The sequence below is a fragment of the Lactuca virosa genome, chromosome 5, assembly GCF_052849685.1.
Source record: "Lactuca virosa cultivar CGN04683 chromosome 5, Lactuca_virosa_CGN04683_v6, whole genome shotgun sequence".
Classification (NCBI taxonomy): domain Eukaryota; kingdom Viridiplantae; phylum Streptophyta; class Magnoliopsida; order Asterales; family Asteraceae; genus Lactuca; species Lactuca virosa.
This window is the reverse complement of record NC_136430.1, coordinates 176,437,312-176,509,400: the sequence shown is the minus strand read 5'-3', so window position 1 is coordinate 176,509,400 and position 72,089 is coordinate 176,437,312. Positions and strand designations below refer to the sequence as shown.

Here is a 72,089-nt window from a genome sequence, read left to right as displayed (position 1 = left end):
TATGATTTTGTCGAAATTTTCAGTGTCTCCATACACTTGTTCAACAACCACCCTTGGAATGGATGTTTCATTCGAAACAATCTTTTCTGGCTCAGAATTGGTCGAATCATTCTTAACTTTTTCTTCATTCTCATCATCACTACTATCGGTTTGACTGTCTCTTACACTCACATTATCAAAGTCACACACTTTCGAAGTAGAGGGTTTATCAGTGTCATCCTTAACCATAGAATCATCATAAATTTCTTTACCATTTGACTTAGATGTGACATTAATGACAGATAACTGAGAACAATCGATACTTTCCTCCTCCTCAATTTCCTGATTTCGCTAAAACTATCAGAATTATCATCGACATCAGCGAAATTTGATTGAGAGTCAAGTTTCGAATTCTCAGTTATTTTCAAAATTTTGATTTGTTCACTTTTGGTCAAAGTATCATTCACTATCGCAACAAGTTCATCAGCATTCAAATATTCGTCTATCTTAACAATACCATAACCAAATCAATTATCAAGAACTTTATCGAATTCTACTATGGTTTTTTCACAATCATAGGACAAACTATCAACTTTCTCTCTTTCGAAAACAAGAAAAGGCAACAATTTCCTATGTTGTTCTTTGCTAATGTCAGACGAATGATGCAATGAAGTTAATTTCGCATATAATCGCTTTGTAGAATTACAGTAAATGTTTCTTTGTGCGAGTAACATTCGAACATCTTTGTCTAGATTTTCCTTATCATTATTGACATTGTTTAATTGTAATTCCAAATACTCTACTCTGCTTCTTTTCGAATCTAACAATTTCTGGGTCACTAGCAACTGGACGTTTAGTTTCTTAGCTTCATTACTAGCAGACACCACAATTGAATCAAAGTAAGCAACAATATCATCAAATGCAATTATTTCAGAATCATAAGCTTGTAAAGGAATGTTAAAAGACTGAAGAATAGCACGTACCTTGGTTGTCATTGGTGATTTGTCTCCAGATTTGGTCATGAAACAGCGACCAGATTTGTCTCCAATATGTTGAACATTCGGTGGAGGTTGACGATCCCAGTTATACAGCTCCAAATTTCCTCGTCCAATCCTTTCAAATAATCCTCCATTCGATCAGCCCACTGATCATAGTACTCCAGAATCAACATAGGAATCTTCGTAGAAGATCCTAACAGATGAGAAAATAAAGTCATTGTGTTCATATTGAAATTCGCCATTAACGTACGGATGAGATTTTTCAAAAAAACTTGAAGAAACTTGAAATTGAATGACTGAAATGATCAGAAACTCAAAGATGATTACTCGATAACACAATTCAAACGCAGAATCAAATCAAAACTGAAGATCAGAGATGTTTTTCAGAATCAAACAGTGCGGAAACTTTTGAGACAAACGCGTGACTCAAAAACTAGTGATTCAATTGAAAATCAGATCTTAGCAGTATAGATTCCTGCTCTGATACCAGTTGTAAAAGAATTGTAGTAGAGATTAATCGAGTATATGAGTCAAAATCAGAGTATGAATGAACACGAGAAGTAAATAAGGTCTGGTTTAAGCTCTCATTACTTCCAATGAACACGAGTACAAAGGATAATAGAAACTGGGAAAAACTATAACATCTACTCAATGTTCAGCTCCTATTTATAGGAGGCTGAAAGTACAAAAAATATACTAAGGCTAGACATTCACGCTTCGTACAAACTGATGCCTTAGTAAAATACATAATCATACGGAAAAGACAATTGCACAGATTCGACATATTACAATAACATTAGACCCTACACAGTCTGGTCATGATGATTTGATGGAAGCATTATTGTGATGATGTTGATGTGTCTCACATTATACTGGAATAAATGCCCTTGACGTGCAGAAGATCTTGGATAATTATGAAACATATCAGATGTCTCATCTAGTAAAGCATATATTTAATCAAAACAAAAAAACATGTTTCAAAAATGTACAATCAGTGAATAAAAGGAAAATCTAAGAGATTGTATACTCTAATAGACTTATAGTTCAGTTAAGGGAAATAGAACATAAACCCAAGAAATAAAGAAAATGCCTAATTGATTAGTGTTGTTTCTATCGAGGATAGACTAGACACTAAAATAGGAACGACTCCTCTAATTTCATCCAGCTGAGGAAGTCTGGGCATGACCAGCACTTCAAGTATCTATATGATAGAACTATTTATTTTATCATCATTCACTTGAGTATTCTTATACGGCATGTGACACTAATAATTGATATTATGTGTTGGTGTTTTGGAAGAAATAAACAACTGATTACAGACAAATGATATTCCATTCTAAAGATAATAGCAAGTGATGTTATTGATACTGCTGGAGATTTTGATGACTATATAGTTTCTATTTAAACAATAGATGTTTTCTACATGTTCTTATAAGAACATGTGATAGTTAATATTTTATGAATAAATCTATATTTGCTTATCATTTAATGGATGTTTACATTCACGTTCTGAAACAACGTATTTAATGTTCAGAATATTTTCTCATAATGTTATTTATAAATTAAATCTATATGTTTTCATTAAATTAATAGATCTAAAATAATATTTATATAACCAAATGATATTTAATTCAAACTTATCTATGTCATTACCATCATGATTATATAAATATGAAACACATATACCAACTTCAAAAGGATGTAATTTTTAAGGCAAATAAGTTTGATTCATATTATATATGTGAATCCTATTTACATGGGAAGATGATTCACAAGTGTATTTCTCTATTAGTAGTGAAAGAACAAAAAGGCATGAAAAACAATTATACATTGTGAAGTATGTAATATTTTCAATCCATGAATAGATTTGGTGATAGATACTTAATAAATCTCACTAACGAATTTTATTAGTTATTGTTGAAACCTTTAATTTGCTCAAATTCTTTCATAGTGAAAATTGAAATACAGCTGAAATACAGCTTAATGAGACCATCATTAAAATTTTCGTTATGATAAAGAAAATATGTTTTTAAACCAATTCATCTTGGAACATCTTAGGAATTGCGGAATCCGTTCACAATTCATTCCGTCCAGAATAGTCACTCGTCATTTGTATAGTTCTTGTGTCACAAGATCACATGGTCACTTGGATTTGTCATATGATGTTCAAGGTAGCCTTCGTATTTTCTAGTGGGATAGGGTCACCTATCCACTGGTTGAATATCGACAGTACAAGTTTTTGAATAGGATAAATCATACCTTAGAGTCAGTTATATGGTGTTTTTTAAAAGAACTATTTACTTTATAATATTTTTGGAGTTATGCTTAATGCAACATATATATATATATATATATATATATATATATATATATATATATATATATATTGCATATATATTTTTTCAACTAAACAAGTAGATTAAATAACTTCGTTAGACTAAGGATGAAATGATTTATCCTTATCTAAAAGGTATAGAGTTATGGAGCTCTTGTTAGACAATAAGCTTAACTCACTCTAACTTGTACTAATTGCATTTATTTAGACTATCCTAAATGATTGTTTAGGATGAATTTTCTACTATCCCATTGATTTTCAGTCCATAAGACATATACTTATAAAGTTCTCTTTCTAAGCGGGAGTAATATTGAGCTTTAAGAGCTAAAGAACCATAAACTAAATGCATCATAGTTTGGAACTAGTAAATTTTTCAACACTTGTTGAACATGTTCAATAGTAGATTAGAAACCAATAGAACACATAGAGATGAATTCATGTATGACAGTCAAGTACGGGCTTGATAAATCTTCATCAATATAGTATGACTATAAAGAGTAAGTGAGTTTTCAAAGGAGAAGACATACATGGAAAAATATCTTCATATTTAAGCCAACATCTCAAAGTAAGAATCCTCTTTCTTATAAGATAATTACATATTGTGATTTAATTATAAACCAAGATGATTCTAGTGTTTTTCTACAAAGCTAGTGGGAGTGTAGTAAATTTCCTAGTCTTGTATGTAACTGACATACTAATTCTTGGAATTAAGTTCTACTTAGATAGATCATGACAACTTAAAAGATTAAGTAGAATTGCATTAATTGTGAAGGATCTTAAAGAGCTTAAGAAATAAGACACTAAGAGAGTTTATCTTGTCAACACCAAATGACATGATTTTGAGCATGCCTCAGAATCCTAGTACACTGGTTGAGCTAGATAGTATGATTGTATTTCATATGCTGCTACAATTAGATTCATCATATATGTAATGAATATGCATGAAGGCTAAATATGTCGTATGCATGGATCATGACAAGTAAATACCAGTATAATCTAAGAATAAGTCATGGTATGACTGATAGGAACATTCTAAAAGTACCAACGAAGAACTAGAGAAATATTCCTAATCTGCAGAGTATTTAAAAGAAAACTATATGTAAACTGCTACACATATGCAAGCTTTCAAATAGATTGAGATAACTCTCAATCACAAATCGGGCATATCCTCATTATGAATGAATAGAAAAGTTACATGGATAGTAGTACCATGTAGTTTTTAGTTACAGTCACACTACAGAGTTAGAATACATTGTTGTTTGGGGAACCACATATAAAGATGCTTAAAATGTTTAGTTCATTCATGACTATGAGTAATCCCATTACACCAGTATTGGTATCTAAGTTGTATTTAAGCATCTAATACATTCTCAAGTGTTATATATATATATATATATATATATATATATATATATATATATATATTAAACAGAAAGGGTTAGTATTCACAAAGTTTATACAAGTTAAGTTTTTCGAATCTACTAGACCAAGTTCCTTCATTAGCTAAAGCATGAAAGTGAAGATTACCTTGTTGTTCTAACTGATTGGATATGATATAAATTTACTATTTAGATATTTGGAATAGTACAAGCAACATATATTGTTATGGTTTGATATATTGGATTTAGTCTTTTCATTAAATAATTATTTTGTTCTATATTACCATGTTTAATCCTTGAATAACTTAGTTTTTCTTAATGTCCATAGTTGTGGGAGCATCTACGAGGTAAGACTAATATGAATGGATTGGTTGATTTTCATGCAGATGAAATTAGAAAGAGCTGCCACCAAGTTCATAGGTACTTGATTGGAGAACAAGTATTTGACATGACCCGCATCAAAATCACTTTATGGGTCATTCTCATAAGTGATGTTTTGATCAAGGTAGTATCTTTGTATTCTTTGACCTGAGACACATATTTGGGATTTTAGTTTAGGAATTTTTGTGCTTTAACATGGTTTAACGTTGTTCCGTAAAAGGCATCTATAAGGGCCACATTTGGGTATATCATGAACTACATGATAGGCGTATGTAGTCAAGATGAGATTGTTCCTCTTATTTGTTGAGTTAGACATCTAAGGCCTTACTTAAATCTATCAATCACAACACATAGTAATAAATGAACTAGTCTACATACACAAAATACTTTGAAGCCTATGCTAATACTTACGCATTACCAGACTAATACATAGTCGCATGTAATCTGTAAATAAAATAGACAATCGAATGCTTCTTCCTACTTGAAAGCAATATATTCGACAAGAACCATGCAATAAAGTTGGACCAAGAGTTCTTAGGATATCTCATTCAGATTACACGCAACCACCACAAATTACATTCAACAACCTACCAAATTTTACACAACCCATAACCAAACAACCCTGCCAGATATACTTACACTAGAATAACACCTAATCTCATACCAACATAACAAAACTCGATACAACAAATAAAGCCATGTAACCAACCTTTGGAAAGATTTGAACAAATTTATGACAACACCATGTTAAGCCACTAATATAACTTATCCCATAGGGAATTTCCAAAATCCTTCCCTTGTATCGCCGCCTACCTTCACTGAGTTGATCCAAAAATTATAATCTTGATCGATGAGGCACTTATAAACTAAGCTTCCCGACACTGAATTCATACCTGAGGCACTTAGCATAGAGTCACTCCATTACCAGAACTGTTAATACTTCATTATAAAAATCCTCTAAAATTCTCAGATGTTAACGACAAACACCAAAACCAACTGACTAAACATGGGTCATATAATCTCATTTATTCCATCCCATAGACACTGCTCGCATACTAGCGAATCCCCAAAAGTATCACTACAACTTTTAACGACCATAAGTGTCACACCCCCAAACCAAAATGGCGGAAACGTTCAGGAGTGGAGGACGTCATGTAAGTATCAAAACACATGCATTATAGTAATCAAAGTACAAACAACAATTGCATTAATAAGTATAAGTTTTTACATAAGTGTTTAAACATTACATATTCCAACAACAAAGTAGATACGGTAAAAGACAAAAGACGCAGCACAGTACTAGACTGTTGTCACACCCCCGGACCAGACGGCGGAAACGTCTGGAGGCGGGTGACTTGATTGTGCAGTATCATAACAATTGAATATAAATGAAACAGAGCAATCCAAACATCATACATTGAGATAACAAACTTACATTGTTTACATATTGTATTTGTCCTTCGAATTACACAAAAGATACATAAGCAGAAAAATCCAAACTACAGCTAATATTCTTGCATCCGCATCCCTTGTTACCTGCTTACTAGATCCCTGAGAATACAAGTTGTTTTGACAAGCGTCAACTAAAAAGTTGGTGAGTTCATAAGCATTTTTGCATAAAATCATTTACACTTGTTTAGAATCGTTCTCATTGTACTTTCAGAAAATACGATATTTTCTATGAAATCGTTTGAAGTCTTGCCCTGAAAATCATGGATGTATGTGTGTGCATGTCATTACTTTTGTTCATCCTTATAAGGAGTGATTTTGAAAAGTAGTGTAATTTGTAAAAGCTAACTGTCTACGAGAATAGTTCTTTTGAATAGTAATAGTCAACCGTTTCCAGAAAAATTCCTTATCTTCAAAAAGAGAATATGGTTGAAAATCTTGTTCCTCTTATCGAGTAAAATTGAGTGTGCGTTCTAGTTTATCGTTATCGAAATCGTAGAAATCGTTTTCTCCAGAAAATCTTATATTTTCTGCTATAAAATATTCGTAAGTTCTAGTCCCAACTATGTATATGTGTGGGTTAGTTTATCATTTTCAAAATTGTTTACAAACGTTTTCCATAGAGTCCTACGCTTTTTAATTTGTAAAATAGCAATATTACGACTCTATACTTGTTAGGAGAAAGAATCAACATGGCAATTGTGGACATTCTACGCGACTAAAAAGGACAGTCAACACAACATATGCGGACCATCACCTATCACGTGTAGGGCAGTCAACACAACGTGCCAAAATTTATTTATGAGGTTTTCCTTACATAAATTTCAAGTTAATATAACATATTCTAGTGAGTCGTTATAAACATACTAATCTGACGGAGTGCCCGTTTTGGCGTTTCTCGGTCGCCCTAGTTTTGAAAAAGACATTTGTCACCCTAGACTGGCCTGTCTAGTTGTAGCGAACAGCAAAGGTGCGGGGTTTCAACCCCGTATAGATCTATACACAAATTCCTGCTCTCCCTCCAGGAGACTCTGGCTATAACTCCTTACAGGACTTTAGACGTACACTAATGTTTTTATATTTAGGTACTTTTGAGATTTGTCTGACTAGAATATTAACAACCTTTTGAGCAATCGTTAGAGATCCATTATTTGTTAGATAAATAATGAAATTCATACTCAATGAGTAGAAATATCGTTTTCGTTCCATATCGTTGATTGTGCTCGTTAACTGGGTGCTCGTGTTCGTTCCTTTTTGTTTATTGAAAAATAAGTCATTTTAGTCAAGGGAAAAATGTCAAGTTATAAATTGTATAAATTTATAACTGCCGGTTATGACACGCATTTTCTGTTTCATGACATATAGGACATTTCTTATGTTCTTGGAGGTTTTACGACAGCAGTTTATGACATGCAAATATTTCTGTCATAAGGGCTCTATTCCTGTATTTCCTTGGTGAAATTATTTATCAAATATTTATAAATAATCCCTAATGGTTTGCAAATAGTCACAAAGTTCCCATTTTTAAAAATTACTAGAAATAGTTTCAACTTATCAAGGTCCCTTTTTATAACTTTTATCTCTAGACATGAAAGCATAGATAAAGGGGTTAAGTTGGACACACCCAATAGTTGGGAGGCTCTTTTGTACACAAAGTATCCTCTGTTCTTTATGAAGTTGTGAAATCTTACGTTCATGTAAATAATAATTTAATAATATTTCACACACACATACAAACATACGTATACATGCAATTATTCAAGTATTTAGGCAAGATTTGACTTGTACTCTCCCCCAAAAACATTAAAATATTGAAAAGGTGGGGTATGATGCTCACCTTGGTTATCTTTGCTGGGTGATTTGAAGAGTGATGAGGAAGTTTCCAAGCTCCAAAACTTGGAAGATTCTTAAAACTTTAGAGGATTCAAAGAAATCTAGGAATTTCCCTTGAATGGATGAACTTGAAGCTTAAAGGTGTTGAGAGTGTTCTTGGGAGTTTGCTAAATGTGAATGAGAGAAGTGGGACTTGAAGAGGAAAGGAGTTCACGTATCTAAAGGGAAGGATAAGGGTGACTTGACATTTGCATGGAAAGCTGGTGGGTAAAGCTTATTTTCTTATGGATAATGTGTGTTTATCTGGGAGTTGCATGGGAAATGAGAAATTAGCATCACATCATAAAGTCAAACCCCTTTATCCTCTAAAAAAATCTCTTTAAAATCTTGGGTATTATTTTATATAAATATGTTTAAAATAATTGATTTTGGCATAAAATAGGGGTTTAAGGGGTCTAAGATATGAAAAATATGAGCTTGGTGCGATTTCCGACGTCAAAATGCCTTAAAATGATGAAATGGTCCGGAAATGACACAAATCCAAAGTAAAAATGCGAGGTCCGGAGTCAGGATGCAATTTCCGGAGTAGGGGGAAAAATTTCCGAAGCAAACAATATTTCCGGAACGCTCTTCTCGGATTCCGAAGTCAGGAAGCGGATCAGTGGTCCGGACCGACCAGGTGTTTCCGAACCGAAGTGGGGCGAGGCTAGATCTTCCGGAGCCAAGAAGTTGCTGAGTGTGAAATTGTCCGGATCCGGATGTTCCAAGGCTGCGAGGAGATTCGGTACTAGGGCCTTCCGGAGCTTCTCACTTCCGGAGTCACTTCAGAGGTTCTGAAGGGGGGGGGGGGGGAGGTTCCGAAGATGCTTCCTCTTGGTCCTTAGAACGCATTCCGAACCAAGAGGGTTCCGGACCAAGAGGGTTTCAGCCAAGAGGTACAGGACCAAGAGGGTTCCGGACCAAGAGGATTCCGGACCAAGAGGGTTCCGGACCAAAAGGTTCCGGACCAAGAGGGTCCTATTGGGTTTTCTCTTTCGGTTTTGAGTTGTTTTCGACTGAGGAATGTACTTGGAGAGATTTGGGAGAGATTTCACATACTTGGAGAGATTTGGGAGAGATTTCACATACTTGGAGAGATTTAGGAGGGATTCGATATACTTGGAGAGATTTTACATACTTGGAGAGATTTGGGAGATATTTCACATACTTGGAGAGATTTAGGAAGGATTCATAATACTTGGAGAGATTTCACATACTTGGAGAGATTTGGGAGAGATTTCACATACTTGGAGAGATTTAGGAGGGATTCGATATACTTGGAGAGATTTCACATACTTGGAGAGATTTCACATACTTGGAGATATTTGGGAGAGATTTGATATACTTGGAGAGATTTCACATACTTGGAGAGATTTGGGAGAGATTTCATATACTTGGAGAGTTTTGGGAGAGATTCGATATACTTGGAGAGATTTCATTCTAACACTACATGGCTCATTAGGAACTCATATTGTACACTTAAATGTGTTAACAAAAGTCTCACAATAGTCCTTGCTTACCAGAGGACGGAATTTCCTAGCCAAAAATGCTAGTTGTGACAACTGTCTTCTCAAAAGCTCCGGGAGTGTACATGTCTACTGGATTCCTGAGAATACAAGTTATTTTGAAAGATTAGATCAAAATTTAAGCTGGTGAGTTCATAAGTAATTTAGTTATATGAAGTATACTCTAATTTCTTGGAAAAGTTAACTGGTTCCTCCAGAAAATCCTATATTTTCTGACGTGACAATATGATAACCATAATAGTTCCCTCTACAATTACTTAGTTTATACTAGTCATATATAACCTAATATCGAACTGATAGTTAAATGTGTGAATCTGCCCTAAGCCCACAACCAAACAAGGAATAGGAAGTAAGGCGGAAGTCACACCTTCCATTGTCAGTCGGATATTAATTATGTATAAATCTGGTGCATAAACTAAGGAATTATAGAATTGACGATTTAAGGTCCTTTATGTTATACTAGTTTTAAGATGATTGATGACGTTCGAGAAAATCCTATATTTTCTGCTTTACAACTGATAAGTAGTTTTAATTCCATAAAACCGTTCCATTTAAGTAATATTGTAATTATAATAAGGTTTAACATTAATTTAACTATCCATAAACTTATGAAAAGAATGCTTTCCGTTTTAATAGTGAAAAGTGGTTTTAAATCCCCATAAAACTGTTCCGTTTTGTTTATGGAAAGTGATTACTACAGTATTATTTCTTAAAAAGAATAAACTACTGGTGAATAACTACCCTAATATTAACATGGTTAATTAGGTTTTAAAATGTGATAAAGTTGTAACCATACTGGACTAGAATAAACACGACGACCTACTGGTGTCGAAACTGAACATGTGACATTTGTTACCCCATGGCTGTTCTGCCGGACTGTAGCTAACAATCAGGATTTGGGATTGTCAGTCCCGTATAGATCTATACACACAATGCCCGCTCTCCTTCCAGGAGACTCAAGTTACAATAATGTAACATAGCAAGTATTGCTGTGTCCTGAATACATACCATCACATTTTAGTTTGAGTAAAGATCGAATTATATCCTTTTCTTGACAAAGTAGTTTAGACCTCGTATACTTATCTAGAAAATAGATTTCTCGTTTCTTTCATAAATTATACTTATTATAATTTATACGTTGTATCTGATTAGCATGATCTATCCTGAAAGTACCCCTTTGCTCAACATGATACAAAGGTAATGATACCGACTGAAGTAACCTTTTATATTCCCATATGTACAATGTATATAATTAAGAGGGAAACGGCATTCGGACAAATAACCCCACCTTAAGCCCACATCCAAACAAGGAAAAGGAAATAAGGCAACTCATTAGTCCTAAGCCCTTTATGTCTTATTCATATACTTATACATATATGAACATGATTTTGACAATTATAAGTTTAAGGAGTTAATCGGTATTCTAAAAGAGTTTATGTGATTTTGATAAAAGTTTACATGACTTTAAGTCATTATAGAAGTATAGGGTAATCCTTTATTGTAAAAATAAAGATTCAAAGCATAAGGAAATCTTTTATGTGATTGATATCACATGTGTTTACTAACACAATTAGATTGTGTTCAACTTGTATTCCCCCCTAAAAAGCATTTAAAATCATTTAAAAGATAGATTATAGGGGTATGAACTCACTTCATAATTGGTGATTTGGATAGCGTTTCGTTTCAAGGAATGAGCTTTCTTGACGTAACCGCGAGCTTCTGATGAAAAACAGAGCTTTACATGGGCAGAGTTTCGACTGGAAAAGATTATTTTCTCGATGACTTTGGGGCATCGGGGCTTGCTTCAGGTGATACGGGTGTTATCGGGGCTTCGGGGGTTTAGATTGGCTAGAAAGGTGTTTAGAATGAAAGGAGAATCCAATAATGTAAACCAAACCCGGAGACCTCGCACTCCTTTTATACTTGGCTGAACCCTCGCCCTACGTTGGGCGTACATCGGTACGCTGGGCGTATCTCGGTACGCTGGGCGTACCTTCGTATGTTGCGCGTAGTAAGAGACATGGCATGTGTTCGTAATACGAGCTTCGTACGTGTCCGATACGTGTATGCATGCGACGGAGGGGCGACGTGGACCATCCGAGGCCTAGCTTCCGAGTACGCTGGGCGTAACCGAGTACGCGGGGCGTACTCCTTTGGACCAGCCTCGCAATTTGTGCCCAGAACTTCAAAAAATCGTAACTTTCGCATACGAGCTCCGTTTTTGACGTTATTTATATCCATGCGTAGGTGAGATTATACTCTACAACTTTCGTTTAGACTCCGTTGGCTAATTTTGACTATATTTTTAATGTTATATTTTTAACAGGCCGGGACAGGAAAAGTCTGTTAAAAATTCATAACTTCTTCATCTGACGTCCGTTTTCGTCTGTCTTTTTACCGTTGGATTTATTTTGATAAGATCTCCAATTCTCGTTTAGGTTGTTTCGGCTAAAAATCACTCGATCTTTATTTTGAGTTTCGGGTTGTGTATTGCTATGCCTATTCTTAGAAAAATCACAACTTCCTCAAACGAAGTCAGATTTGGACGTTCTTTTTATGTAAACTCTCAGTTTAACATATTCTACGATTTTCATTTTGATTGTTAAGGCTAAAAATCATTTTATTGTAAACTCACTTTTTACGTCGTACAGCGTTGTGTCGGTTCTGTCGTGGATCTTCGATTGGTCATAACTTCTTCGTTATAACTCGGATTTCGTCGTTCTTTATATTTTTGGAAACCTTGTGACATATACTACAACTTAGATAAGGTTATTTATTCTAAATAATCCTTTATCAAAAAGTTATGTTTGACCTGAAATAATGGGTTGTTACATTATCCCCCCGTTAGAGGGAATTTCGTCCCGAAATTATTTCTAAAGTGGTACTCATGGACTAGGTAAAAGATGTGGAAATTTTTGTTTCATCTAATCTTCTTGTTCCCAAGTGAATTCAGGTCCCCGGTTTGCAATCCATCGAACCTTCACTATCGGGTTAAGACTTTGCTTGGTTCTTTTGATTTCCCTATCCATGATTTCTATTGGGTTTTCTACAAAGTGTAGACTTTTATTTAACTTGATTTCATCGAGTGGAATAACAGGTGTTCCATCGGATAGACACTTATTTAGATTAGATATGTGGAAGGTGGGATGAATGTTATTAAGTTCTTGTGGTAGTTTGAGTTTATAAGCAACTGGACCGATTCTAGCAAGAATCTGGAATGGTCCTATATACCTTGGATTTAGTATTCCATGCTTTCTGAAGCGTATCTTGCCCTTCCAAGGTGATACTTTCATATGACAAGGTCACCAACCTGGAATTCCAAGGGTTTTCTCTTATCGAAGGCGTAGCTTTTCTGATTAACGTTGGAAGCTTTATGTCGCTTCCTGATTCGTATTCTCTTTTGCGTAGTTTCTCGGATGAATTTCGGACCAGTGAAGGTGCCGTCTGGAAATTGAACCTATAGCTAGTTGCGTGTCACCTAATTTAGTCCAGCTAAGAGGGGGATGTACTTGCGACCACAGAAGGTTTCGAATGGAGCAACTTTAAATGCTAGCATGATAAAGGACTCGACTAATTGTCAAGTGAGTATTATTGCTCTACCAAAGTCAATCACATATGTTCTTCGTACGACTTCTAATGATTAAATCGTTCTTTTATTCTAGCTATTGGTTTGTGGAGGGTAGGCTATACTCATGTATATCCTCGTTTCCAAGGACTCCTGAAGTGACTGCCTGAACTGGGAGGTGATTCTATTATCTCTAACTGAGATAACAGATATTGGAACACCATGCAATCTTACTAATCTCTCTAACACACATTCTAGTTATCTTCTCTATTTTTCCTGTTTCTTTAAAATTGTAGGAAGTGCGGGGACTTGGCTAATCTGTTCACGATCACCAAAAATGGCATCAAGTCCACCTGTTGCCTTGGTAACTTGATTATAAAGTCCATTATAATCCGCTACCATTCCCACTCAGATATCTCCGATTGTTATTGTAAGCCTGCGGGCTTTTGCTCAGAAGTTCATGATAAGACTCATACTTGGCTCATCCACCATTACCTCATGTATACAAGTCGTATATAATTTAGATTTGACAAAATGTTCGGATGGGTGACTCTTCCCCAGGTCCACAACCAAACAAGGAACAGGAGATAGGGCGGAATCGCACATCCTAAATCTTGTTAAGTCTAAATTATATACCACTCTCACGTATACACTTAGCAGCGACAAATTAACCTAATGAGTTCTTAGTCTCTATTCTTGAACTTGACCTGCGTTACAATGATTTTCCTATCAGATCTATTGGGGGTACTTCGGTGGTTAGTGACTTCTGAGACTACTTCGGTGCTTTTCGTTACAAGTTTCCTATCTACCGAGTAAGCTAGAAAGGCATGGTACCCCTCGCATGGGTACTTCTGAAGTTTTGAAGTGAGAGGTGATATAAGGGTTTTCGTTATGGATTGGAAGAATTTCATCTGACAGTTGATTAAGGAAGAAGTTCTTTTACACAGCATAAGAATCTTGCATGGTAAGGACCAAGCCAAAGCATGTCGGATGATGATGTCAGAACGTCTCGACGAATTTGATATTAAGTCGATCTGGAAGGAATGATTACTAGGATAATGAGCTATCCTATGTACATAAGTTTTCAGCGCTTCCGGTTTTATTCTGTTACTATTGCTACGAATCCCTTTTTTAATTCGAAATTGGCGGGTACTACCAATACGAGGATTCTGATAATTTGAAATTATGATTTTTTATGAAATGATCCTTACTGGGTCTCTCTATAATCGCTTGGTGTATACAAGTCATGTATAATTAGGATCGGTAAGACCTTTGACTGAGCAACCCTGTCTTAAATCCACAACAAAACAAGGAACAGGAAATGAGGTGGAATCACTCACTCTAAGTCTACAAATCTTAATTACAAATGACCCTAATGTATACACTAAGCCATCATAGCTTGCTTGTTAGGGTTTTGAATTTTATATGAATGTTGTGATTTAATTTCAACTAGAGAGTAATCATAATTATAAATAATTATTGGGGTTTCGAAGCGTACCAAAATATAGCAGGGTGCTTTGATGCTTCCCCATTCCCTGGGGTCAAACTCCTCGTGCTCCCCCGTTGTTCTTCTCTGTTGGACAGTCCCTCTTAAAATGTCCTATTTCACCACAAAGATGACATATTGGACTAGTCCCAATACTGGTAGTTGAAGTGATGAACTCGACCGGAGTCCTACAGAAGCAGGCGATGTGCCCCTTCATGTTTTATCTATTGCAATACAGCACTCAGCAGACTCCATGATGATGGTAGTTGCACTTGCTGCTGTGTGGGAGGTTTCCTAAGTATGGTGTGGTCGATGTTGAGATAGCAGGGCTGATGGGGGTATTTACTGCCCTAGTTTGTTGCTCTTCGGTAGGTTCTTAAGTTGAACAACTCCCTTTCTCGTTCTCGAACTTCCGTTTCAGGATATTAGGTTTCAGGTCCGGAGTGTCTTTACAAGTAGGCATTTGTTCTTGAAATTGGTTATCACCACGATCGGGATTTTCGATTAAATTCCCACTAACATTTGCATTGTTAGCATTAAGGTGAGCCATGACAGTTGCTACGGCTGTTGTGACTGCAGCTTGAAACGTAGCTGAATCTATCTGAAGGATTGGTGTTTTACCGGAGGGTTGGTTACGTTTCTTCGGAGGCATAATTCTGTTACACGATGAGAAATAAATGAGTTCGTCAACAATGATAGTTGTTTCTAGATGTATTCTAATCATTTATATCCACATATAAATTTGTCGTTTTGGTTATACGGTTCTCAATGTTTCAACCTACATCCCTATGATGCCGTCCTGATAAAAAGTAGAAGTAAGTTTCTAGAATGGTTATAAACCGAGTGTTGTCCGAACTAATTTATCTTGGATTGTTGGATATCATGTTCCAACCTTCGAAAATAATTGATAACAATTCAGAACAGTGTCTACATGAAATAGACTTATGAATTTGTAGAAATAATCACTCTCAATTGAGATTTCGGGATCCGATTTACTATTATCAGTCGTGACGGGAAAAGGCGATAAGCTTAATACCTAACGTGAGTAGTATAAATACTAACTCACTAGGTTGTATCAATTTATTAGTTATTAGAGTGACGAAAAAGTACTCAAATACTTCGCATGTATTACACGTGGTTTTCCTCTGTTCTATGTTCTACTCCTGGCGGTAAAGATTTGTTCTCTCCTGATATCTATATGGTGTCCTTCTCTTCTGTAGGTATATTAAATTTCTATGCCGTCTTACTTTCGATTCTGAAACTAATCCCCATTACTTCATAATGGAGAGTTCGAATCCCGGAAGTTCTTGCGAACCTCTCATCGGTGCCATTAATAAGGTGAAGGTATTTGGTGGTTTCTATAGTTTCTTTACTTCTTATATGTTTCTTTCTCGTAATTCTCCTAATGAAAATCTGTTGGATCCTCCTTGATTCCTCTGTTGATTGTTGGAGTGGCTACATCTATCTAAGTGGTTAACACGAGAATGGGAATGTCTAAAGAATCTATGAGATTAATAAAAATTAATTTTTATGAAGATGATTCCTTCCGGTCTTTCTATAATCACATAATGTGTACCGGTTATATATAATACAGATCAAATATACCTTCGAATAAGTGATCCTACTCTAAAACCACATCCAAACAAGGAAAAGGAAGTAGAGTGAAAATCACATATTCTAAGTTTATAAAATCTCAACTATATATAACCTTATCGTATTCACTTAGTAATTATAGACTTACCAGAAAAGATATTTTTAACATTTCCCAAAAGTTATTTATGGTACCTAAAATACTTCCATGGTATTTTAATTATAAGTTTCATTCTTGGACTTCTAGATATAAGAAGTCGATAAATTTTCAGTTTTATTGTTATAGCATCCTAAAATACTCCTATAGTATTTTAACCTTTCTGTTTGGTTCTAGAATTCTTCTGGTACCTAGGTAAGTTTTAGATTTGTTGCAACACTACAATCACCCCCAAACACATGTTGGTCATATCTCAAAATAAATATAGTTGATCAGGCTATATTGATCCCAGATATGATTACATAACTGTCCAGGTTTAATTGTAATGTCTAACATCCAAATATTTTTGTTTTGTTCTTCTTGTGATACTCGTTCTACTATATATATTTTGCATGTACCTATACTTTTATAAAATATTGTTATATTTTAAAGTATAATTCTTGGTCAGAGTGTTTTTATCCCAATGTTTTTATAGTTGTATATCTTTTATGACTGATATACTGAGTTCACTATAAACAATGCTCTGATACCAATCTGTCACACCCTCAAACCAGAACGGGTGAAACGTTCGGGGGCGGAGGACGTCATGTAAGTATCACAACACATGCATTATAGTAATCAAAGTACAAACAACCATTGCATTAATAAGTATAAGTTTTTACATAAGTGTTTAAACATTACATATTCAAACAACAAAGTATATACGGTAAAAGACAAAAGACGCAGCACGGTACTAGACTGTCTTCTCAAAAGCTCCGGGAGTGTACCTGTCTACTGGATTCCTGAGAATACAAGTTATTTTGAAAGAGTAGATCAGCATTTAAGCTGGTGAGTTCATAAGTATTTTAGTTATGTGCAGTATACTCTAAGTTCTTGGAAAAGTTAACTGGTTCCTCCAGAAAATCCTATATTTTCTGACGTGACAATATGATAACCATAATAGTTCCCTCTACAATTACTTAGTTTATACTAGTCATATATAACCTAATATCGAACTGACAGTTAAATGAGTGAATCTGCCCTAAGCCTACAACCAAACAATGAACATGAAGTAAGGTGGAAGTCACATATTCCACTGTCAGTCGGATATTAATTATGTATAACTCTGGTGTATAAACTAAGGAATGATAGAATTAACCATTTAAGGTCCTTTATGTTATACTAGTTTTAAGAGAATGATTGATGACGTTCGAGAAAATCCTATATTTTCTTCTTTACAACTGATAAGTAGTTTTAATTCCATAAAACCGTTCCATTTAAGTAATATTGTACTTATAATAAGGTTTAACATAATTTTAACTATCCATCAAATTATGAAAAGAATGCTTTCCGTTTTAATGGTGAAAAGTGGTTTTAAATCCCCATAAAACCGTTCCTTTTTGTTTATGGAAAGTGATTACTACAGTAGTATTTCTTAAAAAGAATAAACTACTGGTGAATAACTACCCTAATATTAACCTGGTTAATTAGGGTTTAAAATGTGATAAAGTTGTAACCATACTGGACTAGAATAAACACGACGACCTACTGGTGTCGAAACTGAATATGTGACATTTGTCACCCCATGGTTGTTCTGCCGGACTATAGCTAACAGTCAGGATGTGAGATTGTCAGTCCCGTACAGATCTATACACACAATGCCCGCTCTCCTTCCAGGAGACTCTGGTTACAAGAATGTAACATAGCAAGTATTGCTATGTCTTGAATACGTACCATCACATTTTAGTTTGAGTAAAGATCGAATTATATCCTTTTCTTGACAAAGTAGTTTAGACCTCGTATACTTATCTAGAAAATAGATTTCTCGTTTGTTTCATAAATTATACCTCTTATAATTTATACGTTCTATCTGATTAGCATGATCTATCCTGAAAGTACCCCTTTGCTCAGCATGATACAAAGGTAATGATACCGACTGAAGTAACCTTTTATATTCCCATATGTACAATGTATATAATTAAGAAGGAAGCGACATTCAGACAAATAACCCCACCTTAAGCCCACATCCAAACAAGGAAAAGGAAATAAGGCAACTCATTAGTCCTAAGCCCTTTAAGTCCTATCTATATACTTATACATATATGAACATGATTTTGACAATTTCAAGTTTAAAGATTTAATCGGTATTCTAAAAGAGTTTATGTGATTTTGATAAAAGTTTACATGACTTTAAGTCATTATAGAAATATAGGGTAATCCTTTATTGTAAAAATAAAGATTCAAAGCATAAGGAAATCTTTTATGTGATTGATATCACATGTATTTACTAACACAATTAGATATTGTTCAACTTGTATTCCCCCCTAAAAGGCATTTAAGATCATTTAAAACATAGATTATAGGGGTATGAGCTCACTTGATAATTGGTGATTTGGACAGCGTTTCGTTTCAAGGAATGAGCTTTCTTGACGTAAGTGCGAGCCTCTGATGAAAACCTGAGCTTTATGCGGGCAGAGTTTCGACTGGAAAAGATTATTTTCTCGATGACTTCAGGGCGTCGGGGCTTGCTTCAGGTGATAGGGGTGTTACCGGGGCTTCGGGGTGGTTTACAGTGGCTAGAAAGGTGTAAAGAATGAAAGGAGAATCCAAGAATGTAAACCAAACCCGGAGACCTCGCACTCCGTTTATACTTGGCTGAACCCTCGCACTACGTTGGGCGTACCTTCGTACGTTGCGCGTAGTAAAAGACGGGGCATGTGTTCGTAATCCGAGCTTCGTTTGTGTCTGATTCGTGTATGCATGCGACGGAGGGGTGATGTGGACCATCCGAGGCCTAGCTTCTGAGTACGCTGGGCGTAACCGAGTACGCAAGCCCGTACTCCTTCGAACCAGCCTTGCAATTTGTGCCCAGAACTTCAAAAATTCGTAACTTTCACATACGAGCTCCATTTTTTACGTTCTTTATATCCATGTGTAGGTGAGACTATACTCTACAACTTTCATTTAGACTCCGTCGGCTAATTTTGACTTATTTTTAATGTTATATTTTTAACAGGCCGGGACAGGAAAAGTCTGTTAAAATTTCATAACTTCTTCATCCGACGTCCGTTTTCGTCTGTCTTTTTACCATTGGATTTCTTTTGATAAGATCTCCGATTCTCGTTTAGGTTGTTTCGGCTAAAAATCACTCGATCTTTATTTCGAGTTTCGGGTTGTGTACTAATATGCCGATTCTTAGAAAAAATAATAACTTCCTCAAACGAAGTCAGATTTGGACGTTCTTTTTATGTAAACTCTCGGTTTAACATATTCTACGATTTTCATTTTGATTGTTAAGGCTAATCATTTGATTGTAAACTCACTTTTTACGTCGCACAGCGTTGTGACGGTTCTGTCGTGGATCTTCCATTGGTCATAACTTCTTCGTTATAACTCGGATTTTGGCGTTCTTTATATTTTTGGAAACCTTGTGACATATACTACAACTTAGATAAGGTTATTTATTCTAAATAATCTTTTATCAAAAAGTCATGTTTGACGTGAAATAATGGGTTGTTACAATAAGTCGTCTTGAAGCTTGTCCTCTAAACCCCTTTTTACTTACTTTCTGTATTGATACTCTAAAAGAAGATCATACAAAGAAAACATACACCCCCCCTCTGATACTGATCAAATAATTGCCAAATCCCTACAAGGGATAAATGATCCTTACTACGAGATAACTAAACTCCCTAAATTCAATACACAACCTGAGTGGCCCTTCATTTCTTCTCACAAAAATACTCAACGCTCCCCAAGGAGAACTACTTACCAAGTGAGTTCATTGTCTAACGGCTCTTATGATGCAAGGACAGCTCATGCATCCCTAACGACATAAACCTATTTGGATATCTGAGTTGTAACCACGATCTGACCAATTCCTTAATTATGCCTGATGCTTCGAAGGAAATCTGAAAAATCGTTGAGAAACATAACGAGAAAACTTTATAACCACAAGCACTCTAGTGATAAATTGTTTTCCATCCCTTCTTGCAACAATAATCCATAACCAATAACCCCACATACTCGAATTGTAGATTCTTCTAGCCCTTGAAATTGAAACCAAAAGTTTAGTTGCCTTTCATTCCCTCATCCTAAATATCCAGTTCCCTCCCCCCCCCCCCCCCACTTAGGTTCTAACTCTCATCGTCTATCATCCACAAACATCAGAGCCCCGAATTTTCCCAACCATCACATACAATCCTTGATTCTTAAAGACTATACCTAATATAGAATTAAATATTCCTTTGAAGAATTAACTTCCCCCTAGAACCATATCAAAAAAGATTAGGTAGTAGGGCTAAGTTAAAATTCTAAGCCTATGTAATTCAATTATGCATAATTCCCTAATAACTAAAAGGAACTCTTGATTGTTTCACAAATGATTTTACTACTCCCAAAGCAGCATGAAGCCATTTCCAACAACAAGAGATTTGGTTGCACAACTTCCTCAAGAGTCGACAAACTAAGACATGGTCAGAGTCGAGTGAAACATACCACTCAACACGAGCATCAAAAGAATTTTCAAGGCCATCACCATAATACATAAATGAACCAGCAAAAATGATTGGTGTTGTATTCCATACCATCTCTCCGGCTTATCCAAGACACTCAGCCTTGTCGTGCACCAGCTGTTTACAAAGATAATATACTCATTTATAATAATATGGGTAATTATCCTTATGAGGTCTTCAAGACCTGGTTTTCTCGTCATTAGAGTCAATGTCGTCATCATCATGATCTAAAAAAAACACACTGGTTTTTTGTGCAGAAGTATTTTTTCATCATTCAACAACATCATCAGTTTTGCCCGATCGGCTATTGCTTCATCACCATCAAATTCTAGAACATCATGAGAAACATCCTTACCTTTATACCTAACATCACGCTCATGTATATGCTTATCGTAAGTAACTTCTTTTGGATTTTGTGAGTACATATGACTCAATAACATATGTAATAAATTACATATTTTGTTACATTTGGTACAGGATGACCCATTGCCACTAGAATAATTTTCTCCTGGAAATCGATTCACACCACTTTCCACAAGATAATTAACATCAAACAATTATAACGTGTTAGAAGGCATAACTATATTTGATTAGGACATAATAAGATGGATGGATTTGATTAGTGTAACGCCAGTGTTCCAGGTATTTTTCATTTTAGCATTGATTCCTTAAAATGATTGCAAAATTGGTCCCTACGTTGGGTGTGCGAGATGGATACGTCGGGCGTAGGTCCTTAAAGATGGTCACGAAATCCCTTGTATACATTGGGTGTACGTGTGTGTACGATGTACATACTAAAGCAGAGGGCAAACCCTAATTTTTAGGGTTTGGACCCTATTTAAAGAACTTTATGGTCTTAAACCCTTTCTTACCTCCAACCTCCATCTCTCTTAACCTAAATATCCAAACCCTAATTCTTGTGTGTGAGTGTTGAAGCTTTAGAGTGACATTTTGTTGTTCTTGGTGGTGAAGGGAGACCTTTGGAGTTATGGTGTTGCTCTCAAGCTTTTGATTCATGATTATTCTCGCCTTTGTGCATCTTCAGGAGGTATAAAGTTCATACCTTGGAGCTTTCTTTACTAGATCTTATTTAAGCATAGATTTATAGTCTTTTTGTCCTAAAACCTTGATCTTTGTGAGTATGGAATACTCCAGAGCTTTTAGGCTGTCCTTTCAGACTTTTTAGGGTGTATAGTGTCATAAAAATGCAAGTTTGGTCCTTGGTATTCATCCATGCAAGAGTTATGGAAGTTTAGATGATAATATAAGTTAGGGTTTTGGTTTTGAGCTTCCTTTTGCCATGAAAATGCATAAAGGTTGCAACTTTATGGCTTTATATGTTTATTAGGCTTAGATTTGAGGTTTTGACGTTAAGTCTTAAAGCATTAAGACATTAAAAGAGAATTTGGGCTTCAAGACATTATGCAGGGCATTCTCTTGCGTACACTGAGCATAATGGACTGAGGCCCTGTAAACCCCTTGCGATATCATGTTGTATGTTGGGCGTAATATGGGAACACTGGACGTACTCCCTGAAAACCCATTAGGTTGTTTTTGGGCCTTCGGTCATTAGGAGTTTTGGGCCTTGATTAGTTGGGTTATGTATGGGAAGGGTAAAATGGTATTTTGCCCTTAATATGATAAAGGATGATTTGGACCATTGATTATGGGTAAAAACCCTGATTTTAATTACGACTGTCTTTGGGTTTTTATTAGCATGAGGATCCATGTTAACAACAGCTCAAGTGTGAGATTCAGTTACCTTCAGCTAGAGGTGAGTCTTCTTACCACACTAGTGGGTCAAAGACACTAAAGTCGGCCCACTGATTCATATTTGTAAAATGTATGCAATTGTGTGGCTATTACTGATATGATTGTATGATATATGAATGGAGCCAATCTGGGCTCAGAGTCACGGACTTCGGGTTGTTACGGACCCGAGGGTTAATATGGACCCGACACGGCTATTTGTTGTTCCATGAGGTCAATACGGACCCAACTGTTGCTATGGACCTGACATAGCCACGTATTGTTATATTTACGTGTATGGTGTATATGGTATTTTGGAGAAGCTCACTAAGCTTTATGCTTATAGATATGTTTTTGTTTTCAGATACTTTCGATGCAAAAGGGAAGGGTCTGACGTGATGGCACAACATTTTCACCCTCGTGATTTCCACACTTATGATTTCCTTTACTCTGATATTTTTTGATAGTTTGTATTTTTGATGATTTTTAGACATGTGATGTTTGGGATTGAGGAACTTAAAAATGAATTTTTTTTCTTTTAAATTTTGGGACGTTACAAGTTGGTATCAGAGCCTTGGTTTGAGGGATTCAGACACACTTTCAGGTGTGTCAGAACTCAAACTGAGGAAATGTAATTTTTTCAAAAGAAAATTTAAATTCTAAAAATATTTTTACTAAGTAAGAAGGGGGTGTGGTGTGTGCAATCAGTCAAGCTCAAGTAAGTGATTCCTAAAATACCTATATATGTATTGGGATTAGTATGCGTAGTATATGAATTGCATGCTAGAATTAGGCTAAGGATAACTTCAGGAATCATATGATAGAACTGCCTGAATTGTGCGATGCCTTATAGCCTAGGGGATTTGGATGCTATGTATTGCTTGGAATTGATATTGGCTCAGTTAAAAGCTAAGTGTATGCTTTAAAAGTTGTATATGATTAGGATCATATAGCCCTAGAATGATCAATTTAGCCTCACTTCCTATTCCTTGTTTAGTTGTGGACTTAGGGTAGAATCATTATTTGACAGTCTATGTGATCCCATTTTGTGTATAACTTGCATGCATAAAGCAACCGACAATGTTGATTGAGATTCCTTATATGGTAGAGGCGATAAAATTGAGAATTCCTAGGCGAGCCTAGGTAATGTTATAGTAGGCCTTATATGCTATTTAGTGTGGTGACTTAGAGGAATCAGGATGGCTCTTGAGAAGGGTAGAGATAGGTGTGGAAGATAGTATTGGGCATGTACTATTGGAAGCACGGGATCTGTACTCGAGACAAGTACGGACCTAGGGATTCTAAGGAGACATGTATAGTGAGAGTTCCATCGAGTTTTAATTTGATCGTTTATATGTTTGTATTTCAGTTTGAGTATGGTGGTGATCACTAGAGGAGGAGGTTTTGGCTCTGGTTCTGGCTCTGGTTCTGGTTCTAGCTCGGGCACAGAACTGATTTATGAGAGGCTACGTGAGTTCATTAGGGCCGATTTCACTCATGGTATTGTGGATGTTACTCCTGTGGTGTTTGGTACCATCAAGGAGGGGATTATGGAGCTTATGGATGAGCAGCTCAGGGCCTTTCGATCCGAGATTTTTGCAGGTCAGTTAGAAGCGTGAACTCCCTCATTTAGGGAGTTCAAGGCTTATGGAGTTCTAGAGTTATTTAGGCTAAGGACCCCATAGCTATCTGACATTGGATTGCTGATATGGAGAATGCTTAGCGGACAAGTTTTTGCCTGGAGGGAACAAAGGTAGGGTTTGCATCTTGCCTGCTGAGGGACCGAGCACGTTACTGGTGGGATGAGGTCGGCGGAGCTGTGGGGACTACGGTGGTGGCAGCCATGACAGCTGGAGATCGAGGTGAAACAGCTGGCGAGGGAGTTTCAAGACATTCGCTAGACTACTGAGACTATGACAGAGATCACCGACAAGTTCCGGGAGAGGTTTCTTTTGGTTTTGCAGTATGTTGCGGATGAGGAGATGAACAAGACGAGATATCCTGACATGTTGAGGGATGACATCAGGGAGATCGTGAACTTTTTGGGGTGAAAGACCTTGAATGATATGATTAAGAGGGCCCACGAGTGGGAGATTGAGTTAGAGGTTCGGACGAAGCGCAAGCCAGAGTAGGTGCAGACTGTCGTGGGCCAGGCTAAGAGGCCCAAGACTTCCGATTCACATTCTAGGGGACAGCAGGGCCAGGGTCGTTGACGCAAGTGGGGCAAGAAACATAGTGGGCATGTCAATTAGCAGGTTCGGGTTGTTGCAGATGTGGTCACTCTGGTTATATAAGTAGGGATTTCCCCGAAGTGCATTGATCTTTTTTCACTACAATCAGACAGACCATAAAAATGCCGATTGTCCGAGGTTGTCAGGAGGGGCAGTGGTGGCGGCTACACCAGCCACCTTGAGGATTACTGATGGCTATCAGGGCAAGGCAGAGACACTTGTGGTGAAGAGCAGGGCATTTCAGTTGACTACCGATGAGGCTCGAGCAGCACCGGATGTGGTAACCGGTATGTAATTTTATTTTATCTTTATTGCTTTCCTTATTTATGCTTATATTGTATCTGATCACTTATATGGACTTTCTTAGTCAATGGTATGACTACCCATTTTCTATTTGATTCGGTGCTACCTGGTCCTTTGTATCTTATGTGCTCAAAAGGATGTTTAGTGATGCTCTTGGGATCCTGTATTATCCGTTGCAGGCTGAGGTTGATGATGATCGTTTTGTGAGTGCTTCGAGGGTTCATCATGGGTATGTCATGAACTTGTTCAGTGAGATGTACTATATTGATTTGGTGCTGATTCCTCTATGAGGGTTGAAGGTTATTACCGGGATGGACTAGTTGGGTCCCAATGCGGCCATGATTGACTTTGAGTGCTAGCTGGTGAGAGTTCGAACCCCAAGTGGTGGAGAACTAGTTGACTCTTTGTTCAACGGAGAGGGCCAGATGATATCTTCAACAGGGTTGTTCCGGGTTTCTGGCTTATGTGGCGGATACTCGAATTAGGGCCACGACGACATTGAGTGAGGTACCCATTGTTCGGGACTTCCATGATGTGTTTTCTTGAGGATTTTACAGGAGTGCCTCCTGAGAGGCAGGTTGAGTTCCAGATTGATTTAGTTCCTGGTGCGGCCCCAATAGCCAAGGCACCGCATCGCTTGGCACCACCATAGATGCAAGAGTTGTCTACACAGCTTCAAGAGCTGCTAGAAAAAGGATTTATCCGGCCGAGTAGTTCACCATGGGGATCACCGATCATGTTTGTGAAAAATAAGGATGGATCACATAGGATGTGCATTGACTATCGTTAGTTGAATAAGCTAACAAGAAAAAACCTTTACCTACTTCCGAGGATCGACGGCTTATTCGACCATCTTCAGGGTGCATCTTGGTTTTCCAAGATTAATTTGTGATATGGTTACCATCAGACGAGGGTCAGAGATGAGTATGTGTAGAAGACATCCTTCAAAACTCGTTATGGTCATTACAAGTTTGTGGTGATGCCACTCACGCTCACCAATGCACCAGCAACGTTAATGGATCTCATGAATTGGGTTTGCAGGCTGATGTTGGATCAGTCAGTGATAGTATTTATAGATGATATTCTGGTCAACTCCAAGACCAAGGATCAACATAAGGAGCACTTGTGAGAGGTGTTGGAGACCCTAAGGAGGGAGAGGTTGTAAGCCAAATTCTCTAAATGTGAGTTCTCGTTGCACGAGGTGTAGTTCTTAGGGCACATCGTCAACCAGAAGGGTATATTGGTTGATCCGGCCAAGATCGAGGTCGTGATGTGATGGGAGGTTTCGAGAATCCCATATGAGATTTGGAGCTTCCTAGGTCTTGTAGGATATTATCGTAGATTTATCCAGGACTTCTCCAAGATTGTTGTACCATTGAACCGCTTGACAAAGAAGAATGTAACCTTTCGATGGGGGCCCGATTTTCATTTTGAGACACTGAGGCGGAGATTGTGTGAGGCCTCGATTCTTGCGCTTCCTGAGGTTATTGATGATTTTGTGGTTTATTGGGATGCATCTATATCGGGTTTGGGAGTTGTTCTCTTCTAGAGGGGTCATGTGATTGCTTACTCTTCGAGGCAGTTGAAGCCTCATGAGGCGAATTACCCTACGCATGATTTGGAGTTGGGGGCTATGATTTTTTCCCTCAAGATTTGGAGGCACTATATGTATGGGGTTAGATTTACTATCTACACTGACCACAAGAGCTTGAGGTACCTGATGGATCAACCAAATTTAAATATGCCGCAACGGAGGTAGTTGGATGTGGTAAAGGATTATGATTACAAGATCCTTTACCACCTGGGAATTCCAATGTGGTGGTCGATGCGTTGATTCGTAAGGCTATGAGTGCCCCTATCCAGGATATGTGTCTGAGGATGGTTGTCATTTCACCTTTGCTGGATTTGATCAAGGAGGCTCAGGTGGAGGGATTGAAAAAGAAGAATTGGAAGGTAGATCAGATCAGGGGGCAGATTCCTTTATTCTTTAGAGATATTCGGGGTTTGTTAACTCGGTGTGGTAGAGTTTTGGTTTTGACTACTAGTGGGGTGAGGCAGATAGTTCTAGAAGAGGATCATAAGTCAAAGTTTTCGATCCATCCAAGGGACACAAAGATGTATAGGGATTTGAAGTTGAGTTATTAGTGGCCCTATATGAAAAGGAGATAACATGGTTTGTAGAACGGTACCTAACTTGTCGGAAAGTCAAGGCCGACCATCAGAAACCCAACGGCAAGATGCAACCATTACCCATTCCCATGTGGAAATGGGAGGAAATCACCATGGATTTTATCATGCAACTGCCAAGGACGGCGCATGGAGTTAACTTGATCTAGGTCATTGTTGATAGATTGACCAAGAGTGCACACTTCATACCGTTTGCCGAGAGTATATCTGCTGAGAAGATTAGGGATGAACACGGTACGATACCGGGCATTTTTTCTCGAAACTGTGCACCGTACCAATTATAGTTGCTAGAGAAATTTAGTTACCATTACCATACCAACTATACTTGGTACCAACAATTTTGGTTGGTACATTGGTATTGGTATATACCAAACGCTCAAACTAATATGAATTTGAATAGTTCAACCGTTGATAATTTATATAAGTCTTTAAATTATAATCATGACCCATGGTTCGAAAGTTTTCCGAACTCGAAAACAAAATAAGAAAAAATCATGTTGGGTGTTTAGTATTGTATTTACACATTATCTACAAAATAAAGTGGCATTATCTACCAATAAAGTAACAAAATATGAAGCATCCATGCATTCATGTTGTGATACCCTAGCTTGTAGCATTTCCGGCTGCCTCGCCCACTTGATTATAAACATTTTCTACAAAGAAATTAAAAAAAAAAGGAATATATTATTCCTACTAGTCTAAGAAGTGGTAAGTTGATTCGTGATATAGTAATATGGGTGGTGTAAAAATATTATAGATTCAACTTACCTTTCTCGAGTTCTTCTAATTCATAATAAACCTTTAAGGCATCCTCAGTTGGATCTTCATATAAGTTGAAGTTAACATGAGAAGCACGTAATGTCACACCCCCAAACCGGAACGGCGGAAACATTCGGGGGTGGATGACTTGTAGTATCACAACAATTGCACCATAGTAATCAACTAAACACAACCATTACATTGAATATATATAAAAAGATATTTACATCTGTTTGATTCATGTTTTTTATACATCAAAAGCATAACCAAAAGTAAAATACGTGACTCTATACGCTCCGTCTTCTCAAAAATCTGTGTGAGGTACCTGTCTACTGATTTCCTGAGAATACAAGCTGTTTTGAAAGAGTATCAGCATAAAGCTGGTGAGTTCATAAGCATGTTTTTGTATTGAAAAATCCTGTCATTGAACCTGTAAAATGTTGGTATGCTTCCCAAGAAAATCCAATATTTTCTAACATATATGTTTATCACTGTGTTCTGTAGTAATGTATAATGTAGTAGTTTATATGTCTGGTTACCACCAGCTGTATTGTATAATGTTGTTTTGAATGAAAACCCTTTGTATGAAAAACCCTGGTTACCACCAGTAATGTATAAGATGTTCTGTTTGATAACCCTGGTTACCACCAGTATGAATAGTAGTTTCATTACTTAAAATAAAACTATGAGTTGAAATCCCTGGAATCCTCCAGTTCTATTATGAACTAGTTTAATTAATAAAATAAAACTAAAGTAGAATGAAATCCCATAAACAAATAAGATTAGTTTATACTATTGTGAGTCGTATTACCATGCTTGATATGACCTAGTGACCTTTACGACGTTCTTCAAGTGTCGGATAAATGACATTTGTCACCCCAGGCATGCCTGCCTAACTTTAGCTAGCAGTTCAGGTGTGGGATTGTCAGTCCCGAATAGATCTATTCACAAATCTCACGCTCTCCCTCCAGGAGACTCTGGTTATACTATGATACGATTTAACTTGTACCCCGAAAGGTACAATTGAAGTGTTGTCTCACAATCCTGTATTAACTAGTTTACATGTAGTTTTTATTGATCTACTATATTTAAACTCGTGTGTATACTTTATAAGGTAATGATTATACTTAAATAATTATTAAATGTTGTACTCTTGTAGTAATGTATATCATAAACTAAATTTATAATTATTAAATGTTGTACTCTTGTAGTAATGTATATCATAAACTAAATTTGTTATAGTTTATATAGTTTGCATGTATGATGTGTACTTGGTTTACGTATTGATCTGAAAACTATGCAATTTCGACTGTAGATCGAAAAAGTCCCTTATGCACAAAAGGGATAAAATATCTAAATATTTTATAAACATGTGGAAACTGTAAGATTGTATCAATTGCATCAGTTTTAAATGTGTTGAAATCCTTTTGTATAAATGCCCAAAATCATTTGTGTTTGGCTTGTACTCTCCCCCTGAAAACATTTAAAATCATAAAAGCATAGGGGTCTGAACTCACTGTTAGTCGTGTGAATAGTCGGACAGTGAAAACTGAGAGTTAAGACCCTCGAGTTGATGTACACGACACTCAACGAGATCCTAATACAATTAATACATATATGTATTTTATTAGCGAAACCATTATTTATAGTGTTGGAAAAACACTTGCTTTCAGTTTAGGAATGTTACCGGGACTCGATTGAATCAGAAAAGTGGGTTTGCAGCCAAGATTCACGGTGTGAAGGAGTTTGCGGCCGTGAAGGGTTTCTGGCCGTGAACTGTTCTCGGCCGTGAACAGCCCCTTGAAGGGTTTATGGTCATAACGGTGTTCTTGAAGAATCTATGAAGATTTGAAGGGTGTACGGCCGTAAACGGTTTGTGGCCTTTGAAGATTTGAAGGGTGTACGGCCGTAAACTCAAGAAAAATGATGTTGGATTCGATGAAAAACGCGTTTTAGCTGCTCCAAAACGACTTCCAAAGGTGGTTCTTGATGATTTTCGGAAGAAAAGAGGGTGTTTTGAGGTTTACGGTTGAGAGGTAGAGAGAGAGAATGAGAGAGTTTTCGGCTAAGAAATTTCAAATGAAGGTGGGGGTCCTGTATATATAGGCTGGGGGTATGGTCGGTGGTGGGGGCCACCTCGCACTAGCCGTAAACGGGTTTACGGTCGTAAAAGGGTTTACGGCCGTGAACACCTCTCAGGCCGAAAACTATTGATTCTTCAAAGGAAACTCGGGTTTTTCGCGTGATTTTGGTTCCGACTCTTATATAGAATTTAATTATATATAACTAAATGATTTTCCAAACTAAAGGAATTCGACGGAACTCAATAAAATTCAAATTTTATTAACGGAAATTGGCTAACGGTAACGGAGAAAGGTTCGGGTTGTCACATCATCCCCCCGTTAGAGGGAATTTCGTCCCAAAATTCAAACATAGAATACAAATCATGGACTCGGAAAGAGATGGGGATACTTCTGTTGCATTAAATCTTCGCGCTCCCAAGTGAATTCAGGTCCTCGCTTGGCATTCCAGCGGACCTTCACTATCGGTATGCAACTTTGTTTCGTTCTTTTGACTTCCCAATCCATGATTTCGACTGGTTCTTCCTCAAAATTGAGGTTCTCATTGATCTCGGTCTTATCAAGAGGGATCACAAGGGTTTCGTCGGATAAACACTTTTTAAGATTCGAGACGTGGAAGATGGGATGAATATTACCAAGCTCTTGGGGTAAACGAAGTTTGTATGCTACGGGACCGATCCTAGCGAGGATCTTGAATGGTCCAATGTATCTCGGATTCAGCTTTCCACGCTTTCCGAAGCGTATCATGCCTTTCCAGGGTGAGACCTTCAATAGAACACGGTCACCAACCTGGAACTCCAAGGGTTTTCGTCTCTTATCAGCGTAGCTCTTTTGTCTATCTCTTGAAGATTTTAGTCATTCCCGGATTTGTATGATCTTTTCAGTAGTTTCTCGGATGATTTATGTGCCACTGAGAGTGCTATCAGGGACTTGACCCTTAATGTCACACCCCGGCCGTCGGCGGAAACACCGGGCGGTGTAACGTCATTTCTCGTATCATAGTTATCAACTTCCTGAAAACACATGCATTTAAAAATACGTCAACATAAAGTTGGTGAGTTCACAGGTTTTGACTCCATATGAAAATAATACTTTTTCTAGGTTCAAAAGTTTAGTTTTGAAAGTATCATTTTGACTCTCCAACATTTAGTATATATATATTAGGTATAATGGTTTACTTATTAAATAAGTGATATACCTATAAGTTTCACATATTATGAATAAATGAATGTAATCCCATACAAACTAAGGTTGCTACGTATAATTCTTATTTCAATTCTATACGAGTAAAACCGCTACATATAAATCTATTTCAATTCTATATGAGTAAAACCACTACGTATAAATCTATTTCAATTCTATACGAGTAAAACCGCTACATATAAATCTATTTCAATTCTATACGAGTAAAACCGCTACGTATAAATCTATTTCAATTCTATACGAGTAAGTGTGCTAGGTATAATTGTCTACTTAATGAGCAATTAGTATACCTATAATTTCCTTGTATTTAGAGTATAAGTCTTTGGGAAACTTATACTTAACATTCATATTTGTATATCGACAAAGTATAATGCTTTTAAAGTTGTGCTACCATGAGTCCGTAACCGCTGCTAGACATACAAACCTTTGATTAAAAGATATCCCACCAATGGTTCCTCCATTGGTGCCACAATAAAACCGTCATTGGTGCCATAAAGGATTCCACCAAGGTAAATACTTCCCCCGTACGCTTCATCGACGTCGGGTCCATAACAATCAACAGGACAGTTCGTCACCCGCAGACCGTTGGGTTGTAGCTAGCAACCACGGGTGGGGTCGTCAACCCACATAGATCTATAGTCCACCGTAAAACCGATTGGGTTGTAGCCAACAACCACGGATGGGGCGTTAACCCACATAAATCCATACACAACTTCCTCGCTCACACGGGATTAATGGTTACAGGTCAGAGGATTTCCACTAAGATTCCCAATCTTAGTTGATGAATGAGGTAGCTCATGTAGACTTTGTCAGCTTCCTATAACTCTAACAACAAAGCATATTCGTGTCTAAAACCCTAAGTTACTAGACAATGATTTTAAACATTACTCCTAATTTCATAATATTTAGGCAGTATAACAGCTATAACTTGAGGTAAAACCAGGTTTTATCACAAAACCAACAATAACAACATATAGCATACCAAGTTTTATCTTGATATAAAACCAATAATAAAACCAATAATAACAACATACTTTATAAATTAACGTATAGAACTTCCGAATATAACTTCGGAACTATATCGCACACAACATATATATAGAATCCTAAGTATAACTCAAGATCTACATTAGTATAATAACATGCTAACAAGTTGATAATAGTTGTATATATTCAAAATATTATATTTAAACAACTATATCCCGGTTAATATAACTATCTACGTTGATACTGATATACTATCATATTGACATAATTTTAACGTATATACAACATTTAGTATGCGTTTTCCCCCGAAAATATTAAAAAGTGGGGCCGTGAAACTCACCCTAGTAGCGTGATCTATAGAATCTAAATGGTCAGAGGCTCATCGTTGTCAGGCTCGGGAAGGAAAATGTCCTTCGGAAACGAGAGAGAGAGAGAGAGAGAGAGAGAGAGAGAGAGAGGGAGAGAGAGAGAGAGAGAGAGAGAGAGAGAGAGAGAGAGAAAAGAATTGGTGTAAGGATTGAATGAGCCGAACTTGCTATTTATAGGGTGTTCTGGGGCCATTCACGTCGTGAACATGATAGGTTCACATCGTGAACTTCCATGAGTCATCCCGTAGCCTTAACGCGTGTTTTCTAGCTTCAATTAGTGTATGTTGAATCCTCACGTTGTGAGTTTCTATGCTCACGTCGTGAGTTCAGTCAAATTAGGGTTTCTGACAGCTATATCCTCGGAAGGTCGTAACTTTTGCATACGAACTCCGTTTTTGACGTTCTTTATATCCACGCGTAGGTATTTACGAGTACTACAACTCTCTTTTAGACTCCAATAGCTAATTATAAGTCTATTTTAAATTACTCTTATTATAGAGATTTATAGTGTTCGGTTTATCATAACTTCATCACGCGAAGTCAGATTTAGACGTTCTCTATATTTTTGGAATCGTATGGACGTATACTTTGAGTTGTATCATAAAAGTTCATACTTGTATTAGAATTTATCACAAATTACATAGTAAGTTTGTCACGTTACTAGTTTAACAAAATCACATTACATGATTGGTATAATTACATGTGATTGTTATTGACCTATTTTGACTAGTGTTACACTTAACTAGCTGCATGTCACCCACCTCAGCCCAGCACAGAGGGGATCTGCACTTACGGCCATAGAGGGCTTCGAACGGCGCAGCCTTGATGCTGGTATGGTAGTTGTTGTTGTAGGAGAATTCGACCAAGGGCAAATGTGTGTCCCACGTCGTGCCAAAGTCGATGACGCATGCTCTCAACATGTCTTCTAATGTTTGAATGGTTCTCTCACTCTGCCCATCGGTCTGTGGATGATAAGTTGTGCTCATATCCAGCTTAGTTCCAAGAGCCTTCTGCAGTGACTGCCAAAATCTTGAGGTAAACCTACTATCCTGATCGAAGATAATGGACACAGGCACACCATGCAGGCAGACTATCTCTCGAATGTAGATTCGTGTCAGTCTTTCCATCTTGAAGTTTTCTTTGATTGGCAGGAAATAGGCGGATTTAGTTAATCGATCGACAACTACCCAGATGGCATCGTGCCCACTCGGAGACTTGGGAAACTTAGTGATGAAATCCATCGTAATCCTTTCCCACTTCCACATAGGTATTTCGGGCTGCTGAAGTAGACCTGAGGGCTTTTGATATTCCACCTTCACCTTGGCGCAAGTCAGGCACTTGCCCACGAAGGTATCGATCATTGCTTTCATGTTCGGCCACCAATAGAGTTGTTTGAGGTCCAGATACATCTTATCTGAACCTGGTAGAATGGAGTATCTAGTCTTGTGAGCTTCGTTCATGACAACCTCCCTGTACCCGCCGAACTTTGGGGTCCAAATCTGGTTCATGAAATAGTAGATTCCGTCTACCTTGACCTTTAAGTTCTTTTCCATTCCCCTCAAGGCTTCATCCGACATGTTCTCTGGTTTTAAGGCTTCCATCTGAGCCTCTCCGATTTGAGCGGATAAATGGGAATGGATGGTCATTGTCTGTGCCTTCACCCTACGACGTGAATATTCTTTCCGACTGAGGGCATCCGCTACCACATTGGCCTTGTCGGGATGATATCATATTTCGCACTCGTAATCAATGAGTAGCTCTATCCATCTTCGTTGCCTCATGTTCAACTTTTTCTGATCGAAGATATGTTGTAGGCTCTTATTGTCGGTGAAGACTGTAAACTTGGTTCCGTAGAGATAATGTCTCCAAATCTTTAACGCAAATACCACTGCTCCCAACTCTACATCGTGAGTTATGTAATTGACTTCGTGTGCTTTCAGCTGTCTCGAAGCATAGGCAATAACATTTCCTCGCTGCATGAGCACACAGCCTAGGCCCTGATTGGATGCATCACAGTAGACCACAAAGTCCTCCGTCCCTTCAGGCAGAGACAAGATAGGTGCGCTGCATAGGGCCTGCTTCAATGTTTGAAATGCAATGTCTTGCTTTTCTCCCCAACTAAAGGGTACACCTTTCTACGACAGGGTGGTTAAAGGCTTGGCAATTCTGGAGAAACTTTGGATAAATCTGCGATAGTAGCCAGCGAGACCCAAGAATTGACGGATTTCTGTGGGCGTCTTTGGTGCTGACCAATTCTCAATCCCTTTGATTTTGGAAGGGTCCACGTGTATGCCTTCCTCGCTAACCACGTGACCAAGGAAAGTTACTTTTCTGATCCAGAATTCGCACTTTGAAAACTTTGCATAAAGTTTCTCCGCCCTTAGTGTTTCTAACACTAGCCTCAAGTGTTGTCTATGATCTTCCTCACTCCAGCGTAGACAAGTATATCATCAATGAACACTATTACAAACTTGTCTAGGAAAGGGTGGCACACCCGATTCATCAGGTCAATGAATACTGCGGGTGCGTTGGTTAGACCAAAGGGCATTACTACAAACTCGTAGTGACCATAGCGAGTTCGGAATGCTGTCTTGGGAACATCACTCTCATGAACTCGCAACTGATGATACCCTGATCTCAGGTCTATTTTTGAGAAATAACTGGCTCCTTGGAGTTGATCGAAGAGGTCGTCGATTCTGGGTAAGGGATAACGATTTTTTATGGTGAGCTTGTTCAATTCACGATAATCTATGCACATCCGAAAATATCCATCTTTCTTCTTTACAAACAAGACCGGGGCTCCCCAGGGTGAGGAACTTGGTCTTATGAATCCTTTGTTGAGCAGCTCATTGAGCTGGCTGGATAAATCTTGCATTTCTTCCAGCGCTAGACGGTATGGGGATTTAGCTACAGGAGTAACTCCGGGAATTAAGTCGATACGGAACTCGACTTGGCGCTCGGGAGGGATTTCGGGAAGGTCTTCGGGAAAGACATCAGGAAAGTTGCAGACTTCAGGGATGCTCTCGAGGTCTTTAACTTCCTGCTTTTCATTAACAACATGGGCTAGGAATGCATGGCACTCCTGCCGCAGATATTTCTGGGCTTTGATGCATGAAATGATACGAAGGTTTGAGCTGAGTTTATCACCGTAGACTATAAGAGCTTCGCCCGAGGGCAGATTGAGACGAACGGCTTTTTCATAACAAAGGATATCAGCATGATTGGGGCTCAACCAATCCATGCCGACGATGATATCGAAGCTTTTTATGGAAACTGGCATAAGGTCGATTGGGAAGGAATGGTCGTTTAGGGTAAGGTTACAGCCTACGAATATGTCGTTAGTGCTCTCTTTCTTTCCGTTAGCCATCTCAACGGTAAACGTTTCGGTTAAAGGTTGGGATTTATGTTTGAGAATATGCTTAAATGAATGACTAACAAAACTTCTCTCCGCACCAAAATCGAAAAGAATGCATGCATAACAGTTGTCGAGGAGGAACGTACCCGTAACAACGGTGGGATCAACAACTCCATCCTCCTAGCCCATCGCTAGCACTCTCCCTGTGTTACCCCCTGTTGTTGCCTTGGGGTAATTTCTCTTGAAGTGCCCAACCTCCCCACAGCTATAACAGGCTTGACCAGCGCCCGCTCCAAGAGCCTGATTGGTTGGTTGGACTCGTGTCTTGCAAAATCGAGTTGTGTTCCCCTTCTTGCCACAGCAGTTTGACAACATCTCCCGGCACTGCCCATGATGATGGAAGTTGCACTTGTCACACCTTGGAAGAGTACCAGCATATCTACTGGCAGGTGCTTGAGCTGCGGGAACAACGGCAGGAGTGGTAGCTGCATGAACTGCCACTACTTGTTGTTTCTTGGAGGGCTCCAGCGAAGATTGGCCCTTTCGTTTGTTCCAAAACTTCTTCTTCCCACCACTCGCCTTTGGTGGTTTAGGAGCGGCTGCCACTTCATCAAGATCAACCCCGTGATCTATCAGGGTCTGTGCCAGGCACTTGGCGCTGTCAAAAGTGGAAGGCTTAGCAGCCAAGACATTTCCTTGAGTTGGGGGCGTCAATCCCCAAATGTACCTTTCTATCTTTTTGCTTTCCGGGGTGACCATTCCCGGACATAGAAGAGCCAGATCGCAGAATCTAGCTATGTAAGTGGAAATGTCAGAACCCTTCATCTTCAGGTTCCAAAGCTCGTTCTCTAATTTTTGCATCTCACCCCTTGGGCAGTACTCGGTAAGCATGAGTTCCTTCAAACTCTCCTAACCTATGGCATTCGCTACTGGCAGAGTTAGGGATTTAACCTGACTATTCCACCAAGTCAATGCTCTGTCGGTGAAGGTGCAGGCGGCAAACTTCACCTTGTTTTCCTCAGAACATGCGCAAATCTCGAAAATGGATTCAATCTTCTCGAGCCATTGGGTTAGGGCAATGACTCCTCCATTACCATCGAAAGATTTAGGTTTGGCATTCATGAAGTCTTTATAGGAACACTCCTTCTAGTGTCCCTGACCTCCACCAAGGTTTTGGGGATCGGGTCCACCTCCTGATCCGTCAGAGCCACCCGGATTTATCTGTGACATTGCATCAGCCACAACGGCTGTAACTGCTGCCTAGAACAATGCATGATCGAACTGAGGAGGTGGTGGCAGCGGAGGGTCGTTGTTCTGTTTGTTGGGTCTCTTCCTGGGAGGCATCTTTCTCTAAAAGATACAAGGGAAAGAATGACGATAAGCCTCCTATATGATCATGAATCGAATATTTTTGAGCAAGATATATCTTAATCCTACAACGATAATAAAGACCTATAATGATAACTACTAACATTAACAAGGAACTGTAGGTCTTTCGCTATAAGGATTTGTACCAATACTGATGACTCTATGCAATGATATAGTACCATAAAATTCTCCTATAGTATTTTAACTATGTGTTTTCATTAGTATAGGATTTGGTGAGTTTTAGACTTGTCGCGACACCACAGTCACTCCCAAACACATGTTGGTCATGTCTCGGACAAATATAGTTGATCAGGTTATATTGGCCCCACATATGACTACATAACTACCCAGGTTTAACCGTAGTGTCCAGCTCGTCCTAAATACTTTTATATAGTTCTTACTATGTTATAGATTCTTGTACGTAGGTATAGTTGTATACTTCTTGTAAAAATACTTGTATTTTTAAAGTATACTTTTAGCTTCAGAGCACTTCGGCCCCTTTAGTGTTTATAGTTGTATGCCATGTAAGGTTCGGTATACTTAGTTCACTATAAACAATAGCTCTGATACCAATCTGTCACACCCCCAAACCGGAACGGCGGAAACGTTCGGGGTGGATGACATCATATGTAGTATCACAACAATTGCACCATAGTAATCAAGTAAACACAACCATTACATTGAATATATATAAAAAGGTATTTACATCTGTTTGATTCATGTTTTTATACATCAAAAGCATAACCAAAAGTAAAAGACGTGACTCTATATGCTCCGTCTTCTCAAAAATCTATGCGAGGTACCTGTCTACTGATTTCCTGAGAATACAAGCAGTTTTGAAAGAGTATCAGCATAAAGCTGGTGAGTTCATAAGCATGTTTTTGTATTGAAAAATCATGTCATTGAACCTGTAAAATGTTGGTATGCTTCCTAAGAAAATCCAATATTTTCTAACATATATGTTTATCACTGTGTTCTGTAGTAATGTATAATGTAGTAGTTTATATGTCTGGTTACCACCAGCTATATTGTATAACGTTGTTTTGAATGAAAACCCTTTGTATAAAAACCCCTGGTTACCACCAGTAATGTATAAGATGTTCTGTTTGAAAGCCCTGGTTACCACCAGTATGAATGGTAGTTTCATTACTTAAAATAAAACTATGAGTTGAAATCCCTGGAATCCTCCAATTCTATTATGAACTAGTTTTATTAATAAAATAAAACTAAAGAATAATGAAGTCCCATAAACAAATAAGATTAGTTTATACTATTGTGATTCGTATAACCATGCTTGATATGACCTAGTGACCTTTACGACGTTCTTCAAGTGTCGGATAAATGACATTTGTCACCCCAAGCATGCCCGCCTAACTTTAGCTAGCAGTTCAGGTGTGGGATTGTCAGTCCCGAATAGATCTATTCACAAATCCCACGCTCTCTCTCCAGGAGACTCTGGTTATACTATGATAGGATTTAACTTGTACCCCGAAAGGTAAAATTGAAGTGTTGTCTCATAATCCTGTATTAACTAGTTTACGTGTAGTTCTGTATTGATCTACTGTATTTAAACCCGTGTATATACTTTATAAGGTAATAATTATACTTAAATAATTATTAAATGTTGTACTCTTGTAGTAATGTATATCATAAACTAAATATGTCATAGTTTATATGTTTTGCTATGTAAAGCTCTGAATTCGTAAAACTGTGTATTGAAAACCCAAACTATACCTATTATAGTTTGCATGTATGATGTGACATCCCCAAATTCACGGCCAGAAAAGACCGATTTGTTTATGCTTTGTTTTATAAAATCAGAGTAATCCTTTGATTAAAAGAGTTGCGGAATTCGTTCCCAAAACAAAATATGATAAAATTTATCAAAACATTTCTCAAAGAGAATGTATTTTCATTAAATAATAAAACCTCGGGATGTCATGTTACGATACAGACCAAAAGCATAAACAGTACAATCCGACCTTATAGCAGTTATTTACAACTACTGGTCTATTATCCAAAATCTCTCGTCAAGTCCACCAACTTATACTCTTGTGCCATTACCTGTAATGCAAAGAAAACTGAGTGGGTCGAGCTTGGGAGCCTGGTGAGCATATAGGGTTTTCGACCCACAATAATATAATTATTATATTCAATCATCAATAAATCAATCAATCAATTAATCCAAATTACCCGTCCCCATTATCTCCTTCATTTCTTAAGGATTTACCCTAAGAATCAATTATCCTTTATTCATTTATTCCTAAGGATTGACCTAAGGAATTGACACAAAGTCCACCACAGCCAAGGTCCTTAAATTACAACCGGTAAACACTTAGTTCAACATACTTAACGAACACCTAGTTCTAACACTCCTAGTGAACACTTAATTCAAAACATCTGGTGAATACTTAGTTCTAAAACATTTAGTGAACACACTCAATTCAACAACACCAAGTGAACACATCTAGTTCAAAAATACTTAATAAACACAATCCTCTAATGAACACATAGTTCAAAAACACCTGATAAACACATAGTTCAAAACATCTATTAAACACCCAGTTCGAAAATACCTGATGAACACATAAGTTCAAAACATCTAGTGAACACTTAGTTCAAATCTACCTGATGAACACATTGAGTTCAAACACCAAGTGAACACATAGAGTTCAAAAATACCTAATGAACACATTGAGTTCAAAAATACCTAATGAACACAGAGTCCAAATTTTCTCTATGAATACGATCTCCTAATGAGCACAGATTCCAAAAGCACCTAGTGAACCCAATCACCTAATGAACACAGAGTACAAAAACACCTGGTGAACCCAATCACCTAATGAACACAGAGTACAAAAACACCTGGTGAACCCAATCACCTAATGAACACAGAGTACAAAAACACCTGGTAAACCCAATCACCTAATGAACACAGAGTACAAAAATACCTACAGGCTACGAGCCTATTAACGTTCCAATGGACTATTTAGTATAGCCTGTGGTCGTTGTCTCGGATGACTAGATCATCTTAAACATCGGGACCTATCATCATTACTTTTACAATTTCACCATATAAGAACAACCTTTATCCCACCCCGTCGATCTTCACAACGACGCGATCTAAACTCTTGTATCTAAAATTTTCCTATTTACCTGATCCCTACTCACGGATCTAAAACTAACCTCTTGATCTGATCCGTACTTCCGGATCTAAAACTAACCTCTTAATCTGATCCATACTCCCGGATCTAGGGACAATTAACGACGCCTTAATCCGTAGCTACCAAAGTTCTTCTCTCGTTTATCGACAGCATCTACCCATGTTCTACCCAACATATTTGTTGATATAAAATACATATACAGTTTAACGTATTTAAACACTATATAAAACATCCATTCCACACTCATCTTAAATAAACAACAATATATATACACATAGCACGTATTTCATAGCAAATGCTTCATATTTATGTGTTAGAAGAAAGTAACTACACACTCACTTGATTAGACGATGCTCGGACAACACTACGGCTTTAAAAGCAGTATTCTTCGGTGAAACCAGGATATCTTCACACACCGGGCTTCTCGTGGGCAGAGCTTCGGCTTGAAACTCTTTTCTCCTCGAGATCTTCGGGGCTTCGGGACTCGCTTCGGGTCTCGGGATGATACCGGGGCTTCGGGGGTGCTTCAAAAGGGCTAGATAGGGTATCGGGAGTGAGAGACTGAAGGAATTAGCAGCTATGGTCGGCTGCCCTTCGGTTTCTATTTATAAGGCCATTTTTCTGGATTCACGTCATGAATCTCACATATTCACGTCGTGATTTCAGTAGTCATCAGGTGCGTCATCGCAACTTGCGTTTGTCAGGCTCCAGAAGTCATTAATACTGAGTTCACGTCGTGAACACTGTATTCACGTCGTGAACTCTGACACAGTGTCGGGGTTCGCGCCCCGAACTTCAGAAATTCATATCTTTCGCATACGAGCTCTATTTTCGACGTTCTATACATCCACGTGTAGGTGAGATTATGCTCTACAACTCTCGTTTAGACTCCGACGGCAAATTTTAACTTTAACTTTTATTATTTTATTTTTAGTAGGCCAGGACAGGAAAACTCTGTTAGGAATTCATAACTCCTTCATCTGACGTCCGTTTTCGTCTGTCTTTCTACCGTTGGACTACTACCGACGAGATCTTCAATTCTCATTTAGATTTTTTTGTTTAGAAATCACTCGATCTCATAATCGAACTTTGGGCTGCATACCGTTATGCTGAAACTTAGAAAAATCATAACTTCCTCATACGAAGTCAGATTTTGACGTTCTTTTTATGCACGCTCTCGGTTTAACGTATTCTACGACTTTCATTTAGATCGCTAAGGCCAAATATCGCTCTAACATAAATTCACTATTTACGTCGCGTTGTGTCGTGCCGGTTCTGTCACGAAACTTCGACAAGTCATAACTTCTTCGTTATAACTCGGATTTCGGCATTCTTTATATGTACGGAATCCTTGTAACATATACTACAACTTAGTTAAGATTACTCATTCTAAATAATCTTCCATCAAAAAGTCATTTTTGATGCTTATCGTCTCTAAATTGACTAGCCCGGATCTACGGGCGTTACATATGATGTGTACTTGGTTTACGTATTGATCTGAAAACTATGCAATTTCGACTGTAGATTGAAAAAGTCCCTTATGCTCAGCACGTTACAAAAGGGATAAAATATCTAAATATTTTATAAACATGTGGAAATTGTAAGATTGTATCAATTGCATCAGTTTTAAATGTATTGAAATCCTTTTGTATAAATGCACAAAATCATTTGTGTTTGTCTTGTACTCTCCCCCTGAAAACATTTAAAATCATAAAAGCATAGGGGTATGAACTCACTGTTAGTCGTGTGAATAGTCGGACAGCGAAAACTGAGAGTTAAGACCCTCGAGTTGATGTACACGGCACTCAACGGGATCCTAATACAATTAATACATATATGTATTTTATTAGCGAAACCATTATTTATAGTGTTGGAAAAACACTTGCTTTCAGTTTAGGAATGTTACCGGGACTCGATTGAATCGGAAAAGTGGGTTTGCAGCCAAGATTCAAGGTGTGAAGGAGTTTGCGGCCGTGAAGGGTTTCCGTCCGTGAACAGCCCCTTGAAGAGTTTACGGCCGTGAACGGTGTTATTGAAGAATCTATGAAGATTTGAAGGGTGTACGGCCGTAAACGGTTTGCAGCCTTTGAAGATTTGAAGGGTGTACGGCCGTAAACTTAAGAACAATGATGTTGGATTCGATGAAAAGCGCGTTTTAGCTGCTCCAAAACGACTTCCAAAGGTGGTTCTTGATGATTTTCGGAAGAAAAGAGGGTGCTTTGAGGTTTACGGTTGAGAGGTAGAGAGAGAGAATGAGAGGGTTTTCGGCTAAAAAAGTTCAAATGAAGGTGGGGGTCCCGTATATATAGGTTGGGGATATGTTCGGTGGTGGGGGCCACCTGGAACTAGCCGTAAACGGGTTTACGGCCGTAAATGGGTTTACGACCGTGAACACCTCTCCGGCCGAAAACTATTGATTCTTCAAAGGAAACTTGGGTTTTTCGCGTGATTTTGGTTCTGACTCTTATATAGAATTTAATTATATATAACTAAATGATTTTCCAAACTAAAGGAATTTGACGGAACTCAATAAAATTAAAATTTTATTAATGGAAATCAGCTAACGGTAACGGAGAAAGGTTCGGGTTGTCACACGTAACCAATCAGTTGTGCAGACAAGAGCTTCAACTGTTTTTGGTGTCAATGGAGCTCTAAACGGATCAAAAACTTGTGAACCTAAACTGAATGTGTTATCTGAAGCCACAGTTGAGCAAGGTACATCAAATATATCTTTAGCTAACTTTGATAGAACTGGATATGTTGATTTATTACCTTTCCACCATTTCTGAATTTCAAAATTCTTTGTAAGAAGATTAATATATCTATTAGATAAATATTGGTCGACCTCATTCACTATGCATTGTGATTGCTCTGACATCCTTTGTTTTGCTATCTCATTGCTGATTTCATCAAGCCCATCTAGTTTATCATCATACACACCCAAATCTTCCACAACAGAATGATAATTTTGTTCAGGTTCCCTACTCTCAACTCTTTTGTATTTATCATACATCCTCATCAATATTCTCTTTAAGTCACTTTCTATTGACTCAATTACTAGATGACTTGCCTTAACCTTCTTCAAAGCTAGTTTAGCCCACTGCAACTTGTATCTCGGATCAAGAACATTAGCTATCATGACAACCTTGTTAATTGACCCAATACTTCCCCAATACTTATTAAACCTTGATTTCATAGAAGTTGCAACCCTCTTCACAATAAGATCTTCTGTAAGCATGGCCTTATTGATGTCGGTTTGTAATGTAATCATTTCCACAAACAATATATTAGAAGTGATCGACTTCTATGCACTAAGTCCCAGAGTAGCTTCATATAACTTCTTTAGAAACACATAAAAGGCTTCTGCATTCCTCCAATCATCTTTAGATGGGGGCCCAAGCCTTACATTTCCAGATTTGTCTTTTTCTTGAAAATAACTCTTGAATGGGCAATCCTCTTCGGCCATTATGTCAAAAGTGGCCTCATACTTAAGTGAAGCTTCAAGCATAAGATATGTGTTATTCCATCTAGTGATGACATCTAATGGAACATTAGCATTTGCCTTACATTGCTCTAAAATAGCAAACTCCCTAAACTTGTCAAGTCTTTGTGATGAACTCCTGACATACTTCACACAGTTCCATATTGCTGCAACCCCACCCTCTAACTCCTTTAAACCATCCTTCACTATCAAGTTGATGTGGCATGCACATCTTATATGCAAAAAATCCCCATCAAACATTAATGTCTTGTAACTGGAGCGCCTTCTTTTCATGCACGACACAGCCACATCATTAGCACTTGCATTATCTACTGTGATAGTAAACACGTTGTTAATCTCCCACTGCCTTATACATTGCTCTACTTCCCTCCCAATATCATCACCTTTATGACTAGTAATACTACAAAAGTTGAGTATTCTTTTGTGCAACTTCCAATCAGTGTCCAAAAAATAAGCAGTTAAAACCATGTAGTTTATATTTTGTATTGATTTCCAAGTGTCGGTAGTGATAGAAACCCTCGTACCACTTGCCTTTAGTTCACTTAACAAAAGCTTCTTCTCCAAATTGTACTTATCTAGCACACCCTTAGCAACTTGTCTCCTGTCTAGTTGATTCCAATTAGGTTCCAACTCTTTAAATAATGCTTTAAATCCAACCTTCTCTACAAACCTAAATGGAAGTTCATCCAGGATAATCATATCAATGCACCTCTCATCACACCTCTTCTTATTGTACTTGTGGTATCCTGTTCCTCCACGAATATTATCTTTGCACAACTTAGATTGTGTAGGATCAACTTTTACATGCAATGGGTGTGTAGTACATTTCCTAGTATGTGCCCATATAGAGCTAGTCCCATTCTTTTGTTGATCACATAATACTTTCTCATTGCAACTGTCACATGTACACCAAGTAGGATCTATTTTATCTGAATCTTCTAGCAAACACCTTGTAAAAAATCCCAAAGAGGACTTTCGTTAGCAGGCTCTTTTCTTTTTCTGGAACCTGCAACTGAAGATGCTGTAACCGATCATACAGGAGATTGTGTGCCACCTGAACTACCTCCTTGTACACCTTCTGTTGCCATAGCCCTTTGTAAACTACATATCAACAAATCACACAAAAATTAAATTTAGCCATTAAACATTTACGGTAATGGTCATGTAATAATTTTTCCAAAAAACCATTACAAACAAAATTACCATAAAATATTTACTATTAATCACAATTTCATGAAAAAAATGCAAATGCTCTAAAACCTTCAAATGCATTACCATTATTTTACAGTAAATTAAAAGGAACCAAACTTACAAAAGAGATTAATGTTTTATAAAATTTACACAATCTTATAATTAAGAATGCAACTCGATAGAATAAACAAGAAACTTAGATGAACTAAATCATAATGTAATATAAATATTGTAATCTTGTCTTCAATATGAAAACTTTAAGACTTTATAGATGAAAAAGAGGTTTATACGTTCACCCACCTCAAATCACCAAAACTTTCTCCCTATTGAAATTGTAATTGCTCCTTTAAGCTTGATGCGTTAAAGGGTATAACACTAAAATATAAGTGATTCAATGCTAAACAAACCAATATGAGAAAGGAATTTCGGTGTTTCCAAGGCTTTCATAATTTGGGTTTTTTTGGTGTATGTTAAATTGGGGGTTTTGAGATTTGACATCCTTTTCAAGATATTTATCTCTACATTGAAAAGAGGAGCAAAACTTAATTTGTCTTTTACTGAAGTTCTTATTTTTCATTTTTTTTTAATTTATTAACTAATTTTTATTTTTTTTGTTTGGGTATTAATTGAGAGTAATCGTAAATAGTTGTGAGCATCGAGTAATAATCCAAGCCTTAATTATAACCAACAGTCATTTGTAAAATGCTATACATACATATATATATATATATATATATATATATATATATATATAATTGGTTGGTACGGTATTACCGTGGTATTCGAAATTCTATACCATTACCGTACCAAGATTACTTAATTGGTACGGTATTACCGACCAAATATATTGGCTACCAACTTAATTAGTTCGGTTGGTAGTGTAGGGTTCAAAGTACTCCGTGGATTATGGCAATGGCCCCCCTTGATGAAGTGTAGGTTAAAAGCCCAAGAATTGTCTTTTTTCCTATATATTGTCATGTATTTTTCATAATTAGGGTTAAGAGTGAGGCAAAATGTAGCCGCCAAACATAATAAAGTTTCTTAGGTAGAGTAGATTCTTTTGTCTAATCTGAAAGTGTAATTTATTCCTCATGTTCATGAATAAATCGATTGATCATTCGACATATCTTCATTTTGCTCAATAAGTGGTATCAAAGCCAGTGGCGAGGGTTTGATTCTCTCAGGGAGTAATTTCTGAGGGGGGATTGTTGGGGGTCAGAAATGACATCGACCAAGTCCTCGCATGATGGCCTGGAGTGACGCAATCGAATGCCTGGTCCTGGAGGGCTGAATGCGCTATATGGGTAAAGTTGTGCCCTTTCTAACACCAATTGGTTCTAGATCAACCGGTAGCGTTGATGCTTAACAAGTGGTATCAAAGCGGGTCTTTGAAGATCTATTGATTTTTGAAGTATCGGTCCTTGATTTGATGACTTTCTGCACAAGTTATTGAAGATTTTTGGTGTTTTGGCGGTTTGGAATCAAGATTTTTGTTCGATCTACCATTCATGGAGACTTATGTATTCAATTACTGTTCATCTGGATAATTTTCCTTTAATCCGATTCGTATTTTGTTCGTATTTTCTGATTTGATCTTGATCTATTTTATTCTTTGTCAAAATCAAAATTCGTGGATCAATTTCATTCTATTTGGCCCATTGATTTAGTTCGTTACTGTTCATCCGCCATATACTTGGTCCAAATCTAAATGTCTTGATATTTGTTTCTTTTTCTTGTTCTCTTGTTCTTGTCGCATCGACTCGATTCTTTAGATCACAGATTTGCTTTGAAATTGAAATCAAGTTTATTTGTTCATGTTCGATAATTAAATTCAAGTTTTTCTCACTGCTTGATTTTTCCGTTCATGTTTATTTGTTCTTGTTCGATTTTGTTTGACCTAATCGACGATTGATAATAATCTTTGTGAATGAGAATCATCTCGTGGTATCTATAAGATCGATTGTGATTATGGGTTTGGAATTGTCATTCGATGTTAACTGGGAATCAATATTGATGAACTGATTATTTGAAGGATCGATAAAGGATGAATGAACAACGATGAACATAACTTGGTTTCGATTTTAAATGGTCAAAATTGTAAAGAATGATCTCACTGTGAATCGGAAGTGTGACGTTCGGAACGAATGAAATCGGGATTGAAACTTAACTTGAATGATTTAAGGATGTTTGCCATATTGTTGGTCAAACTAAAAGTCAAAATTGGACTTGTGAACCTTTTAGTGTGAACGGTCTCACCTGCGAACGATCTCTGAATCGGAGCTTGAAAATCTGGGCTCGCACTCATATCCCCTACGAACGTCAAATGCGAACCTGTTCTCGGAACCGATTCTTCGTTGTTGGGTTGTTCAGAGTTTGGGATCTTTGATTGATGTTTAGATTCAGATTTCCTGTCGGCCCATAATCAGAATGAGATGTTGATCGCTTGGAATTCGTAAGTGTGTGCTCGGAACGAAGGTCTGCTCGGGGTTAATTTCTTTTTGGACTCGGAGCTCATGTTGTGTTTCACGAGCTGTTTTGAGTCGATATTAATGTCTGTTCATTTATCAAAGGGTGAATGAGGAAGAAGGTGTTAGTTTTCACTTTTGGTCCCTATAACTTCAGCATCTTGACAATTTTCATCCCTTTTCTGAATTTGTAACAAATCAATGGGATAATATTGTTGAATTACCATTTCAGTCCCCTGACTTTCAGCAAGTGACAGTTTCTGCCCAGTTTTCGAAAATGCTTACAAATTTAAGGTCTGGTGAACAAATTTGGATTTTTAATGCACATATTTTTTTCGTGAACAGTAATTTATGGATTCTAACAAGTCTTGGCGGTTCGGAAAGTCGTTTTTCATGATAACGTAAATGTTTTCGACTATTTCGGAAAATAAACTTCAATAATTTTTTCATTTTGTTGCGGGGGAGCATAGTACTTGTTTATCCATTCAAGATCATTCTCATGACCATTTGAAAGTTTTATAATCACATTTTTATTATAAATAGGGGAAATTTTGATATGGTCATTCGAAATTGGATTGTGACTTTTCAAATTTGAAGATTTTTTATGAAGCTTGTGGTAGTAATATGAAGGTAGCTTTTACAGAAAAAGTTCTTCATCGAGCTCATCTAAAGCTTTTACAGAGAAGTAGCTTTTAAAGCCTTGATGTATCTCTGACTTCTTGTATTTTCTCGATCAAGTGACATTACGAATCTTAAATTTGGGTTGTTACATGATATTTTTTGGTGGCTTATATCATTAGCTTATTTGAAGATCATTGTGACTTGGACGGGGAGTTCTTCAAAGACAAGAAGTGATTTTGTTTCTTAATTCTGAAAGGTTTTTTATGGCGGGTTTGGCTTTCTTGAAGATCTTTGGGATTACATTAGAAAATGAAGTTTAAAAACATTACTTCTGTGCTTGGTTTATATATATCCTAGAACCCGTTTTTGAAGACTACTGAAGAATCAAGATTCGTGGATCGCTTTTGATATTCCTCGTCGCGAGATCTTTTCTTATTTGCTAGATGCTTGTTTTGGAAGTTGAAGCCTTGTCATCCATTCCATACTTTGAGGTGGAGAATGTAGGGTTCAAAGTACTCCATGGATTATGGTAATGAGCCTCATTGATGAAATGTAGGTTAAAAGCCCAAGACTTGTCTTTTTCACTATATATTGTCATGTATTATTCACAATTAGGGTTAAGAGTGAGGCAAAATGCAGGCGCCAAACATAATGAGGGTTTTTAGGTAGAGTAGATTCTTTAGTCTAATCTGAAAGTGTAATTTATTCCTCATGTTCATGAATAAATCGATTGATCATTCGACATATCTTCATAATTGTGTTCGTTCTTATTTTCCACATTTTGTTCATCAAATCGTTCTTAGGGTTTTGACCCAATAGGTAGCATATTGATTGGTTTGCTTTAGCACATATTTGACAGCCCTAGAGAAGATAGCTAAAATTTACATTTGGGAGGTGGTGGTTCGGCACGAGGTGCCAGTTTTGGGGATTTCAGACCGAGATGTCTGCTTCACCTCTAGGTTTTGGAGGAAGTTTCTAGATGAAGGGTCCAGTTAGTGGTTTGGTCTAGGCTTTCAATTGTAATAGTTCTTTTGAGTCTTTATGATGTAATAGTAGGTTATTTTTGTGTTTACGGCTTTGTAGTGTGTTTACGGCCGTAAACCCCTTTACGGTCGTAAACCCTGTTTCCGGCCCAAGTCTCCTATAAATAGAGGTTGTGTAGGTCATTATCACTGGTTGATGATAGAGAGTTCACGGTCGCTGTAAACAAGTTGTACCCGATGTTTTTCAGTTATAAAGCGTGTGCAAGCTTGTTTCTATTCTACTTCTACTCCAATTCTTGTTCTCTTTGATTGTTTGATTGTTTGATCACTGTTAAGATCCGTTTTCAGGACCTTACAATTGGTATCAGAGAAAAACCGGTGTCAAAGCATCATTCAATCTACTTTTCAGACCGTTTAAACTAATATTCATCATTGTTCGAGATTGGGTTTGGTACTTTCACTGCTAAAAGGGATCGAATCTGATAAAAATTAGTGTTTACGTAAATTTCTGGGAGTTTACTGCCAAGTGATTCGGCCATAAACTCAAGAATCTTCAAAGACCGTAAACTTTGTTCTTGGACCGTAAACAGAGCATCTTCAGTAACCGTAAACTCATCTTTATTGACCGTAAACTACTAGATCGGAAATCCGACCGTAAACTCAGTTTACGGCCGTAAACTATCTGACCGGAAACTCATTTTTGACATTCTTCTTGTTTTAATTTTTGATTTAAAATTTAATAATCAATGGATTCTCAAAGTCAAACACATCATCATGAATTGGATTCTATCATGGGCACAACCACACGTATTCCAAGACTGTTGTCTGCAGATGGTTTTCCTGAATAGAAATACCGGATTGAGAAGTATATTAAAATGAAGGACTTCAAACTTTGGAGAAGCATCATTAAGGGTCCTGTCCAAATTACCATCACTGTTGCAGGACAAGTGATTGACAAAGCAGTTGAGAACTTGTCACACCCCGATAAAGCGGAAACGCAAGGTATGACAGCGACAAAGGTTTCATTGCAAAAGATAAAGATACATCACCATAGCAATATTAAAAAGTTTACAACCCATAGCTTAAACAAAACAAAGTACAAGTTTTCCAAAATGACATTGTTCAAAATATATAACTTCATAAAATAACTTCCACACGATGCAGCATGCTCTATGATGATGAATCTCTATATCCACTTACTAATTATTTCCTGAAAAAGCATGTAAAACGAGTGTCAACTATGAAAATAGTTTGTGAGTTCACAAGTATATAAAATCGTGCTTGAAATAAGGCTTTTCGTAATTACAAGTACATTGCTTTAATGATAAACCAAGTTGATTGCTATTAATGAATACAAGTTTATTGCTATAACGAGAAACGAGTTTGTATGTGTATGAGCAAACAATGAGTCTCAACCAAACCTATGACTGAAGCCCTATCAAGATCTATGCTTATCGTTCCATAGATGAATATGGTATCATGCACTCCAGCGATTCGGGCGAGTGAGGAGTTGTCAATTCCTAATAGCGCTATCCATAATGACCATTGGCTCAAAGAGTTAATGGTTAGAGATAAGGGAAGGGCCTTAGTACGATAAGTTCTCATGTTCCGTGTTGCATAAACATACATAGAGAGACATAGCAATAAAATAGCAATCATGTTTGATACAAATCAATTTAAATACAACATTAAAATAATAGTTTTTCGGGACATGCTTTTCCACCCCAAAACATAAAAACTGAAAATAGGGGAGTGCGTGAATACTCACAACGTTTCGAGTAGGTACAAGTGGTACTTCGGAATGCACCAACGTCTTACTACCGGAATCCTACGACATCAAACACACACTAGTGAGTTTCCATGTCGAAATCTAATGCTAATATACTAAATTCTACATATAGTGAAATGCCAATTTATGTTTCAGTATTTGATTTTATATTAATTGGTTACACTTTTTCTGAAATAATGAAATTCTACAAATCGTGCGATTAATTACAACATTGGAATATAAATTTTCCAAATTTTTAAGTCCTTATTACAACATAAATTCACGGAAATAGCATTCAAAGGATAAAAATTCTCAAACTTTTTATTTAACTGTTATTACACAATACTAAGCTGGGAAAATTATAAAAATGGATTTTCAAGCTGTTTAATTATATTTTATGATTTTTGAGCATTTATTCCAATAAAAATTGAAATAAATAGAAAACAGTTTCCAAAATTACCCAAACTTTTTATTTAACTGTTATTATACATAAATAGGCTGGGAAAAATATAAAAGATATTTTTCAATGAGTATTTCTATTTTTCCTTGTTTTATTCCTTTAAATAATCTTTAATTGAAGAAATAATATTAAACAGTTAAAATAAATTACCAAAAAATTTTGTAACATCATTTACAGTATAAATAACCTGAGAAAAATATCAAAAGTGGTCTTCATATTATATAATCCGGTTTTGGGTATTTATGTGTATTTAAGTGTAATTAACTTTAGAAATTAAGAGAAAAATAGTTTACCGTAGAGAAAAATCATCAAAAATTTTATGTAATCTCCTACTATACAACATGATGTTCTGGTAAATTTTCATGAATTTTGGATAATCAGAACTATTTTTCCTATTTTTAGGCCATTATAATTACCAAAAATTGGGAAAAATAGTAAGGCATGATGAAAAATTCTGAAATTATTTTTCTGAGTCACCCACCACAGGCAAGGGCTACGAAAATTGTTAGATACAATTTTCACACTCTCTAAAGTGGTTTTGTGATTTATTATACCCAAACAAAAAGAAAATCGGAAATCATACCAAACAGCAACAACAATCGATGAAATTTAGTGAGGGGTCATTATTCACCATAGGGGTCATCCATGAATTTATTCCGGATTTATAGACCTCTGGAAGTATTTTATGTGATTTATGCCCTTGTTTTCTTGCAATAATTTTAATAAATCAAAGAAATGATAAAAGCTCTTGAAATTTTCCAGATTATCACATGCATGTGAGGGCTTTCAAAAGGAAAAATGTTCAAATTTTATTCAGAAGGGAAATAGGGGTATTGAACCCAAACAAGTTAAGAAATGTTGCATATAATGGTGCATGAGATGTAAATGTGGCTGAAGTTCATGAATTTGAGTAGCTCATTCAGTGGGGTTTTAAGCCACGAAATTTCAGCCATCATTCACTGGATATGTTAAGTTTCTAAATTATTTTTCCCCAGATTTATGGTTGGGTTTAAGGTCATTGATCACGCAAAGCAAAAATGGTGATCACAGAAAAAGAGCTGTTTGCGCAACCATTTTGTAAAAATTGCTAAAAATCCGATATTTAATATTTTACAGTGAGACCAGTTGGGTTTGAAAGTTAACTCGTGGAACTATCCAATACAAAAAGAATATCAGGATTTGGTTAAGAAATGACCAAGTTATGGCCGTTCAAAGCTGAACAATGTAATCTGGCAGATTGCATGTTTGCTTTGAGTGCATTCTTAGGGCATTTTGACAAGAACAACATGCATGCTTCGGTTAAGGTCCGATTTCTAGCACATGCATGGAGTGAATGAGCATCCAAGATGTACTAGAAATGGTTTAAATGCTTTTGGTCATGCAGGAACACAAAAGAAATAGAGAAGAAGATGTAATACTCGGTTTTGAAGTCACATGAACACATGTGCATCTTTTTCACTCCTTGCATGGGTTTGATCCCGGATTTTCACCATCTCAAACACATACATTGTGTTATGGTGAGAATCTACAAACCACAAGGGAAAAGTAAGGATTTCTAGCCATGGAAGGGCATAGAATCCGAAGAGTAGAGAAAACCGTGAAGAAGAGGAAGTAAAATCATGAAACCATGAGGGAGGATTGTGTTGTTTACCTTGGTTTTGATCTTGAGAGAAGCAAGAACACTTCAAGACCTTCTCAATTTCGAAATTATGGCAGAGAATGGAGGATTTCCTGGAGGTGTAGGAGAGGTTTTTGAGGTGGGGAATCTTCTTGGAGAAGGAGTGAGAGAGAGTGTGTGTATGGGAAGTTGAAGTGTAAGAGAAGAATAAAATGATTAAGAATTTTTGGGGAAAATGGAGCATGGGGGAGAGGGTGGCAGATTTTATGAGTGTAAGAGAGGCCCTCTCTCTCCTAATTCAAACTAAATAAATTTCCCTTCAATTTTTATAAAACCCAAATTTTTATAAAAATGCCTCTTTATGTAATTCATGATTTATTTAAGAATCTTTGTTTTTAGCTCATAAAATATGATTTATGTTTGATAATTAAATCTTTATATCTTTGATTATATCCTTATGACTTAATTATTTAAATTTTATCTAATGAGGTTCATAACAAATCTTATAGAGTTTTTAAGTTTTAAAGTTTATAAATTTGGATTTTTGGGCTCTTTAGGGTTTTTGGAACATTGTTTGATATTCACCATCATATTGAAATGAAATTAGAATATTTTAATTTATTTTTAGGGTTTTATACCCTTTTTCAATTGTAGCAAAGTTTGAAGTTTATTCTAATTATAGCATTGGCATTTCCTATTGTAGTTAAGCAACTTACTAGAATCGTATGTGTCAAGTATATTAGTCCTAGATCTTAGTTGGGTCCTAGTTTATGCAAGATTTTGACCTAATTTATACTACTAGGCCATGGCATGTTGTGCATGAATGGTTTTTATAAAGATGCATGAGTCCGAGAATGACCTGAATTGACAGTTGTCACAGTATCCCCCACTTAAAAAGAATTTCGTCCTGAAATTCATTCTATGTCATCGTTTGTCATCGCATGGGAAAAGTTGTGGATACTTTTCCTTCATGAAGTCCTCACGCTCCCAGGTGTACTCCGGCCCGCGTTTTGAGTTCCATCGAACTTTCACAATCGGAATCTTACTCCGCTTGAGTCGTTTTACCTCCCTGTCAAGGATTTCTATCGGTTCCTCAACAAAGTTTAGCTTATCATTGATCTTGAATTCCTCGAGGGGTACTATCAATGCTTCGTCGGCTAAACATTTCTTAAGATTGGAGACGTGGAATGTGTCGTGAATGGCGCTTAACTCTTGGGGTAATCGGAGTTTATATGCCACCGGACCAATCCTTTCAATGATCTCGAAGGGTCCAACATATCTTGGGCTTAGTTTTCCTTTCTTACCAAAACGTACAAGCCCTTTCCAAGGCGACACCTTTAGAAGTACCTTGTCTCCAACTTGGAATTCTAATGGTTTTCGACGATTATCCGCATAACTTTTCTGACGATCTCTGGCGGCTTTAAGCCTATCTTTGATGATAGCAATCTTGCCAGTTGTTTCCTGGATAAGGTCGAGTCTAGTCAATTGTCTGTCTCCGATTTCTGTCCAACACAATGGAGAACGACACTTGCGTCCATACAATGCTTCGTATGGGGCACATTGGATACTCGTGTGGTAACTGTTATTGTAGGAAAACTCAATTAGAGGCAAATGAGTATCCCAATTTCCTTTGAACTCAATGACACATGCCCGTAGCATGTCTTCCAATGTTTGTATTGTTCTCTCTGTCTGCCCATCTGTCTGAGGGTGGTAAGCTGTGCTCAAATTTATCTTGGTTCCTAGTGCCTTCTGTAACATCCACCAAAATCGTGATGTAAAACGACTATCTCTATCAGTAATGATGGATAGGGGTACACCATGTAGAGAAACAATTTTGTCGATGTAGATTTGGGCCAATTTTTCCATCTTGAAGTCTTCCCGAATGGGGAGAAAGTGAGCAGATTTCGTCAGTCGATCCACTATGACCCAAATTGAGTCGTGACCTTTAGAAGTTCTAGGAAGTTTGGTAACGAAATCCATGGATATCTGCTCCCATTTCCATTGGGGAATTTCGGGTTGTTGCAATAAGCCGGATGGTTTTTGATGTTCAGCTTTGACTATTGAGCAAGTTAAACACTTCCCAACATATAAGGCAATATCCCTTTTCATTCCAGGCCACCAATAGTATTCTTTAAGATCCTTGTACATCTTATCCGCTCCAGGGTGGATTGAGTATTTAGATCGATGAGACTCCTCTAGTACCATGTCTCTCAGATCGTTAACCCTTGGAATCCAGACCCTGTCCTTAAAATAACGAACTCCATCAGGTTTGGTTTCAAATCTCACTTCCAAACCATGTAAAGTTTCACCTGGAAGATTTTCCTTGAATAAAGCTTTCTCCTGGGCATCAATGATTTGAGATTTCAAGTTTGTCTGAATTACCATTCCCAAAGCTCTCACACGGGAAGGTTTCACCCTTTCTTTTCTACTAAGAGCGTCGGCTACTACGTTAGCCTTCCCTGGATGATATCGTATCTCACAGTCATAATCACTAAACAACTCTACCCATCTCCTCTGCCGCATGTTTAACATTTTCTGATCTAGGATGTGTTGAAGGCTTTTGTGATCGGTATAAATGGTGCACTTGGTTCCGTACAAATAATGCCTCCATATTTTAAGAGCGAAAACTATTGCTCCTAGTTCTAGATCATGGGTGGTATAATTCTTCTTATGCGGTTTGAGTTGTCTAGAAGCATACGCAATGACCTTATCTTTTTGCATTAACACACATCCTAATCCTTGATGAGACGCATCACAATACACTACAAAGTTCTCTGATCCCTCTGGTAAAGCCAGAATTGGTGCATTACACAACTTGTTTTTCAGGATTTGAAACGCCTCTTCGTGTTTCTCTTCCCAGAGAAATTTTTTGTCTTTTTGGGTCAAAGATGTTAATGGTTGAGCAATACTAGAGAAATTCTCAATTAAGCGTCTGTAGTACCCAGCTAATCCTAGGAATTGTCGTATTTCTGTCGGGGTTTTGGGGGCTTCCCATTTCTTGATTGCCTCGATCTTAGCTGGATCTACATGAATTCCTCTTTCGCCGATCACATGACCAAGGAAATGTACTTCCCGAATCCAAAATTCACACTTAGTGAACTTGGCATACAATTTCTGCTCCTTCAGCAGCTCCAACACTAGCTTCAGATGTCTCTCATGATCTTCTTTGGTTTGTGAGTAAACAAGTATGTCATCGATAAATACAATTACAAACTTGTCTAGGTATGGTTTACAGACCCTATTCATCAAATCCATGAAAACAGCGGGTGCGTTCGTTAGTCCAAAAGGCATGACTAAGAACTCATAATGTCCATAACGGGTTCTAAATGCTGTTTTGTGAATGTCTCCTTCGTGAACTCTTAGTTGATGGTATCCTGATCGGAGGTCGATCTTTGAGAAGTATGAAGCGCCCTGCAACTGATCGAACAAGTCATCTATTCGAGGGAGAGGATATCGATTCTTGATTGTCAACTTGTTCAGTTCTCTATAATCAATACACATTCGGAATGACCCGTCTTTCTTTTTGACGAATAACATTGGGGCTCCCCAAGGTGAAGAGCTTGGTCGAATAAACCCTTTGTCTAGAAGTTCTTGAAGTTGTCCGGACAGTTCTTGCATCTCGGATGGCGCGAGGCGATATGGTGCTTTTGCTACCGGTGCCGCTCCGGGAATTAAGTCTATCCGAAATTCGACCTGTCTGTGAGGGGGTAGACCGGGTAATTCCTCCGGAAACACTTCGGGATAGTTTTGAACCACTGGAATCTCCTTGAGTTGCTTAGCTTCGGGTTCTCTTTCTAGCACGTGGGCCATGAATGCAATACAATTCTTCTTCAGGTACTTGTGAATCTTCATGCTTGATACAATGTTTAAACTTCTTCCTGGCTTCTCACCGTGTATGATAAGGGTTTCTCCATTGGGGAGAGGTATCCTAATGACTTTCTCGTAACAACCAATGTCCGCTCTATTCCTGGATAACCAATCCATTCCTACTATTACATCAAAACTACCGAGCTCGATAGGAATTAGGTCAATGCTAAAGAGTTTATCAGCTAAATTCAGAGTACAGCCAGGAATTATTTCATTAGCCCTAATTTCATACCCATCAGCAAGTTCAATAGTATGAGTATTCCTCATCTTTCTTGATTTCAAGTCGAGTACCGGTCTAAATGCTAAAGAAATGAAACTCCTATCTGCTCCCGCATCGAATATTACTGATGCAAAATGATTGTTCAGGAGAAACGTACCTGTTATCACTTCAGGGTTCTGACGAGCTTCTTCTGCACCAATCACAAAGGCTACACCTCTTGGCCGCCTACCTTGATTTCCTTGGAAATTTTGCCTAGCTTGGCCTTGTCCATTGTTACCAAGCCCCTTGTTCAGTTTGGGACAAGCACTACGCAGATGATCAGTACTCCCGCACTCGTAACATGCCCTTTTTCCATCCTTATTCAGCTTACAATACTTCAGGTAATGGCCTGTTTGTTTACAGTTTTGGCACACTGGGCAAGCTCCCTTGTGATGGAAGTTACACTTATTGCACTTCGGAAGCGGTCCTGAGTACTGCTTTCGCTCCTGCACTTCCATGACTTCCGGTTCCTGAGTTTTCACTGGTTCTTGCTCCTGGGCTCTTACCATAAAGTTTCTTGAGACTTTTTGCTTCCTCCCTGACTTGCCTCCATACTTCTTCTCTCCCTGATCTGCTGGCTTCCTCTTGCTACTAGAGTTTTCCTTTGTCGATGCTCCCATCCTTATCACATCATTGGTTAGTCGATTTGCTAGACTTACTGCACTTTGAATGGTAGTTGGGTTTGACCTCATAGTAAAAGTTTTCAAACATAAAATAAAATTCTTCATTACCATTTGAAATTGTCTTAAAACCAAACCAATACATCAATCCCAAAATAAAGTTTTAAATGTCTTTCCCAAAAGACACCCAACATGGGTTTTCATTTCATGACAAAATAAAATAAAATACTGAAATCAGAACCAAACACTAATCGCTATCCCAACAAGAATCATCAGCACCACAATCAGTAATAGCCCAACAAGCACATAATATGCGGTCATCGCACGACATGCCACTCGTCTAGCAGCACTAGCAGTGTCAGCAGCCTCCATCGAATGCTGAAACAGGATTTCCATCCTTGTCAAGACTTCATCCAAAACTTCCTGATGCCCAGCTATCACAGCGAGACTGTGACGTAGGCCCGCTGCCATCGACTGCAATCTCCGGGACTCCTCCGGGGTCATACCTGGCTGCCTGACAGGTATCCCTATGACTTGATGTGGTGAGGGTGCTCTCGGTCCTGCAACGCTGGGTCCTACCCCGCTAGGTCCTGCCGTGCCAAGTCCTGCTGTGCTGGTGGCTATCCTTCCTGGAATAGGAACACTCTTCCTCGCCGTCCTCCGAATACGAAGCCCATAAAGTGGTGGCTGTGGCAACACCGATGAAGGCGATGCCTCGCGTCGTTGACTCGGAGCGTTGTCATTGCTGATCTCCACCGAGTTTCCTGTATCTTCCGTATCCTCCGATGGGTCTTCTTCTACCGAGGCGGGGGGGTTACGTCGAGGGATAACAGTGACGTAGCCGGACTCATCAGCTGAGGCGGTAGCGTGAGAAGATGACGATGTCGACATAGGGGACTGAGACATAGATTCAATGAGATATGAAATAAATGACAATGCATGCCTATAATATGCAATGCTTACACACACCAAAAATTAACCTTTTTGAATTTTTGAAATAAAGTTTTCTCGAAAATTTTGTTGAACATATTCCCATTATAATTAGCTCAAGCTTTGTATAAATCTTTCCTTAATTAAACATAGGTGATCAGGCTATGTTTAATTGAGGTCCAACGATACAATTCCCGACCTAATTATATTAGTAATATGTTTGATGTAAAAAAAGAATTTTTATAAGTTTTGGTTATAGGTTGTGTTTTCTTTAAGGAAAACTGATGTTCTCTATAATTTTAGCTCTGATACCACTTCTGTCACACCCCGCTAAAGCGGAAACGCAAGGTATGACAGCGACAAAGGTTTCATTGCAAAAGATAAAGATACATCACCATAGCAATATTAAAAAGTTTACAACCCATAGCTTAAACAAAACAAAGTACAAGTTTTCCAAAATGACATTGTTCAAAATATATAACTTCATAAAATAACTTCCACACGATGCAGCATGCTCTATGATGATGAATCTCTATATCCACTTACTAATTATTTCCTGAAAAAGCATGTAAAACGAGCGTCAACTATGAAAATAGTTTGTGAGTTCACAAGTATATAAAATCGTGCTTGAAATAAGGCTTTTCGTAATTACAAGTACATTGCTTTAATGATAAACCAAGTTGATTGCTATTAATGAATACAAGTTTATTGCTATAACGAGAAACGAGTTTGTATGTGTATGAGCAAACAATGAGTCTCAACCAAACCTATGACTGAAGCCCTATCAAGATCTATGCTTATCGTTCCATAGATGAATATGGTATCATGCACTCCAGCGATTCGGGCGAGTGAGGAGTTGTCAATTCCTAATAGCGCTATCCATAATGACCATTGGCTCAAAGAGTTAATGGTTAGAGATAAGGGAAGGGCCTTAGTACGATAAGTTCTCATGTTCCGTGTTGCATAAACATACATAGAGAGACATAGCAATAAAATAGCAATCATGTTTGATACAAATCAATTTAAATACAACATTAAAATAATAGTTTTTCGGGACATGCTTTTCCACCCCAAAACATAAAAACTGAAAATAGGGGAGTGCGTGAATACTCACAACGTTTCGAGTAGGTACAAGTGGTACTTCGGAATGCACCAACGTCTTACTACCGGAATCCTACGACATCAAACACACACTAGTGAGTTTCCATGTCGAAATCTAATGCTAATATACTAAATTCTACATATAGTGAAATGCCAATTTATGTTTCAGTATTTGATTTTATATTAATTGGTTACACTTTTTCTGAAATAATGAAATTCTACAAATCGTGCGATTAATTACAACATTGGAATATAAATTTTCCAAATTTTTAAGTCCTTATTACAACATAAATTCACGGAAATAGCATTCAAAGGATAAAAATTCTCAAACTTTTTATTTAACTGTTATTACACAATACTAAGCTGGGAAAATTATAAAAATGGATTTTCAAGCTGTTTAATTATATTTTATGATTTTTGAGCATTTATTCCAATAAAAATTGAAATAAATAGAAAACAGTTTCCAAAATTACCCAAACTTTTTATTTAACTGTTATTATACATAAATAGGCTGGGAAAAATATAAAAGATATTTTTCAGTGGGTATTTCTATTTTTCCTTGTTTTATTCCTTTAAATAATCTTTAATTGAAGAAATAATATTAAACAGTTAAAATAAATTACCAAAAAATTTTGTAACATCATTTACAGTATAAATAACCTGAGAAAAATATCAAAAGTGGTCTTCATATTATATAATCCGGTTTTGGGTATTTATGTGTATTTAAGTGTAATTAACTTTAGAAATTAAGAGAAAAATAGTTTACCGTAGAGAAAAATCATCAAAATTTTTATGTAATCTCCTACTGTACAACATGATGTTCTGGTAAATTTTCATGAATTTTGGATAATCAGAACTATTTTTCCTATTTTTAGGCCATTATAATTACCAAAAATTGGGAAAAATAGTAAGGCATGATGAAAAATTCTGAAATTATTTTTCTGAGTCACCCACCACAGGTAAGGGCTGCGAAAATTGTTAGATACAATTTTCACACTCTCTAAAGTGGTTTTGTGATTTATTATACCCAAACAAAAAGAAAATCGGAAATCATACCAAACAGCAACAACAATCGATGAAATTTAGTGAGGGGTCATTATTCACCATAGGGGTCATCCATGAATTTATTCCGGATTTATAGACCTCTGGAAGTATTTTATGTGATTTATGCCCTTGTTTTCTTGCAATAATTTTAATAAATCAAAGAAATGATAAAAGCTCTTGAAATTTTCCAGATTATCACATGCATGTGAGGGCTTTCAAAAGGAAAAATGTTCAAATTTTATTCAGAAGGGAAATAGGGGTATTGAACCCAAACAAGTTAAGAAATGTTGCATATAATGGTGCATGAGATGTAAATGTGGCTGAAGTTCATGAATTTGAGTAGCCCATTCACTGGGGTTTTAAGCCACGAAATTTCAGCCATCATTCACTGGATATGTTAAGTTTCTAAATTATTTTTCCCCAGATTTATGGTTGGGTTTAAGGTCATTGATCACGCAAAGCAAAAATGGTGATCACAGAAAAAGAGCTGTTTGCGCAACCATTTTGTAAAAATTGCCAAAAATCCGATATTTAATATTTTACAGTGAGACCAGTTGGGTTTGAAAGTTAACTCGTGGAACTATCCAATACAAAAAGAATATCAGGATTTGGTTAAGAAATGACCGAGTTATGGCCGTTCAAAGCTGAACAATGTAATCTGGCAGATTGCATGTTTGCTTTGAGTGCATTCTTAGGGCATTTTGACAAGAACAACATGCATGCTTCGGTTAAGGTCCGATTTCTAGCACATGCATGGAGTGAATGAGCATCCAAGATGTACTAGAAATGGTTTAAATGCTTTTGGTCATGCAGGAACACAAAAGAAATAGAGAAGAAGATGTAATACTCGGTTTTGAAGTCACATGAACACATGTGCATCTTTTTCACTCCTTGCATGGGTTTGATCCCGGATTTTCACCATCTCAAACACATACATTGTGTTATGGTGAGAATCTACAAACCACAAGGGAAAAGGATTTCTAGCCATGGAAGGGCATAGAATCCGAAGAGTAGAGAAAACCATGAAGAAGAGGAAGTAAAATCATGAAACCATGAGGGAGGATTGTGTTGTTTACCTTGGTTTTGATCTTGAGAGAAGCAAGAACACTTCAAGACCTTCTCAATTTCGAAATTATGGCAGAGAATGGAGGATTTCCTGGAGGTGTAGTAGAGGTTTTTGAGGTGGGGAATCTTCTTGGAGAAGGAGTGAGAGAGAGAGTGTGTATGGGAAGTTGAAGTGTAAGAGAAGAATAAAATGATTAAGAATTTTTGGGGAAAAATGGAGCATGGGGGAGAGGGTGGCAGATTTTATGAGTGTAAGAGAGACCCTCTCTCTCCTAATTCAAACTAAATAAATTTCCCTTCAATTTTTATAAAACCCAAATTTTTATAAAAATGCCTCTTTATGTAATTCATGATTTATTTAAGAATCTTTGTTTTTAGCTCATAAAATATGATTTATGTTTGATAATTAAATCTTTATATCTTTGATTATATCCTTATGACTTAATTATTTAAATTTTATCTAATGAGGTTCATAACAAATCTTATAGAGTTTTTAGGTTTTAAAGTTTATAAATTTGGATTTTTGGGCTCTTTAGGGTTTTTGGAACATTGTTTGATATTCACCATCATATTGAAATGAAATTAGAATATTTTAATTTATTTTTAGGGTTTTATACCCTTTTTCAATTGTAGCAAGGTTTGAAGTTTATTCTAATTATAGCATTGGCATTTCCTATTGTAGTTAAGCAACTTACTAGAATCGTAAGTGTCAAGTATATTAGTCCTAGATCTTAGTTGGGTCCTAGTTTATGCAAGATTTTGACCTAATTTATACTACTAGGCCATGGCATGTTGTGCATGAATGGTTTTTATAAAGATGCATGAGTCCGAGAATGACCTGAATTGACAGTTGTCACAACCCTCACTACTGAGATGAACTTATCTGGGATCTTCTTGACCAAGTCCGAGATAAATAAAAAGCTACTGAATGCTCTTCCAAAGTCATGGGACATGAATGTAGCTGTTATTAAGAAGACCAAGGATCTGAATCACCTCACTCTTGCTGAAACAATGACGATCATCAAAGCTTGTGATATTGATAATAAACAGCGAGAGATTAACCATGTGAACTCGTATTCGACTGCAAATCTCGGAATTTCTTCTAACAATGCCCTTTCATCAAACATTTCTTCCTCAGGTCAAGCATTTGCTGTTCAACAACCTCAGATTCAAACCTTTACTACTGCGTCATCCATGCCTCATTCTCAAAGCCAGTCGTTTGTCACTCCACAATTTGTTCCCTCCTCCAATGTGCCAGTTGTAGCCTCTTCCTCAAACAAAAAGGAAAGTGATGAAATCTTGCTCTCGCCACAGGACTTGTTAACTGCTATAATGCTTTTGTAGCTGGAGAGCTTCTACCTCAGTTTTCATTTGCTGATCTGGATCAGATTCATCCAGAAGATGTGGAAGAGATGGATATTACGTGACAAATTGCTATGGCAGTATTCAGGGCGAAGCAGTTTGCTAAAAAGACAGGGAAGAATAACTGGCGGATGAATGCTGATAAAAATGTAGGGTTCAATAAGGGAAATTTGCGATGTTTCAACTGTCACGAGTCGGGTCATTTTGCTCGTGAGTGCCCGAAACCGGATCGAAGGTTGAACAATGACAGGACGATGGTTGCGGTGGGAAACAATCATGGAGGTGTTGTGGTCAACGGTGAGACTGCTATGGTTGCTCAGTCATTTGACTGGGAGGACCAGATTCAGGCTCTGAATATTTCAAGACCTGAAAATGCTCACCTAGTCCAAATCAATGATGATGCTCCCGTGAAGAATGTTGCAGCTGATCCTAAAGAAAAGATGATGGAGTTGCAGTTTGCACTGATGGTATCTTCTACTTCCGAGCCCAAGAAAAGTGAGGTAAGTTTACCTTCTTGTTCTCAGGCATGTATTGATTATGTTAAAATTCTTCATGATGAAATAGAATCATTACGTAGAGAAGTAGAGGATCTTAGATATGAGGGCTATCAACTTAGAAAAGGACAAAAACCCCTAAAGGCCCAGTTAGAAACAAAAATAAAGGACTTTAGGAGACTTCAGGAAGACTACAGTAACAAATGTGAAAATTATGATTATATCAAGAGACAGAATGTTGAGTTAATTACTGAGCTTGATACATTAAAAGGGCAATTTGAAACTGCAAATTTTGATTTTAAAAGGTTTGATGTATCAAGCGAGGTAGTTGCCAACATGATTGATCATTGCCTGCAGTTCAAACGAAACCAGCAAAAGGGTTTAGGATACGATAATGTACCTCCTCCTTTTAATCATACATATCAATATCACCCTTTGACGAAAGAGGAGATTGCCAACGAACCATTCATGGTTTATGGAAAGCCATCTGGTTTTGTTTCAGGAGGATTTATTAATGTTGAAAGTACTAATGTTTCTACTTCCCCTACAGATCAATCCTTAGATCAGTCAAAGCACGAAGTTGAAGGATCTGTTTCTGATAACAAAACTGAGTCTGAACCTGATGTTTTTGTTTCCAATGAAAAACCTTTTGTTTCTGATGTTAAAAATGACAATGTTTTTTGTGATACTTCCGCATCTGCTCCTGCTGAATTAAACTTTTTTGAAGTGTTTGATGAATTATTTGATAATCCTGATGTTTGTGATGCTTCTAATGAAAACACACCAATTCCACAAGTCACACCATCTGATGCACCCTCACTTATCTCACAACCTGTTTCTAACACATGTTCTTGTGGGAAAAGTAAGGGTGTCAGTAAAGAAAATAAATCTGAGAAAGGCAGTACCAGTTTTAATAATAATAAACAGATTTGTTTTAATTGTGGTATTGGTGGTCATATAGCTAGGAATTGTCAAAATAGGATTTTTGTACATTATATGTCATCAAGAGGAGAGAACGAATCTAGAGGAAGGTCTTTAACTAGAAAGTCCTCAAGAACTCGTTCTCGGGATGATGATTGGAAGGATGATCGAAGTAGAAAAAGGGCGGTTTTTCAAAAGAATAAAAGGGTTTTTCATAACAAAGTCCCAAACAGTTTGCCAAAACCGAACAAGGCTCCGCCAAGATCGGTTTCGTCAAAGAGCAGTTCTGGATCTCCAACCACTTCTGGTAGAACGTCCAGATGCTCAATGCAAACTGATAAGAAACATATTTCAAAACCACATGTGACTGTTAGGAAACCTAAATATCATTGGATGCCCAAATTAACTTCCAATCAATCATCAGCATCCTCTGAAAAGATTAGAAATGATGATTCAGAATTGAAGATTTTGAAAGATCAATCAGAGAAAGTGAAGAGGCAACCCAGGACAGTGATGACCTGGGTTCCCAAATCTAAATGATCCCGCTCATTTTGCAGGGACAGTTGCGGAGGAATGTCGTCAGACCTTGGTACGTCGACAGCGGCTGCTCCCGGCATATGACAGGAGACATCTCCCAACTGAGCGACATTCAATCCTTTAATGGGGGGTATGTTTCCTTTGCGGGTGGAGAAGGTGGCAAGATCACTCAGAGAGGAACCGTAACAAATGGAGTGCTGAGTTTTGAGAACGTCAACTTTGTTCCCAAGTTAAAACACAGTTTGTTGAGTGTGTCTCAGATTTGTGACAAAGGTTACTCTACATATTTCACCGACAAAGAGTGCATGATTCTCAAGCCAGGCATTATCATCCCAGAAGAGTGGATTCTTGTCAAATCAAAGTGGGATGGAAATGCGTATATTATTGATATGAACAACAACAATCATGAACAAGTCACTTGCCTCTTTTCGAAGGTCTCAGAACAGAACGCAATGATGTGGCACCGAAGACTCGGTTATGCTAACGCTAAGAACCTAAATCGTCTTGCAAAGAATGAGATGGTCTGAGGCTTACCTGTCAGAGACTTTATAACTTTTGAGAAGTGTGTGTCATGTGCCTAGGGAAAACATCATAGAAAACCACACCTGCCAAAACAAGTTAACTCAATCAGTCAGGTGCTCCAGTTATTGCATATGGACTTATTTGGTCCGGTCAACGTCCTAAGCATCAACAGAAGTTCATACTGTCTGGTTGTGATCGATGATTTCTCTCATTTTATGTGGGTCTTCTTCTTATACAACAAAACTGGGGTTGCTGATCTGATAAAGAAGTTCATCGTGATGATTGAGAACCAAACCAACAACCGGGTGAAGGCGCTTCGTACTGATAATGGAACAGAATTCAAGAATGCAGTTCTTGATTATTTTTGTGCAGAAAAGGGAATTGTGCGTCAATACAGCTCTGCTTACACGCCTCAACAAAATGGTGTTGCTGAGAGGAGAAATAGAACATTAAAAGACGCTGCAAGGACGATGTTGTGTGACTCCAAGTTACCTGTTTTCTTTTGGGATGAGGCGATTAACACTGCTTGCTACGTTCAGAATCGTGTTTTAATCAACAAAGCTCAGATGAAGACACCGTACGAGATTTTATATGGTCATAAGCCTTCCGTCAGTCATTTTCGTGTATTTGGCTGCCCTTGCACCCTTCTTCACCTGGAGTCCAACCCGAAGTTCAATGCCAAAGCCGATGATTGTTATTTCGTAGGATATGCTGCACGCACCGCGTATAGGGTTTACAATAAGAAGACGAAGCAGATTGTAGAATCCTTCGACGTGCATTGGTTGGAGGAGAATGAGACGGATGCTCAAGTGGGCCCTGATTGGTTATTTGATTACACATCGCTCTTCAAGTCCATTAATGTGTCTTTAGATGGTTCATCTGGGTCTTCCTCTGGTTCGAAGATTGTTTCTGAAAACGAAGACGAAGAAGTTGTTTACAGACCTCCAACGGTATCCTCTTCACCACCTGAGGGGAGTCATCTGCTCCACCTGAGGGGGAGTCATCTGTTCCACTTGGTAGTCCAGAGTCTCCAGTTTAAAATGATACTCCAGATGCTGATGCTACACCTCTTACCCTTGTTGAAAGAGAGTTCATGTCTAGAGATGCTTCCGCTGTCACTCCAACTTTTATGGAACTACTCTTTCCTGAAGAAATTGCTAATGAGTTTGTAGCAGATTCATCTAATGTGGAACAATCAGCAAATGATGGAGGTTTCAACATTCACAGTCTTCCCGTTTCACTCAATGATATCAGCCAAGACATACCTTCAAGAATTCAATGTGATCATCCGATCGAAAACATCATTGGTCAGCTGGGTGATGGAGTTAGAACCAGAATTCAGAGTGGAGATGTCAATACATGTCTCTATTCTTGCTTTATCTCTTAAATAGAGCCCAAGAATGTTGAAATGGCTTTGAACGAGCCCAGCTGGGTAGATGCTATGCATGAAGAGATAAATCAATTTGAAAAGCTCGGGGTTTGGAAATTGGTTGAGTTACCGAAGGGAAAAAAATCTCTTGACACATGCTGGGTCTATCGAAACAAGCAGGATGATTCTGGCGTTATAGTGCGCAATAAAGCAAGATTGGTGGTTCGCGGGTTTCGACAAGTCGAGGGTCTTGATTATACTGAGGTTTATGCTCCAGTGGCTCGCTTGGAGGCTATTCGTATCTTCCTTGCATATGCTTCCTACATGAACTTCACGGTTTACCAAATGGATGTCAAGACAGCCTTCTTGTATGGCAAGGTGAAGGAAGAAATCTACGTTGATCAGCCCCCTGGGTTCGTTAACTCGAAGTTTCCTAATCATGTCTACAAGTTGGACAAGGCGTTGTATGGGTTACATCAAGCTCCTCGAGCGTGGTATGCGACTCTCACAAAGCACTTGCTCGATGATGGATACTCTCGTGCCAGTATCGATCAAACTTTATTCATCAAGCATGTTGGTAATGATCAGATTCTAGTCCAGATCTACGTTGACGACATTATCTTCGGGTTTACCAGTCCACAGCTATGCAAAGAGTTTGAAGGCGTTATGAAAAAGAGGTTTGAGATGAGTTCGTTGGGTGAAATGACCATGTTTCTGGGGCTTCAGGTCAAACAAAATTCAACCGGAATCCTGCTCCATCATGCTAAGTATGTGGAGGATATTCTTGAGAAGTTCGAGTTTCAAGACGCAAAACCTGCATCGACGCCGATGGTCGAAAGACCCCTGCTGAATCCAGATACTGATGGCGAATCCGTATATCAGACACACTACAAATTGATGATCGGATCGTTGATGTATCTTACTGCAAGCCGTCCAGACATCATGTTTGCAGTTTGTCAATGCGCACGTTATCAGGCTAATCCTAAACTTTCACATCTTATTGCTGTCAAAAGAATTTTTCGGTACATTAAAGGCAGTCCAAAATTAGGTCTTTGGTATCCGAAAAATTTCGAATTTGATTTATATGCGTTTGCTGACAGTAATTATGGAGGCTGTGAGCTTGACAGTAAATCTACATCAGGAGGGTGTCAATTCCTTGGAGACAGGCTGGTGTCATGGCAGTGCAAGAAACAGCATACCGTCTCAACCTCAACAGCAGAAGCGGAATATGTTGATGCATCTGCTTGTTGCTCTCAAGTTATCTGGATCCAACATCAGCTGTTGGATTACGGTTTGAATTATCTAGAAACCCCCATCTACTGTAATAATGAGGCTGCGATTCAAATTGCTAAAAATCATGTCCAACATTCCAAAACCAAGCACATTGATATCAAAATTCATTTTATCAAAGACTGTTATGAGCGTTCGCTCATCCGGCTGGAACAGGTTCCCTCTGCTAATAATGTGGCGGATCTGTTCACCAAGCCTTTTAACAAAGCTCGATTCGATGTGCTTGTGGGATTTTTGAAAATGATTCGTTTTGAGAATTAAATTTTTGATTTAGGTTAGGTTAGTTTAAATTTGCGCATTTTAGTGATTTCATTCTCACCCATGCACAAATTTAGGGGGAAAAATAAAAAAAACCAAACAAAAATTGAAAATTTCAAAATTAAAAAAAAAAATAGTGTTATATTCTGTTTTATTTCTTGTTCAAGAAAATCAAAAAATCCAAAAATATTTTTGTTTCTGTTTTATTTTTTTTCAGAAAATATGAAAAATCCGAAAACATTAAAAAATCAGAAAATCAAAAATATGTTGCTAATAGTTTTGCTTGTAGGTAATGTGACGGGAAGTGATATTATCAAGTGATAACAGGCAATCTGAATCTGCGTAACGTACCAAAACTAAATCGTCTACGCTCTGTGATTCGATGCGTCGGTAGGCACGAAAGATTCTAAATGGACTTGACTAGGCAGAGTTGAACTTAAGGAATTCAAAGACTTGACAAATCTTGACCTAGTTAAATCCGTTTAGCCTGACAATACGACGCTCGGATAGGTTGAGCATGGAGATATACATGGGAATCTACTGGTCACATTAACAGAACTCGTATCTAGAACTGTGGATTAACTTTTCCTCGATGTGCGGATTCTGTCCTTAATTCCGGTATTGATGGGGTGACTGGGGAATTTCGATAAATTAGGTATGTAGAAGATTATTTTCTTTCTTTCTGTCTGTTAGTCATATGTTGCCTCCTCTGCGTGATCGAGAGATCCGACCTGGACTGTAACATATGCAACTCTATCTCTCTGCATCTTCTATCTATGCAATTTTTTCTGTCTGTTAGCCATATATTGTCTCCTTTGCGTGACTTTCAATCCGACCTGGTACACAGTATATGCATCATTCTTCTTCTCAATCCCTCTAAAACTTCAGTTAGTCATATGTTTCACCCTCTGCGTGATTGGAAGAGATCTGACCTGGGTGTATAACATATGCGTTCTAATTCTATCTTCTCTCTTAATAATTGTCTGCTCACCCGATGTAAGGAGTATTCTGGAAGTCCTTGATTACTGGAGCATATCAGGAAGCGGGAAACATGTTCTAGTACAATTAAAATTGAACACTTACAGATTGTCTGTAGATCTCGCTGCTCAATTTAGGTGGACAGTAAAATCCCTGGTCGTCGTCAGCTAAACGGTCCCTAGGAAATTTATCTAAGAATATAGGAGCTAAATGTCCTGTCTTTCTTAGCTTGTCCAAATTTATCACAAATTTTTCGTGTTTAAGTGGATCACAATAACGGCGATCGACCAGACATAGACATGAAGGTAGAGGTACCGACAAATGGATTAAGGCTGTCTAACAACTTTGATCACAGTGTCACAAAATTATATTCAGTGTTTGTTGAGATAAATCTAGTCTTCTTTTATTTTTATTTTTATTTTATTTTTATAATTGTCGAAATTTAAAATTTAAAATTTTAGAAATTATTTTTATTTTTATTTTATTTTTTAGTTTATGTTAATTTTAATTTTAATTTTAATTTTTATTTCTCAAAAAGTTTTATTTTTGAAAATTTTTGGGATTTGGACTGTGCCTTACACCGTGTGGATAACTGCTAAAATCGAACAAGGTATATAAGGAGGGTTTACAGCCAAAATCAAGTCTCGCTCCTCATTTTTCAATTTTCGGCCGTAAACTCTCTCCCTCTCTCTCTCTCATCTCGAAATTTTTTTCCTCGTTTTTGTGAAATTGTTCGATGAATCTCAAAGGTATGTGAAAACCGACCGTGAATATGTGTTTTGTTCATCAAATCGACGGATTTTAGGGCTTTAATCGAAGAAAATCGTTTTTCGGAGCTTACGGTAAGAGCTTACGGCCAAGGAGCTTACGGCCGTAAACTCCGTTTCCGGCCATGAGCTTACGGTCATGGGTTTACAACCGTAAACCCTAATTTGACCGTAAACTCCATTTGGTCAAAATTATTTTTGGGGCCAAAATTAAATTGAAAAACTTAAATCTTAATTGTTCAAATATCTTTATTTTCTTACGTGCCCAGTTTTAGTGCAGATCAAATGGCAAACTTGAAGTTCGTTGACATGCACAATTTCGCTATCGTACTGGCGGATCCTCCTGTTGCACATGGAGATTTCAAGTCGATGATCCACAGGCTGAGGGAATGTTGTTTGGCTTCTGCTATCACATTGAATCCTGTCGTTTATCAGAACATCATCAGGGAATTCTGGAAGACTGCCAAGACAAAAAGGGATAATGATGGAGCAGTTACTGTTGAAGTAATCGTGAAGGGATGCAAGATTGAGATAACTGAACAATTCATCAGAGAAGCTTTGCTAATTGATGATCAACCTGGTTTTCCTACTGAGATTGGGATCGAAGACGTCCAAAAGATTCTTAAAAGGATGGGTTATGAAGGCATCTTTCCTCCTACTGTGAAGAAGCTTCTGCCACCGTACTGGAGATTTCTGGCTCATGTCTTTGTGAGCTGCATTTCTGGCAGAAGGTCTGGTGCTGACGAGATCTCACTGAGGAATATGGGAGCCATTGCTTCACTTGCTGCAGGGATAGACTTCAATTTCTCGAAGTTTATCTTAGACGAATTCGTGGTGAACATCAACGCAATAACCCGGGATACTTTCTTAATGTATCCTAGATTCATCCAAATGTTCATTGACATACAATTCCCCGAGATGGTCAAGGAGGGAGACACCTTAGACATGAAGTCTCTAGGTCCACATACTGTTGGGCTAATCAAGCAGAATCGCAAGGGAAAGGTTGTACTCCAAGGAAAGTATCCACTTGTGAAGTTTGGAAAATTTGCTGAGTTGAACGAAGCATCCGAGTCTCATGGATCTTCTGACAAGTTATCTTCTGAGCCTACGTCTTCAGAGAGGGTGATTTCAG

The 72,089-nt window shown here is 37.6% G+C and overlaps 1 protein-coding gene across 1 annotated transcript; it reads right to left on the bottom strand.

The window, feature by feature from the left end:
* Positions 1 to 44,269: 44,269 nt before the first annotated feature.
* LOC145112062 (zinc finger BED domain-containing protein RICESLEEPER 2-like) lies at positions 44,270 to 45,745 on the bottom strand. Its single transcript, XM_079048273.1, has 3 exons — positions 45,685 to 45,745; positions 45,505 to 45,568; positions 44,270 to 45,362 (listed from the first exon to the last, which is right to left on the bottom strand). Exons 1-3 carry the CDS (start codon positions 45,743 to 45,745, stop codon positions 44,270 to 44,272), a joined length of 1,218 nt encoding a protein of 405 aa, XP_078904399.1.
* Between the last annotated feature and the right edge of the window lie 26,344 nt (positions 45,746 to 72,089).

Bases quoted from the DNA above. Each gene is read 5' to 3' on its own strand.
- LOC145112062 (XM_079048273.1), bottom strand. From the start codon at position 45,745: ATGGTAATGCATTTGAAGGTTTTAGAGCATTTGCATTTTTTTCATGAA. The intron at 45,569-45,684 runs GTAAATATTTTA...GTTGATATGTAG, and splicing joins TCATGAAATTGTGATTAATA to TTTACAAAGGGCTATGGCAA. The intron at 45,363-45,504 runs GTATGATCGGTT...TACATGTGACAG, and splicing joins CAGGTGGCACACAATCTCCT to TTGCAATGAGAAAGTATTAT.